Source organism: Amblyomma mixtum, chromosome 3 (genome assembly GCF_055824585.1).
Source record: "Amblyomma mixtum isolate Tamu chromosome 3, ASM5582458v1, whole genome shotgun sequence".
Lineage (NCBI taxonomy): Eukaryota > Metazoa > Arthropoda > Arachnida > Ixodida > Ixodidae > Amblyomma > Amblyomma mixtum.
The window spans coordinates 47,739,291-47,811,379 of NC_143014.1; the positions used below are offsets into that span (position 1 = coordinate 47,739,291).

A 72,089-nucleotide genomic window follows, 5' to 3' on the forward strand; every position below is an offset into this window, starting at 1 on the left:
GGCTCACCGTCATTCGCTGCTTCAGTAGCGCCGTAGCTGGCCGGGTAGCTCAGGAACAAGTTATCCGAAACGTCCGCTGCTGTGGAGGCATTTGATGCAATATGACGCCGCTTTTTTGATGGGTAAGAACATGGATTGGGCTTGGTTAGATATCGTGGGAGTTCTTGGAATAACCTGTAGAAACAGTGTCAGGCTTCAGCTTGGGCAGCTCAAGTCGCAGCGGCACAACGTCCCTATTCACAGCAAACTCGGCGTGCCGAACGACGTCCGTGCGAGCGAAATATTTCTCACAAACATTCACGTTGTGTCCATTCGGAAGACAAGCCATCAACTTCTTTTCAGGGATTGACGCGTCTCCACTTCTCTCTCAATTCGGCGTCACACGGTAAACACTCTGTCGTCGTTGCTCCTGTCGCCGAAGCGGCAGCCGGTCACGCAGCAAGGTGAAGATATCGTTCACAGGCAGCACTCGATGGTTCAGAAAAGCACACGCATTTAAATACTTTGGCAATCCGCCTGATAATTTCCTGAACAAGAAAATGACACACCGCAAATCGTCAGCTAATTGGTCGATTAGGTAACGTCCAGCTCAGCCGCTTCGCTTTATGCACAGCTTCGCTTTATGCACAGCGCCGCTGTGCATAAAGTTACGGAGAAGTTTCATAACCATAAAGCGCTATTGAAGGACTCTGGTTGAGTGAAACCGCCTTCCTTTTACGTTTTAGTGCTCTTTTCACATGGAGTATATCGCTCGTGATCCAGTGATCTCTTATATTAGTACGCTCAGTTTCTTTAAGAATAAACTTGCTAATGCACCGTGTTGTCAGTTCAGAAAAGAAGTTCCACAGTCATGAAGTTGCATAAAGTCTGAGAGCGAATAATCAAGACAGGCTATTAAAGCAACGTCATCAGCGGCTGTGGAATTAAGAAACATTACCTTTAATAAATAAATAAATAAATAAATGACGGTATTCAGTATAAGTGCTTCTTCAGTGGAGAATCTATTGGTTTTAGGATAAAAATGTTCAAATTTTTCTTCCGCGCTTATGCACCTGTACAGGATGATAGCATTTCGCTGGTTTTACCTCCTCGATAGCCAGAACGACTCATGCAGCAGTGCTTGCATCTAATGTTATTGCTCATACGCGGTGTTTTTCGAGCTGTGAAGATCTGCCTCTAAATACGTCTGAGGAGCGATTGTCCGCACACAGCACCCTAACGACAACCTGAAGCGTATGCAATGGACTGCACGCTCTCCGCACTGGTTGGTGTCTCAAGATTTACGTCATGACCACCTAAGCAGCAGTGTAGAAGCTAAACTGACATTAATGTTGCAACTCATCGCGCTACAGCACACATAAGACTTCTCGTTAGAACCCGCTCTAGCGAAAAGCTGGCTTCGAGCGCGCGTGTGATAGCACCTCCTGGCTCCACATTCGCTGCAGCCGGAAGCTGTCCCCGACCACCATATCGTGCACAGTGAAATTGCTAGCTTGGGTGAGATTGTGCAAGCTGTAACTCCTTGATTGTCTCTTCTCTGGAGTTTATGGCAGTGTCGTGTTTTTCTCTTTCAGAAGGAGACCGAGACGTACACAATGTGGAAGTATCCAGGGGAGCTAAGAAGCACCACGGCCCCGTTGTGAACGTCAAGGGTTCGCATTATCACCGCCCGCCTGATTACTTCCTTAGCCCCCAGGAAAAGCACACATAGGTGCTACTTTTGATGAAGACGTTCCCAACGTTGAGCTGCTTAAGATCCTCAAGAAGCGACCACCAATACAGCTCAATAATACTTCAGTGATTGAAGTAGCATCACTGTGCTCGTATTTATTTACTACGTTTACGCTTTAGCTCGAATATTTTACAATGTAGGCGCGGATGGTAGCCTTCCTCCGGGACTTCGATGATCGCGGAGTATCGGAGAGAACTCAATCAAAGGGGAAAAAAAAAATTCACGCCCGAACGGGGGCTCGAACCCCGGACCGTTAGGTTAAAAGCCTAACGCTCTACCGACTGAGCTATCCGGGCGCTCTCACTTCAAAGAATCCCAAGGTAAGAAGGCGATTTCTCTGCGGACGTTAACATCGACCGTTGTACCCTGCGCTACGAAGCCTGTCCCTTCCTTCACTGCTTCATGCGCCTGTATTTCCTCGAAGACCTTGGCTCGTAACTGCTGTTTCTATCCTTTCTATTCATACTTGGCCACAGTTCGCAGCAACACTGCGTTCGCACCTGTGTGAATGTCTCATAGTTATCGCTGCCACTTTCTTGGCAATGAGGGAGAAGACTGCGTTCTTTGGCTCACCATGTCTGCCCTCCTCCCCTCACCCCTTATCAATGATAACCGTTGAAAGCACACCCTTCAGAGCGTTGAAACTCCTGCCAGACGTCACAAAATCGTGCAGCAGCAGAAGTCCAACATTATCTGACAAAAATATTGAATAATGGAAAATTGTAACGTACTGTTATAGAAATATTGAAGGTAATGGTCCATTCTTCCGATTTGTAGCAAAATATTTTTTAAATTTTTGTTCCAACGCTCGAAACGAGCAGTTAAGACTGCCATAGAAAAGCAATGAGGAACGCTTTTGACGACAGCAAACACGTTAACAGCAAGAAATAATTCAAGCCTGTCGACGGGAGATATGCGTATACATGATTGTAATAGTGACATCTCATTATATATGAAAAAATTGCGTTCATAAACTCTTTCCCGTTCAAAAATGAATATGTCCAGAATTATTGGGTATGTCCTGGATTAAAGCTCGCCTTTTCTTAAAATGTGTTGAGTTGGGTTGAGGTGGTTGTAAAAAAACTCTGCCTCTCCCGTAACCGAGAGTAGAGTAAGCATGAAATGTTTACGGGCATAATGCGAAGCGCGCGCAGACACGACGAGACGCAGGCCTGACAAGAATGTATATGCAGCGCGTTCGAAACTGTCCGAATTGCGTAGAGGCGAAAGCGTTTTCAGCACCACTTTGCGTATGTGACACTGGTCAATGTAACGTTGACATTGGTGATGTTACCACTGGATTACGTCACACATAATTCATGACGAAGTAATGACAAATTACTTATTAGTGTGTAATGACTGATTAATGACTAAATACTAATAAACTGCTAATTAATGACGCTTAAGCTTCGCCTTTAGGAGTGGAACGCGACAGCGTGTTGTAGCGCTGCCAGGCAGTCCGCGGAACGCCACCATCCGTTCGGCGTGATGCCTCGTCCTTTGAACGCGACGCTTTTTGAGGAAAGGAAATTACGCAGTAATTCTCTGCCATCTCGGTGGACACCCGAGCCGCACCTTACAGGAAGGTAGAAACGCCACCACCCAATCGGCGCGATGCCTTGCCCTTTGAACGCAACGTTTTTTGAGGAGAGGAAATGGAGCAGTAATTCTCTGTCATCGCGGTGGACACCCGAACCGCACCGTAAAGCATTTCATGCTTGAATATTGTGGCATGTATGTGCTTTTTGCACGCGTTATTAGAAATCGAAAATTATAATTCCGTGCATTATCAAACGACAGCTCGACTGATATCTTGATAAACATTGAGAAGGCACTGGCAGCAGTTATTTTTTGTGACTCGTTTGGAGACCAACCGGCGCTTGCATGCCGGTCGCGTAGGAGGGCTTAGAGAGTCTCGTTAAATCTCGTTAAGTCTCGTACGGTGCCCGGATGTTCTCGTTTCAGTGCCCGGATGAGTGGATCTCGGTCTCGGCGTGACGTCACCACACTGCCGACAACGGGAGCTAAAAGCATTTCATGCTTAATACAGGTGGGATTAACCTAGCGATTATTCTGCCGGCAATAGCGTCCCCCCACTGACACTTAGATGTTAATTAAAGTCAGAAATTTGAAGCGCAGATTTGCGACCAGGTCGATCTACGCCGCCATGCATACGATCCCCCACAATAGTCATAAACTGCTGCTGTCACCGTCTGGAGTCCATATCAGAGTCTCGAAGGAATTTTAGAAGGCGGGATGGCGCGCGGCTAAACAATGTCCTGAAGTGAACCGTGTGTCGCTCATGCCCTCTTGTGGGAAGCGAGTAGGACACACCCCTCCGTGTTGTAATTTGGGCCGCACGTAAGATAATAGCCAGTTGTAGAACAGGGTGACCCTATATGTCGGTTATGTTGATAAGGGAACAGCGGGGCGCAGTGCCCATGGGCAGAACGCTAACCGAAGGGGCGTTAGCATTCTGCACATGCGCACTGCCCCCCCCCCCCCCCCCCTTCGCTATTTTCCTATGCCCTAACCGATAGAGTCACACTATCATAAAACTCACAATGTTCGACATCCCCACACACAACATATGAAGAACAGAGTGGAGATGATGTCAGGCTCCTCTTATGCATCCATGCTGGGGTATGAGCAGAATCCGTGAAAATGTGGTGTAGCAAAGTGGCTGTAGGTCCGTTCAGTCCCTTGGTCACACATGGCTGATTGGGTTGACACCACGGGGAACTGAAATGGCTGGGAACGGTTTCTGTGAATAGTCGCTTGACAACATGAGGGTCTTTTCTTGGTGGATTCCCCGACAGCGCTTCATGGGCGAGGCTGCCCGCCACTCGTTGCCCAAGACGCCTGTGAGCGAAAGTACCCTCTGGAGACGCAAAGTGAATTCCTCTGCTGTATCGATTATGCACCAAGCGCAGCTAGCCGAGAGACAACCCTTCAGAGGGGAACACACGCTCTAACCTTTCAAGGGCAGATGTCGAATCCGTCCGGATGACAACAGGTTATGCCGGAGAGGACCTTAGGTTTCGTGCGGCTGCCTCAATAGCAACGCTTTCAATCGTTGTGGATGATACGACTCGAGTAAGGCGGACAGACCAGGCAGTATTCAAACACGGAATATGAAACATCGCTGTGCAGCTCCGATGACCTTGTCCGCACAAGGAAAAACTTGGAGATGGCAGGTATTTTCTGTTTTAAAATTCTCGAGCACGGGCGAGCGCGTTTCCGCCAAAGGAGTACCCCGCTTAGCGCGAACGAGAGGAATGGTCAAAGCACAGTCGAGACAAATGACCAAGGTGGATTTCACCACTGGTTTCGTCTCCGAAAGTTAAGACCCTAGGGCGCCAAGAATGTTAAGTGCCAAGTAAGCCCGGGACTTAGACTTCTTTCAGAGCTGCTGTAGAAGAGCTCGTCCGGCTGCCGTCTCTCGATGCGACCAAGTTTCATTAGTAACCTTTGTGAAACCACATGGCTAAAAGGTTTCGGTAGTGACTGACGAAAAGCTTGATTGTTGGCGGCCGCTTTCGGAACTCCAAGGGCCCTCCTTAGGCTTCTCCGGTGTGAAATTTCTAGACGTTCATACTGTGATACAGAGGGGGAATTAAAGGTAGTTGCTACATTATGCATCACCAGGACTTTGTGGAGCCTGTTCACTGAGGAAGTATGATTACCCATTGTTCACCCGCAATCCTAAGGATCACACTGAGGAGCGAAGATACAGATGAGACAATCTAGTCCAGAGCTCGTCGCCACTGGAGGCAGGAGTCAAGAACGACCCCAAGAAAGCGCATCTGAGTAAATTGGCAAATGAGCTGCCCAGGTCATTTTCAACCGCGAATAAAATTTTCCCAAGCCCGGAAGCCGGACAAAGCCGGAATTTTCCACTGATATAGACAATCCCACATGTTGAAGTTAATCTTGTACCGAAAGCAGAGTCTGCTGAACTATCGCTTGCGTTGGTATACTGACATACGGACCTACCTGCGAGCCTTAGATCCCCTGGCCAAATCCAACGTAGAGGAAGACGCCGCAGCACGCAAAGAGCAAATTGTTGAACACTATGTCAGAACACCAGGGAAAATCGCACAGTTGTACACTAACCTCACTCGTCACTGAACAAGGAACGAGCACACGTCCTTCACAAAGTTCAAACTAAACTCTCCTCATCCCACTAATGCTCTACAACTTCGGATGGCGTGACACAGCTTACGGTCCCAACTGTCCAGAGGTCAAGGTGGACACAGAGCATAATCTCTACTCAGGTAACACTGCCGTTGCTTCTCCTTATATCCCTTACCCTCCCCCTCCTTCCTGGAGTGCTTGGGCTCGGGCAGATCATCGGCTGGCCTTGGCGGAGTTCTCTGGGCCTTAGTTTGGTGGTTGGCCTCAAACATAGATGGCACATACCCACTACAGGGGAGTGGCCAAGACACAGGCCTGCGGTGAACTGCTGGAAACAGGAGCGTTTAGAGGAGGAAAAGGGGTAGTAATAAGGTATAGGCTGACAGATTGGACGATGCTACGACAGGGGACCTTTCAACTGGGAGATCGAAGACAGAACTATGCCTTTATGTGCACATTCGAATACAACGCATGCAATGTTTCAACGTCGCACTGACTGAGAGAGAAAAAAAATTGGAGTGGGGGTCGCTGCGTTTCTAGAAGGAAATATTGGACAGCAGAATGCAGACTCCTGTTGCTTCCTAGCAAAGAAGCGCCAATGGAAAGAACAACCGCAGTGGACACAGGCAGACCCAGCTGGTGAAACGGAATTTATAATAGGCGCCTCCTCAAAGAAGAAAAGCGGCGGCAGAACAGCAGGTAGTGATTTGTTTCATTGTCTCCGGTTCGCATAAAATGGGCACAGTGGAGAAACCGCCAAACGAGATCTGTGAAGGTAGAAATTTAGCAGAAGGACCCGGCAACGCAAACGCATGAGAGAGACCTCCAGTCTGCGCGAGCACCAGTCTTTGGTACTCCAAGCATTCAGAAGATACTTATATTCGGCAGATGATGTAAGAGCCGAGGCTACAAATTCCTGAAACAATTTGTAGCTGCGAAACCCCACCGCAGCTCTATATGCACAGGTTGGCAGGACAGCAACTATTGGCAGCAGAGAGAGGCCCTTGCTGAGGAATCTGCACCTTCATTTAAATGAAAGCCCATGTGCCCCGGTACCCAAAGCAACCGTACCGAATTGATGGAGCGGGGTCAGGTACTTAAAGAGGCGTAATGCCTGGGACTCAGTGGATGAGGATAATGCAGAGCAAATAGACAGAGAGTTCGTCAAAACCACGACTTGGGAAACGGTAGTTTCTAATTTACGTAACGCTAAGATTACTGCTTATAATTCGCCATATAAATTGGAGTGAAGTCTGGAAGATGAGGAGAAAAGGACCAACCCAATGTAAGTGAAAAGATGCCCACACCTGCCTTTTCACGATCCTGCGATGCATCGGTAGCGATAAGAATATGAGAGGGGAAGGACCTTAGATAGTCCTGCAACAAACCGTGGAGGAGAGGAAAAGGGGTGCAGCTTTGCATTCGATGGGACAATGTCATCAGATGCAATCTGGACAGAAGGAGAGATGCTATACATTGGGCGGACATCTGTGAAATGAATGCTTAAGGGATCAAGGAGAGACTGCACGAAACATATCTGCGGAGTATGCAGACGTGTTCAGGCGGCGTTTAAAAAGACTGCAGGCTGACTGTAGTTGGATACAACTAAAGTCTGCAGTGAAGCTCTGCCCACATTCAGCCTCCGCGCACAGAATTCCACCACGACGAAAAAGTAGTACGCTGCTTAAACGCTTCTTGTTACCTAAACAAGAAACTTACCACAAGAAAGAAATTATCAGCTCTAGAATTTTGATACGTGAAATGTTTGATATAGTGAAACATTAAAAAAACTGATTTCATTTACCGTTGCGATTAATACAGGACGCCACGGACCACGGCCCAGTGTTAGCAACTGCTGTTTTTTTTTAAGTTGTATCCTCTATTAGAAATAATATACTGGAGGTGTGGAGAGGTGAGCCACACAATTTTAAAAAGGTTTGGACGGTTAAAAGGCGAACCCTAGCTGATAAAGATGGGATTCACGCATCAAGGTGCAGAACAGCTTGGAAGCCCCTGACAGAGGCGCAACGCCTCCCGTTCCAAGAGCACAAGAGGGCGAAGTTTATAGGTAGGAGCTCCTGAGAATAAAACAGAGCTGAATTCCAAAATTGGGCGGACGTGGATTTTATAAATTACGAGGAGTGTGTGCCTTCTCGTGCCTGATCTAGCGCTGCAAAGCCTACGCAGGATGCCAATTGCCCGAACTCCTTTTGCAGAAACTTGCTCAATGTGTGCCCGCCAGGAAGGAGTAGTGTCGTATATCACTCCAAGATACTTCACCATTTGAACTTGAGGAATTATGTGATTTCTATGAACAACGCAGATATCTACAGGGCGAGAAACCGGGAAGACTAACAAGGCGCATTTCTTCGCATTGAGGAACAGATGAATGCTTCCTAACCAGCTGTCAAGAATACTGAGGTAATTCTGCAAGGTTTGATAAAGAGAGTGAATATCACTTGCAGAGGCAAAAAAATGCGATGTCATGGGCGTACACTTAAGTTTTCACATAAGAAATGCATGGGATTCAGCTTAGATGTTAAAAAGAACAGGGGAAAGAACTGATCCTTGAGGTATGCCTCTTGTCTGTCGAAATCCCCTATAGTAGGATACGACTTAAAAAAAAAACAGCAGTTGCTAACACCGGGCAGCGGTCCCCGGCGTCCTGTATTACTCCGCTGGCCAATCGCAACAGTAAATGAAATCAGTTTTTTTAATGTTTGACTATATCAAACAATTCACGTACAAAATTCGAGAGCTCATAATTTCTTTCTAGTGATAATCTTCTTGTTTAGGTAACAAGAAACGTTTAAGCAGCGTACTACTTTTTCGTCGTGGAGGAATTCTGTTCGGCGGTCCTGCATGTGGGCGGAGCTTCACTGCAGACTTAAGTTGTATCCGACTATAGAGGAAACACCGTTATGGCAGCAATAAAATTCTCTGTTTTCCAAGAAAGCAGAGGTCCAGACTACGAAATAGTTTGGGAAATTAAGGTCCTGTAATCTGTGCAATAGCGGCGAGTGCTCGACGCTGTCGTATAGGCTTTACTGACATCCAGAGTGGCAAGCGCGACAAACTGTTTACTGTTGCGAGCTAATTTAATACGACTCTCGAGGTCAGTATGAGCACACCAAATTGAACAGCCCGGCCTGAAACCAATTTGACACGAATTCAAGAGATCATTCGCAGAAATGAAAGACATGACACGACGGAGCAGGACCCGTTTCGCTAATTTCACTAGGTTCGATGTTAATGAAATAGGGCATATGTTGTCTAAAGGGAAACCCTCCCCTTGCATTTTAGGCAATGGAACTATTTTCGCAAGACGCCCACTCATGGGGTATCCAAGGGCCATTAATGGAATGGTTAACTAGAGCCAATAGGTCTTCAGGAGATTCGTTAAACAAAATTTTGACCTTATCGGGCCAGGAGCCGCTGGGGATAGGCACAGAACAATTTGCGATAGCTCAGGCATAGAGACCTCAATAAAATCACTTGAGGTGCATGTGAATGTAGGTGAAGAAGAAAGAACAGATGTAAATCGACACTATAGGCCACACGCAATGCTCTAAGGCCTTGGCGATGTCAGCGGGAGACTGAACGAGGGTTTCAATGTTGACAGCCGGCGGAATCACTTTTTTGCTCCTCATGAAATTAAACAAAGCCCGTTTATTTCCTGATTGTGAAAGAAAATCAGAATGATTTGTATTATACTCCTCCTCTTCCCCCTCAAGATTTCAAGCATTGGCCGTACATAGGTCTTATCAAGATGGAGCAGAGTGTCCCGACACCTACCGAATTTTTTGTTGCTGATCCTCACCAACCGGCCAAGGGTACGCTCACCCTTAAGCGCAATGCGTCATATATTATACCCAAATATTTCATATATTTTATAGAATCAACTTGCGGGATTAGGGTAGAGTGACACGACAAAGAAATGTGAAGAGGGGATGCCTGTGGGAAAACAAGGACGGCATACTAGTACTAGTCGACATTTAAAGTCAACTTCAGGCTATCCAGCCAAATTTCCAGAGAATTTAAATAATCTTGCAGCAATTGATACAGGAAATGAATATTTGCGGCAGTAGCGAAAAAAAGCATTATCATCGGCATACACATGAACTTTGACGACCGGGTGAATAGGGATATCACGCATAAGTATGTTAAAGAACGGCGAAAGAACGGAGTCTTGTGGGGCACCTCTAGTCTGGGCGTATGTGTTAGAAGTTAACGTGCCCTTAGAGCAAAAGAATGATATTTTCCTTTAGAACTCCTTTGCCCACGCGAAGAGGTACAAGGGAGGTAGCACAAAAGCTAGTTTATGAAACAAAATTCTGTGTTCAACGCTGTCATATGCCTTTTTAATATCTAAAGTAACCAGAGCTGATATCTCTTTTTGTCTCATAGCAACCTTAATGCGGCTCTCCGAGTCTAAGTGCGCGGTACAAATCGAGCACCCACGGCGGAAACCAATCTGAGCCTCGCTAAAGCCTTGAAGAGTCAGAACATGACTGGTGAGGCGGCTGAAGACTACCCGTTCTACAAGCTTTACTAATTTTGATGTGAAAGCAATCGGCCGAATATTGTCGAGATCAAAACCCTCCCCCTGCTCTTTTACCAATAAAATAATTTTCACTGTTTTCCAATTGAGTGGAATCCAGGCTTTTTCCAAAGACCAATTCACAATCTGCAAGAGGTACGGGGCATAGTCTTGCATTAGTATTTTCAGCATGCCAACTGTTACTCCGTCAATCCCAGGGGCAGCAAACTGCAGGCAATTAACTACCGACACTAAATCAGATATAGAGACCTCAGTGAAGACTGCACCCAAATGAAATGGGGTTGAAGGAAAGGTAGTGCGAGCATGAGAACGCGCAGCAAGGTCTTGAGCTATGGACTTCAGTTGATCTTTTTCGTCCCGAGGGGGCAATACTGCGGACTGAGAGATATGAGAGTAGTGCAGAACGTTAGTACGTTCCATGTATCTGTAGAGAGACTTCCGGTTGACGGGCTTAGACAAATAGGTGTTCAGATCGGTACTGTAATCATCGATCCTAAGCCTTAGATACCGTTCTTTGAAAAGAAGCCGCAAAGAATTTGTAATTTATCTAGTTCTTCGGGCACTGGTTACGCGCTAGGCTCTTCCATGCGGCTTTCTTCCGGCGATAAACTTTTTCGCATTCTTCATTCCACCAGCTCGGAGTCTTATTTTTAACGGCTGACTGAACTGCAAAGACTGATCTCCGAGTGGCGTCTAACACGGAAGCTAATACTTGAGGACCCCGGTAAGATTTATCCGAGGGGACAACAGACGGGAAGGCCTCATCTAGAAGTTTCTTGAACAGTGTATTATTGATATATTTTTGTGCGCAACCACTCGCCCTAAGCGGACTGCACGCAATGGGGAAAGTGATTGGGTAGTGGTCACTTGACGTACCGTAGTCAATTGTAGACCATGAAGATACCCCAGTACCATTAACAGCTAAAGTTAAATCAATAGCTGGTTGAGAATTTGCCCTCATGTAAGTTATGGCGCGACTATTGTAACAGCACACGTCATTTGCTGACATCCGAAATCAAAGTAAATGCCCGCTATAGTCTGTTCTCAAACCCCAAATAATATGACGCGAATTGAAGTCCCCAGCCAGAACTACTCTTTTGTTGTTGCGCAGTAAAGTATCTAGCTCATCCGTCCCACGGACACCTGCGGGGAAGTAGATATTTGCCACTGTGACGGGGGGCGCACTGCGGAATAACGACTTCAGCTGCAAGTATCTCACAATCAGGTCGCATAAATTTGTGAGAAACTTTAGCAGGATGAAACAGTTTCGTTAAAACCAATGTTAACAAGCCGCCACCCCTGCCGTCCGGGCGATCAATTCTAAAACGCAGAAATTTTTAATTGTGAATGGACGACAAGGAGTGAGCCACGATTCCTGTAGTAAAATAACGTCTGAAGTATGTTTAAGGATAAGCTCCTGTAAGTTTTGGAAATAAGATGAGATAGAGCGACAATTCCACTGGAGTACAGATATCCCCGCCATGATTATTAAAAATGAGGCAGCAACAGCCTCTTTCAACACATCTAGTTTCTTCGGAATTCCAGGTGAACCTTTCTTAGTCTTGACATGCAGAAGGTCAGATTTAGAAGGAGAAGAGGAAGCACGACGCTTCTGAGATGGAGATGTCATTTCAATATCTGACTGACAAGAGTTAGGGAGACTGGGTCATAGTCATTTACACCCATAGGTGTGGAGGCAGAAGAAGAGTGGTGGGTTGAATATTATCGACAGTTGCATAGGAGAGAGGACAGGTAGACGAGGCTAGGGTACCTAAAACCGATGAAGCAGCCATGCGCGGAAATGACTTGTGACAACGCATCGCTGAACGTACTGATCATGTAGTCAAGTGCACCAGCAACAGCCTTCTCCACCAAATACTTGCGTGCGAGCTCTGTCTTCTGTCAAGCAGAACATAAGCATCCGCGCGCGAGCCCCTGTCCGGCTCAATAATGTCCAAGAAACTGTTCATCGGCACGCCTCGAGCAGGTGGGATCGTCAGCTGTGTGATCAGAGTGGCAAACGCAGCAGCTAAAAGACTCAGAAGTGCAAACGTCTGATGCATGATCACCGCTGCAAACGCGGCAGCGTGCTGCCGACTTGCAGGATTTGCCACTGTGACCGAACCGCCAGCAATTCTTACACTGTGAAGGTCAGGGCTGCAGTGGGTCAGCACCTTATACAATAGGCAAAACTTTGATCTCACATGGGCAAGAGGGCCCTGCAAACGTTACGACAACTGACTCAGTTGTTATACGAGATCCTCCAGCCTCTCTGCTGCAGCGGTAAAGTGAGAGGATGCCAAAACCGGCGTCATGGAAGTCTTCAAGAATTTCTCCTGCTGTAGCGGAGGGATCTACACCGCGGATAATTCCTTTTACTCAGGCAAGTTGCTCAGGAACAAACGCTTTCAACGGTAGTAGGGCGAAAGAGGTGCAATGCAGCAAATCTGCAACACAATCCAAGTCAGCTGATTTGCACAACATTCCTCTTTTGCCAAATGGTCGCACCTCGGAAATCTCAAGTTATCGGCTGGTCGCAGCCAGCTGCTCCTGTATCTTTTGAGAGTTTTTTACTTTAATTACACCGTCGCCTACAGGGACCAGCGCCACAGGGATAAGCTTGACACCGCTTGAACGAAAGACTTCAGCGGCATGTTTTCAGCCAGCAAACTGGAAAACTAGGTTACCGGACGGCCCGGACCTGCACCCAGGGAAGACATTGCCATGGCCGTAAGCCTACAGAGCCATGAGACCTACATACAAAGGGGAAAAACCTGGCCAAATCTACCACCCGCGAAACGGCCTCACCTAAAGTTGACGACAAGCCACAAGACCAAGGGCGTCCGCAGAATTTTTTGCAGGGGGGGGGCCCCATTGGTTTTTGGCGCCGGAGGGGGGGGGGGGGGGTATGTTCGTAGCAAAAAGGCACTATTTGCGGACTAAATTTATTTATTTATATATAAATAAAAAATAAGTTAAATACACACATGAAAGAAAAATTACAAACAGCAAATTAAAGTGTGGCTAGGAGAGATACATTGGAGTTTATCAACGAAGAAACAATCAAAATTAATAAAAATGCAAAAAGATACTGCCACTTCGTGGAGAAGAGTGCTCAGTCTTGCTGCATACGGGTTCAAGACTCACCCGGATTGATGACCAGCACACAGCACAATATGGTCACAAACACGCAACTACAGTCACTCAGTCAGTCTTCCTTGAACAGCAACTCAAGGCGCCTCGGATTTTTCTGGGCGAATTGCGTGATTACGCGGGTGATAAATTCATTTCTGTGCTTCATTACACGCTCTCGGTGCGCACTCATCATACACATTGATTGGAAAAACGGTTGAACGCGTACGTTGAAAACAAAAGATGACTATATATACAACGAAAACTTATTTACAAGATAAATGCACGCTCGCAGCTTCATACACCTCGCTCCATCTTGCTCGCGCATCCGCACAGTCGAGCAACCGCACACACACTGCTCGCCGCTCGTCGTTTTCTCGTCCGCTGTCTTGGTTGTTTTCAGCTTCGTTGACAACCGGCCACTAAAAACACCGAAGCACAAACACAGCGGCGCGCACACGTGCAAGGGATTACTTCCGCGCGACTTCCGAGGGGAAGGGATACTCGCCACTCCGGTCGGAAAATTTGTTTTGTGTGTTCTTATGGTGTTCAGAGCCCCCAAAACGACTCAGGCTATGAGGGACGGAGTAGTACAGAGTTCCGTATAATGTCGACCTCCTGGGTCTCTTTCCCATGCACTGACATCGCACAGTACATGGGCGCTGTTGTGATTTGAGACCCAGCCAGAGGTGACAGGCGAGCCAGGCAGGCGCCATCGGGCTGCGTTGACCAAAGGCGCTGGTTTTCGGAGAAGACGCAAGGAACGCTGGTGTGGGGGCGCCTCTAGAGACTGCGTCGCCGTGAACAAAAGCAGCTAATCCCCTTTGCCGAAGATTCTGAAAGCGGCGCTTCTACCGAACTGCGCTCTCCCGTGGATCGGAGGAGACAGCGAGCGGCGGCGCCAACTCATCGCCCGCTTGCCCCTGAGCAGCCCGACAAAGCGGGGTGGACACGGCTGATTTGTCCTTCCCTCCTGAAGAATTCATCGGTGGCCGGCGTAACGAAGGCGAAAACAAGATGTCCTGTGCACTGTCTGCCTCCGTGTCGCTATCTGTCTAGAGATCAAAGAAACAGACACCCATCTCAAGGCGGCTCGAAACACATGCTCGTCGGTGCCGCTGTATGTCTGCAACAGGTCGCCCTTCAACAGAGCTAACGATGGTGTGGTTTGAAAACGGCGTAAAGACGCGTGCCCGGATGCGGAATTTCGCAGATGTGACCCAAAGTGTGGAAGCGGGGCTGCTTTTACCCTTTGGCTAAGCGCACCACCGCCCCTGGCGTGCGGCCATCACTCACGGTTCGAGTGAGTGATTTTCCAGGGGGGTGCAGCCGCCCCCCCTGCCCCCCCCCCCCCCCCCCCCCCTCCGGACGCCCATGCACAAGACGCTGATATGTTTTGCCGAACTAGTAGCGTGTCCCACCAGGCATCGGGTCCAGGAGCACCGCCGCTGAGTCGACGGAGGAAGGAATGTGGGCCGGAGACGGGGAGTAGGGGAAGTGAAGGAAAAACTGTATTCACATATTTACATGATTATTTACAAAAAATGAAAAACAAGGTAAAAACTGAGAAGTCTCAGGGAAACGTTGAGGGAATCGCTCAGGGAGTCGCTCCGGGAATGGCTTCTCGATGAACGTGTCGAGCGCTTTAAATAGACCCTCCCGAGATCTTCCCGCCTTTTCCAACCAATCGTAGGGACTTCGTCCGGGGGCTCCAAGGTCGTTCACCGCTTCGTCGTCTTCCTCGGCTGAGGCCCCTGGATACTCGGAAGTGGCCCGTCAGGCCAGGTGGATTCCATATCTTGTATCGAGGAAACGCCAAGGGCGAACACCTGCAGCGTCGTCACCTCGCTTCATCCGCTGAGGCCCTTGGATACTCGGAAATGTCCAGAAGGGCGTGTTGATGGGCTAGTCGTTTCCGGCCAGGTGGATTCCATATCTTGTTCCAAGGAAATGCCCCAAAGGCGAACACCTGCTGCGGCGTCACCCCGCGGTTGACAAAAGAGCGAGGCGCAGTTGAATGGCAGGCGCTTGGCAGACGTTCGTCTCCGCAGGTGGCAGCTGGCGTTGAGACATGTCACCCTGACAGATGCACGCACAAAGTCGCAGGGTCAATACTTGGGTGCCGTTTAAGGAGGACTCCGGAAAACACGTCGTGGCAGTTAGGCAGAAGTGGTGGTACGTGGAATCGAGGAGTCGAATGCGTCCCTCGTGTTCGGTTCCACCTGTCAGGAGATTGCATGGGAGCGCGTGCATGAAGAAAGACCACTTTCGCAGAACGACGCACTGCCTCTGGGAATGGCCTAAGTGGTTACAGATGTGACGGGGACACACAAAGAAATAGGGGGGGGGGGGTAGAAACACAACAACGCATAGGCAGGCAGTGGATCACCAGCACCAACGGGGACGACAGGGATCAGCAGGGACCTTCAGCAGGGAGCGTTCTTGACGGCCCCGATTTGTTGTTGTTGTCCTCATGGGCGTCCGGAGGGGGGGGGCAAGGGGGGGCGGCTGCACCCCCCTGGAAAATCACTCACTCGAACCGTGAGTGATGGCCGCACGCCAGGGGCGGTGGTGCGCTCAGTCAAAAGGGTAAAAGCAGCCCCGCATGGTCACATCTGCGAAATGCCGCGTCCGGGCGTGCGTCGTTCCGCCGTTTTCAAACCACGCCATCGTTAGCTCTACTGAAGGGCGACCTGTTCCAGACATACAGCGGCACCGGCGAGCATGTGTTTCGAGCCGCCTTGAGATGGGTGTCTGTTTCTTTGATCTCTAGAGAGATAGCGACACGGAGGCAGACAGTGCACGGGGCATCTTGTTTTCGCCTATCGTTACGCCGGTCACCGATGAATTCTTGAGGGAAGGTAAAATCAGCCGTGTCCACCCCCGCTTTGTCGGGCTGCTCAGGGGCAAGCGGGCGATGAGTTGGCGCCGCCGCCGCTCGCTGTCTCCTCCGATCCACGGGTAGCGCAGTTCGGTAGAAGCGCCGCTTTCAGAATCTCCGGCAAAGGGGATTAGCTGCTTTTGTTCACGGCGACGCAGTCTCCCGAGGCGCCCCCACACCAGCGTTCTTTGCGTCTTCTGCGAAAACCAGCGCCTTTGGTCAACGCAGCCCCATGGCGCCTGCCTGGCTCGCCTGTCACCTCTGGCTGGGCCTCAAATCACAACAGCGCCCATGTACTGTGCGTGTCAGTGCATGGTAAAGAGACCCAGGTGGTCGACATTACCCGGAACTCTGTACTACTCCATCCCTCATAGCCTGAGTCGTTTTGGGGCTCTGAACCCCATAAAAACACAAAAACAAATTTTCCGACTGGAGTGGCGAGTGTCCCTTCCCCTCGGAAGTTGCGCGGCGTTCCTTTCACCCCCAAAGTGCGCATTCGGGGATACTGCGGCAAGTAAGCCCTTGCACGTGTGCGCGCCTCTGTGTTTGTGCTTGGGTGTTTTTAGTGGCCGGTTGTCAGCGAAGCTGAGAACAACCAAGACAGCGGACGAGAACACGACGAGCGGAGAGCAGTGTGTGTGCGGTTGCTCGACTGTGCGGATGCGCAAGCAAGATGGAGCGAGGTGTATGAAGCTGCGAGCGTGCATTTATCTTGTAAATAAGTTTTCGTTGTATATATAGTCATCTTTTGTTTTCAACGTACGCGTTCAACGGTTTTTCCAATCAATGTGTATGATGAGTGTGCACCGAGAGCGTGTAATGAAGCACAGAAGTGAATTTATCACACGTGTAATTACGCAATTCGCCCAGAAAAATCCGAGGCGCCTACAGTTGCTGTTCAAGGAAGACTGACTGAGTGACTGTAGTTGCGTGTTTGTGAACATATTGTGCTGTGTGCTGGTCATCAATCCGGGTGAGTCGAGAACCCGTATGCAGCAAGACTGAGCACTCTTCTCCACGAAGTGATATAGCATCTTTTTGCATTTTTATTAATTTTAGTTGTTTCTTCGTTGATAAACTCCAATGTACCTCTCCTAGCCGCGCTTTAATTTGCTGTTTGTAATTTTTCTTTCATGTGTGCATTTTGTTTAATTTTTATTTATATATAAATAAATAAATTTACTCCGCAAATAGCGCCTTTCTGCTACGAACATACCCCCCCCCCCCCCCCCCCCCCGGGGCACCAACGGGGCCCCCCCCTGCAAAAAATTCTGCGGACGCCCTTGGTTGTCCTCAAAATAATGGCGCGTATCCACTGCGGGGGATTTTCCAAGACACAGGCGGCTACGGGTGTGTTCACACGAAACGGCCATTCTTCCTCCTCCTCCTCAAGAAGGTCAGCCATTGCAACATCAAAGAGTGTGGAGACAATACCCCCCCCTCGAGGAACATTTCGCGATACACCCTTTTTGCGCTTGAGACATGCACACTCCAAATGTACAGTCTTCAAAAATAAATGAGCCCTCACAACATCAGTAATCAGCGAAGGCAAATACTCGCGCGACAGCGGGACTTATACCGGTTTAATCCTACATATTTTGAAATGGTAGAGTGCCATATGCTGCGGCATTGCCATCGGCGGCGCTTATACTTTGATGACCTCACACTATACAACAAAAATGAACACGAAGCGTCCGACCAGAGCCCAGAAATTACCAACTTTTTTGGAGCCTTCCCTGGGACGCACAACTTCTTGGATACAGCTGGTTGTGGGACGTTTTTCAGATGTGTTCAGGAAAAATGAGCATCTCCTGCAGGGATTCCAAATGTCCCGATGGGTTATTTTGAGAGATTATGAGGAGGTACTGTGCTTGCTGGGATAGCCGTGTTCTCCAGTCACAGTTGGGTGCGTACCGCATCTCGCGTGTTGCGTCGGCTGAGCGGGGGCCATTCGGCTCGCGATATCCTTGAATCCGCGGGGGTTTAAACTCCATGTACGCGAACTTCCGAGAGAAGACAAAGCTGTGGGCTGGGCGCTTGCCTAGTCTTCGCCAAACATCTCTGTTAGCCCGGAAGCGGATCGCTCACGCGCACGGCTTTCCGGTTGCTCCCCCGTGCATTGCAGTGGAGCACGTCTTCGCCTCGGTAGGCTCGCCGGTCTGGTCATCGCCTCAAATAGATTTGGCATGTCTTTTGCCATGGCTGTGATGTAGAATTTATAATTTAAATGATGAACATCCTATCCGCTCTGTTTGCTGGTAAAGAAATGCTAGCATAACATTTATTGCGGATTGCGGTGAGATGCGTGTCGTGCCGGGTCTGTCTAGGTGGTGTTGGCCGGGTACAGCCCCAGTATGCACTTCAGAGGTCGGTGCAGAATCGCAGGCGGCGGAGATTCTGGTGATAGCTTGCTTAAATTACGAGCAGATCGAGGTAACATATTACGGGACTCCTTACTAAGTATGAAGCGAAGGCATCGACCGAATGCATACCTTCTGAAGTACGTAGCCTGCCGCCTTTGCGTGCATGCAGCATGGTGCGAGTGACTGCTGCGATCGCCGCGCAGAACCGGGCGTGACTTAAGACGCCGACGTTTGTCTTATATGTAGGGGTGCAGAGGTCTACGTAAGAATGGGCGACCATCTATTTGAAGCTCCTCGAAAGACGCGAATGTAGCGCGTAGCAATTGCAGTCTGCCGGGAATACGTTGGACGTGACTTTAGCCACGGGCCTACAGCGACGTCCGTGGTTAATGAGAATCGAAATGCGACGTTGGACGCATCTTAATTTAAATAATTCGAAACTTTCAAGTTCGGTTTCCTGCGTAGCAGAAAACCGCTTCGCAGTCACGACATTGCCAAGATTTGGTAGTCGCGTGGTTTCAAGCGTGCGGCAGGTACCGTTTTTTCCAAAAGTAACTATAGCATGACGAGCTCTAAACTATATAGAGTAAGGTCAGGCGATTCCGTGTCCGCAATAGTTATCAAGGCTTTTCGATCTTTAGGGAAGCTGTAATTATAGAATTCACTAGTACCATGCAGCCTGGTTACTTTTGGCAACCAGGCGAAAATCGTTGATTCCAGTTGTTTCCAGTTGGATCCCAGCTGAATTCCAGTTGCATCCAACGGCAGCATTGCACATTATTTCTGCCTCAAAGGCGTCTTCATTCAAACACTATGCAGCACATGCTGCAATATTTCGGCTTCCTGTATCCTACGTCAGATATAACACGTGAAAACTGACGACAGCCGGCAAAACGGCCGAACCACATATAGCAGAGTAACGCAGCGGCGCAGCATCGTAACTGCCTTGGCAACTGCTGCAATAAAGCTTTAGTTGCGACACTCATCTTCAAGATACGTTCAAAGACTGTCCCAAAATTTTGGAAGCTAGCAGACGTTCGCGCCGCTTATGAGTAGGAAACAAAAATTTTTCTGCAATTTGATCAAAACTTTTTGCAAAAAATAAAAGCAATTATGAATTCTAGATGGCGCGTCAATCTGCAACATACTAAATTTTGCTCTCTATTGTGTTGGGTTTTACACAGAACATTGCAGAGTACTGCAACTTCATTATTCGCTCTGCGTGCAGGGGCAGCATAGGCAGCAGTGGCACTGGCGGCCTCTCTTGCCGTGCGTCGAAACTTAGCGCAAAATAACACGTGAAATAAGCGGCGCGGCAGAAGAAGAAAACATACGCGTAAACGAGCCTGCTCGAGCGCTGCGTGCTGCGTGCGTTCGAACGTGTCTGGAAAAAAACCTGTAGGAGGAAAAACGCTGTCACCATGACCGATGTGATGAGCCTGCAGTCCTTGTTTGTTCCAGGAGCCCCCGGAGCCTCAACTAACAAGCTGAATTGTGACGCAGATTCTACTACGGATTCTAGCGGTCGCCCCATGCTCCCCGAGATCGTTGCCGGGACGCCCGCCATTGCGATGCTACTCCGGAGGAAAGGTCTATTCTTGAGGGGCACTCTTTATGGCAGAAACGGTGGTGAATGGGATGATGAAGAGACCGGAAAGGAGACGTCTGACTGCATTCGTTCGCTGCAAACGCAGCTGAAGGAGATGACGATTTCTGGTGCCGTTTATCGCCTCATGCAGAACCACGAGGCACATGGTTTTTTAAATGCCGAAAGAAGGTTGCCACGTGCGAACATGCTCACGGGTATGTATTCCATTTACCGTGGAGCTTCGTTCGATATGAGCCAAAGGCGCTGTTCGTCCTTGGTCCCCCATTTCACCGACCGCAAACCCAATCTTGGTCGCCTCGAAGGGTGGCTTGTGGTCACGCTTCCCTGGGACCATGGAAGTTTGTCCTTTGGAGCTGAGATACAGAAATGGTGCGGTGAGCCTCAGCTGCTGAAAGCACCGCAGCATTGCTTTACAGCATCGCACCATCACCAGTGCGTTGTCAAAAGAGACGTGGCGACCCTGCGCTCCCTGCCCCGGTTTCTTGTCCGCCAGTCGGACGACATGCTCATGCTTTTGCTTCACGCCTCAGTCGCTGATCCGACTACTGTGTCAGGGTCGTTCTGCGCATGTAAAGCAGCCTTTCAGATGGTGTTCACAGACTGCCGCTCACCTGAAGAAGTTCACAGCGTTGCTGTGGCAACTCCCTTTGCTAAAGACTCCCTCTTCGACGTGTACAAAGTAGTCAGTCTCCAGAAGTTCTTATTTATTTTTCTTTACAAGACTAAGTCTGCTGTTGGTGCTTGGATGACCATTTCTATTGGCACCGGCTTCGACCGTCTGCAAGCGCTGGTGTTAGAACCTCCGAAGGCGTGCATCACGGAAAGGGTGAGCATTGCGCGTTTTGCTTTTTTTTTCGTTTCGTCAGTTCCGCTTTTCGTTTCGTTTTCTGCAGAAACGCATGCCAAATATTGCATCGCTCATGGAGACGGTTTTGAGCGTTTGTCTCGTCTAAACAGCAGGCTTGTTAGCAGTTAAATTTTATGCAGAGGTGTCTACCGGTTGCTTTTGTTTAATAACACGTTTGAATGAGGTATTTGCCTACTTTGTGCAAAATAAATCCAGTCACGTGTCGTCTGCGATGCTGAGCCGAAAGGTGGTTAGCAGCGGCGGGCAATATGTGTGGCGAGTGTTACGTACGTTATATTAAATTATCTTAAGCATATTGGTGAGTACTACATCATGATCCAGGTTTATGTTGACACCGAGTAAAGCAGAAATTTTGGCAATTTGGTTTGCATTCGGGAACAGCGCAACAACTACGGGACATAGCTCTGCCTTGTCTTGTTATCTTGTCCATGTCCCGCCGTTTTATGTTGACACTTTATGCAATTTTTAAAGTAAAAAAATTACAACCCATAAATTGATGGCCTGTTAAAATTCGTCTCATTGTCAGAAAAACGGAAGTGTGCTGTATGAAAACGGCACTTTGGCCTGAACTGGCCCTGGCAGGCAAACCAGTGTGGCTTTGGCTTCACTTCTTGTGGCGACCGGCTGGCACTGGTCTAGTTAATGTGTGAAGTTTGTCATTGCCAGTAAGCTTGGTAACAAAACTAAAATTAAGGCACATGAAAGGCAGATTTGAGTGAGAGCTCGAGGTGAACTATATGGCCAAATAGTCCGCCACTGTACATTCTCCACAAATTTTTAATTTACACTTGTTTGATCCTGTTCCTGTTTTTCAGTGAGTTGTATTAGAAGCATTAGAGAAAATTATTTCGACGGTTTACTTTGTGGGTGCCTGTTTTCCTTGCTTGCACTACTGAGAGAAATTGTGCCAGCGGATCATATATGTATGCCAAGACTATTTTCTCTTTATTGGCGCTTTTTTTTTTTTAAGATAGCATTAATGCGGTATTTTCTGCGAGTGGCGTTATTTGATTCCAGACCGGATGTTGCAATATTTTAACCAATGCCATTGAAATATACAATTTCTGAATGAAAAGCACAGTTTTATTGATCTGCCAGCTAATTTCAAGCATGTAGTAAGTGATATTACAGCTCTCTGGTTTAGTCTTCATAACTGTATGTATTGTTTTGTATTTTGTTTGAAGGGGCAAGTGAAGTTGTTCCTTGTAAGTTTTTGTCAATTTGACTATTTTTTTCTCTGCATGCCCTCTTGCTGGTGTACAGTGCTTTCCAAAAGTCTCAAGGTCTTTTCACATTATCTGCAAAGCCCGGCCCATCGGTACACCTGTTTTGCTGGCAGTGCAGTGGATACTCAAGGTTAAGAAGGACAATTTTATTGGAAGACCAAAGGGTCTGTGAAGTGATGAAAAGCACTGTACATGCAAAGCAGTGCCAAGTTATGCCTACCAGCCTGTTCAGCTTAGCCATGTCTAGTTGTATTTGCGTATGTGTGAGTGCTTGACATTCTTGGGGTGACAATGTTTTTAACATCGGAAGATGCTTGTTGTGGTCACTTTCAGGGCGCATGTACCCTTGTAGTAAATGCAGTTTAAAGTGCATCACAGCTAGGCATCTGGATTGCAACGTGTATGCAAAGTGAATGCATCTTTAGTCATGCTCATCATTCATAGCTTGGAGACTAAGGAAGAGGCTTGAAATTAGATTGAGGGCAGCAAAGTAAGCTATGGAAAGAAAAAAAGAAAAATAAGAAATCGCATTAAGAGCAATGCATGTTGTTGGGCTTATTAGTTCATATTCAGGAAAAGGAGCAGCAGTCCATGCTAAAGACAGACTCAGTGAAAACAGGATGGGCTCCAACTTTCAGCAAAGCTCTTTTTTCACGGAAGCTCAGTGTATACTGCATCTGTTCAGAAGTTGTCCATAAGATCAAGCTCATGTATTACAAAGTCTATGTCTGAAAAACAGGCCACTGCCTTAATAAGGAGCTGTGTGAGCATGAGCTTTCTTCAAGAAATGAAGGCACATACCACTTTTGGGCCTGCAAGTGAGAGTCTCATCTGTCTGTAGTCAAAGTGTTGCTGAAGTGTCATGATAAAACTGCATGTTAACGACATGTAAGTGGTTTTACCGGAGAGTGAGATGCTCTTTCTTGCTTTGTTCTAGAAGCCAGGTGGTGATCTGCAATCTGCACATCTATCATTTTTTATGCACGTATAAAGATGCAATACATAATAGGTTTCCGTTGAATAAGGCATTGTTTAAAATTAGCATCTTTCCTGTTGTCGCTCTGTGCCCCTTTCTTTGGTTTGTGGTTTGTGCTGCTGTGCATTTTCCTGAAATAGCACGAGGAGAATAAAATGGAGCAGCATTGACCAGAGGAAAAACCCAAATTAACGATGCCCTAGTGGGAACCAAGAAGCGGAAATGAACTTGGGTCGGACATGTAGTGCAGAAAACAGATGACCAGTGATCTGTTGAGTTAACAGAGTAAATTTCAAGGGAGGGAAAATATAACGGGGGATTTCAGAGAGTTAGGTAAGGTGATGCAATTGGGAAATTCACTGGGGTAGGGTGCCACGGCTAATACAGGATCAGTGTTTATTAGAGACCTTTGCCCAGCAGTGGGTGCAACGTGACTACTGCTGGTGGTCGTGGTGTGGGTATTAACGCACCTTGCTTTGTGTATTTGTTTTTTAACTGTGTTCAAAATACTCTTTTGTGCAGACTCAGTCCTCTAAGTTCAGCTCAGTTGAATCAGTGGAAAAGAACAAGAAAGAGGCTGAAGGCACCAGCCTTAAATCAAAAGCACCACTTGTTGGTAAGTTACAACTTGTCTGTTTCCTAAGAAGATGTTAGATAGAACTTGCATTGCTAGTGACTGTTTCTGTAACTCTGTCCAGGTTATGTTGCGCTGGTGTTGATGTCGGTGTCTCAGTCATTGTATTTACTTTCAGCTCGCCAACAGCGGTCTCTCTCGGAATCCTGTGCATACCAGGTATGTATAGGCTGGGGTATCAAAATTTAATGTGATGGCTGTGCCAGCATGCAACCCTGCGACATCATGTTGAGCAGATTAGGAGTATTCTGTGTCTCAACACATAATTCTATGTATCTGTAAAAAACATATCAAATTTACTTGTTTACAACCGGATGAAAGTGAGGCTTTTGCTGTAGAAGTGCATTAGCTACTCTGCTTCTGCCAGCTGCACAGCACAGCATGTTATGCACTAGGAACACTAGCACGATATTATCCTGCATTGCACAGGGGTAGGTGGGGCACAGGTGCAGTTTTTCCTGCTTATTTTCTACCCTAACAGTGTGAGGTTTTCTCATAGCCTGCCGTCGCAGTTGTGTTGCGCCGGTGTTCAGCTGCTGAGCCCAAGATTACAGAATCGAATCCCAGCTCCTAGCGGCTATATTTAGTTGGAGGCAGAGCGCAAAAGCACCTATGTGCTCGTAGTGTTCATGCTTGAAAAATGTACCAGTACTATTTAAAATTTTTGTCTTGGTGTGCAAAACACCCTGTATAATTTGCATGCTTATAGTATAGCTTAGTTGAAAGCTTGCGCTTGCCCAATGCCTCCATTTTTTTTCACGTGTTTCATAGTTCTGCAGGGGTTGTGGGAGCTGTCAAGTTTACCTTGAAAGGCCGCCGTTTATGGTCTCAGATCACTTAGTAAGCTGCACGTTGTTACATGTCTACAGTTGGTTGTTACCTGCCACAGTGGTTCAGTGGCTATGATGCTCAGCTGCTGACCCCGAGGTTGTGGGATTGAATTCCAGATTCTGTTGCCACATTTTAGTGGAAGCAAAATGCAAACATGCCTATGTACTGTGTACATTGTGCGACCAAGAACACCAGGTGGTCAAAATTAATATGGAGCCCTCCACTGCGGTGCCTCTTTACCCCATGTGCAGCTTCAGAGCATTTACTCTCCCCATACCATACCTGAATTGTGTAATGAAGAGGAAAGTTGTTTCACACAATACCTGCATGAAGCATATGAAGTGTAAAGGATGCTCTGTGAGCAAAGAAAAGCTGGCAGGAAAGAACTGCCATCACGATGCAACTGAGCTAATATGGTCAAAGATGCCACATAAAGAACTGACAAGTGCTGAGCAATTGTGGCCAAATATGCAGCTACTTAGTGGCTCTGACAGTCTGGAAGACTTGGAAGCAGAGAGCAGAAGTATAAGTAGTGTGATATCAAGCTGTCATGGAAACATATCAAATTATAGCAATAGGTGTGTCTTCTTATTTTTTATTATTTTCAATTTATGTATTCTTAGTAATTTAGAACATAAGATCTGTATATTATTTGTATAACCCTTAATGCTATTACAGAATTTAGTTTTACTCTGAAGTACAGTAAAACCTCATGGATACGATCCCGCTTCACGTGCTTGAAGCCTCTGGCAACATAAATGTCCTATAGTATGTTTCTCTTCCTCTTAATACGTTTCGCGCATAACACAATTTCCCGGCAGCTGCGTTCAAAATTTCGACAAATTCTGGTCGTATAATATGTTTGGCGACCAACAGCAGATGTACAAACATCCGAGCGGGCCAAACCTGGGGGCATGTGACATGGAACTGAAATGCAGCGGCAGTCACTCGCTGCAGTGGCTTCTCTGCGATGTCTAGGTGCATTGGGGCGAAGCATCTAAAAAAAAAAAATGACAGCAATGCGAGCGGACTGTTCCAGCGGGGATGCTACATGAAGAGCAGCGTAGCGGCTTCTCTGCAGTGTCTAAAGGATAAGGGTCGAAGCAAATCTGAAAACTACAATGAGGGGTTTGCATGTAAGCGCGCTGGGTCTGAAGATACGTGGCATGGAGAGGAAAAGTTCTGCGGCATTCGGCCGCCGCGGCAGTTTCCAGACAGTGCAGTGATGCAAGGGGGTGAAGCATCCGAAAACATCAAGGAAGAGATCTCTGCTACTTTCGTTAGCTGTCGATAGTTGGATGTGATACGAAATTTCTTCTGTGCTAAGAACAACGCAGATGAGGACATTCTTATTAAATTCGTTTGTACCTCATTCAGCAGTTACAATATTGCATTTGCCTCGTACGCTTCCCCAGATAATAAGTTTGTTTCCCACATTTTTTTTTAAACGTACCAGCGAGTTTCTGTTGTAGTTGCCTTTCTTTTTGTATATGTACCAGATGAAAATTCAAAGTGGTGTTACAAGTGGTACCACTTGTAACAAAGTGGTTCCAGTTGAGAGCTGTTCTAATGTAAGTGTTACCAGTTGGTCTTTCAAGTGGTTCCACTTGGGAGCCATTTTAGTGTAAGTGGTCTCATCTGTTCTTCGAAGTGGTTTCACTTGAAAATGCTTTGGAGTAAGTGGTGCCATTTGGTGTACCAAGTGGTTCCACTTGGGCCCAAATGGTTCCACTAGCTTCTTTAGTGGTCCCAGTCAGAAAACCACTTGGGCTCAAGTGGTCAAGCTTTCTTCAGTAGTATTACACATCCAGGCATGACGTTGAGCTCGCAGGACAATTTGAATGAAGTGGATCCACTTGCAAGTGGTTCCACTTGCAAGTGGGCCCACTTTCAAGTGATACTTGTTTCATAAACCACTTCAAAGTGGTCCCACTCATAATTCGAACTCACGTAAGGTGGAGTGAAATTTCAGAAGGGGTAAAAATAAAATACTCCGTAGGTGTGGTATAATCAGAGTGACAATAATGAAACTTGGCACGAAATATGCACAGATGTAATAGTTACAGAAGGCATAAAATTTAAAAAATATATATATTTATTTTGATTTTTGGCACATTTGCTCCCTTTGCATGTTCATGTGACAAAAGTGGAACTAAATTATAGTAAGCCTAAAGCAAAAACAACGTTTTGTGAATTCACTATTCAAAATGAAAAAAAATTCTAGAAAATGAACTTTTGCTGTAGGCTCGTAATTTCAGTTTTCTGTAGCATAGACATGTCTTTCCTCACAGCTATTTTCAGTGCTATGCCGCTGCTGTGGCTCAGTGGTTATGGCACTTGGCTGCTGATTCGAAAGACACGGGTTCGATCTCGGCCGCGGCGGTCGAACTTTGATGGAGGTGAAATTCTAGAGGACCGTGCGATGTCAGTGCACATTAAAAAACTGCAGGTGGTCGAAATTTCCGGAGCCCGTCACTACGGCGTCCCTTATAGCCTGAGTCGCTTTGGGACGTTAAACCCCCTTAAGCCAAACTTTCAGTGCTGTTAAGAGCCACTTCTGGGAAAAGGGAGCAGAAGTGTAAAAAATAAAAATGATTGGTAATTTTTTTTTTATTTTAACTTTGTAACTAGCTTCTGTACCCTGTGTATTTCTAGCTGTGTATTTCTATGTATTCTAGCTTCTGTGTATTTGTGTCCAGTTTCGTTAATATAGCTTTGAATATATCATTTTTACAGAATGATTAATTATTACTCCTAAAGTCTCACCCCACTTTAATTGAGACATCCAGCTTATACATCATTTTACGAGGAGTGGGCAGGAGAGGGAGGAATACTCTCAAACACGTGCACTGTGTGACACCCCACTGTTGCCATTCTCCCCTTGGCTGTTAGCAATGCTAGCTACCTTGGGCAACACTCGAAGGCCATCGAAATGTCAATAAAGTTCTGCGCTGCTCTGTTGACTCTATAGGCTATCGGTTTGAGGGCCTTTGAAATGCCTGTGTGGCAGGGGTATTACATTGACAGTGGACGTCGTTGGTGAGGAGAAAACACTCGTGCCCACATCAAGCTTACAAATATGTTCAGCGTACTTTGTGAATGAAATGCAGACAAAGAAACCCACTGTCTGTGCTTAAATTAATCTCAGGTGCAAAACAAAGCACAACGCCTGGCCTACCATTTGTAGGAGGCTGGGCTTTTGGATGGTTCAGGCAAAGCTATATTAATTCAATAGCACACCTCGTTTCACCACCCCACATGTTCACGAACACCAAGAGCGTGTAGGCATCACCACCTGAAAAAAAAAAAAAATATGCCGTTAGTACGAAAGTACTAATTGCATTTGCACAGCATGGCATGAATGGAAGCGGCGACACAGAACTTTTTGCCCAACTGCATTGTAATAAATTGTTCGCCTGAAAGGACATCGAATGCACTCTAAATAGGTCCACTTAATTAAACGATGTATAACCGTGCCAGCAATACAACAAGTGTTATGACTTGAGCAATGCCCCTCCCCGACTGAGATAGCAATTTTCAACACAGGCGTGACAATTCAGCCTCCCAGTAAGCCATAATAGCATTGCATTAACATATTAACCTATCAGTCCGTGTAATTACACATTTTTCAGTATTTGTGGACCATTGAGTACTGGTGGGAGTGGAGTACACTAGAATGCGAATTGCTTTCAGTGAACTGGCTTGTATTATAGCTCGTAGTATGAGCAGCCCTACACGAGTGGCAGAAGAGACCAAATTTCAGTTTCATCATTCTTATCACTGCACACAAACATTGCAGTGATCAAACGTGGATTCGTTTCGGTTACGTAGCTCGCTGTTGTCTCCCGAATGTTCAATTTGCAAAAGGGATGACTCAGTTGTAAGCTCTGCAGTCTAAATTGTTATACTCGTCATGGCCAAACAGGCAGCGAGAGCATTCATGAGAAACTGTGCTCCTCGAAACCATAGATATTCCATTACTCTCCCCGATTTTAAGTTTCAACATATTTTGCTTTCATTTCTCCATTATGCAACACCATGCCATGTTTACCCTACTGGCAACCGGTGGAAAAAAACTACACACATGAATTGCATGAGCATGGCACTCACCGATGCTGATTGTTCGCTCTGTCAAAGCATGGTCGCCTGCTCCCGGTTGGTTGTTGCAGGCTCTAATATCATAGCACGCAAGGATGTACACGAGGCAGACGCCCACGCACAATTTTGGCAGAAATAAAACGTGCAGAGGGCACTTCCGGACATCACATGCTGCTCCATCTGCAGCCCACGGGCTGTAAATTATCAGCCCATGATGCCATCAGCTGTAGGCGGCGCTCGGGTAAAACAAACATGGCGACACCCACATACCAAAACTAAAATTGTGTATAGGTAGCATTCACAGTGACGTCACACGGGTGGTAGCAGAGCAGTGGCGGCGACGACAGCTAGGATAGTGCTGGCAACTGTGCTGGCCGCCTCGTCCACCATATCTATGGACCAAGCTGTGTAAGATCCAGGTCGGATGTGAACTGCATTAATATCCTATATGCCCAACATGAGTTAGCCAGGCGTAAGCGTTTGATGCAGTAGCAAGGAAGCGATATGAAGGACAACTCTTACCTATTGCAACCGATTGGTCTGCCCAACTGCATCCACTTGTATCCAGGAGCCGCCGCGGTGGCTCAGCAGTTACGGCGCTCGGCTGCTGACCCAAAAGACGCGGGTTCGATCCCGGCCGCAGCGGTCTAATTTCAATGGAGGCGAAGTTCTAGAGGCCCGTGTACAGTGCGATGTCAGTGCACGTTAAAGAACCCCAGGTGGTTGAAATTTCTCGTGGAGTCCCCATCTCTACAACATACGAAAGAGACTGACAACAATTGTTCAGATTCTCTCCTTCCTCGGGGGAAAGTCCTGGGGCGCATCTGTGCACTCGATGCTTGAACTGTACCGTTCGCTGTTCCTGGGATACATGCGGTATAGCTTTCCCATTTTGAACAATATTAGAAAGACAAACCTTCAGACACTTCAAAGGTTCAGGCGCAAGCTCTACGAATCTCCCTTGGACTACCTAAATGTGCCTCAATGGCAGCCACTATTCTTGTCGCTGGGGAGCATCCTGTTACTACTATATACATTGCTGTTGAAACCATGAGAACACACATTCGGCATCTCACACGAGTTCTGAGTCATCATCTTGCAGCTCTTCCCGTACTCAGACCACATACTGCATTTGCAAAAGTAATTCAAGCTCATCGTGCCTATCTTCCTTCACAGTTCAAGCATGCTTCAAGACCATGGTCACCCATATGGAGTCTCCATGAACCTCGGGTACACCTCTCTATTCCGGGAATTACTAAGAAATCTGGTTTACCATTGCCTGCTCTCAAACAAATGGCACTGCATCATCTTCATTTTACCCATAAACACCGCATACATGTCTACACAGATGGCTCAGTTACTTCAACAAGTTCTGCTGGGTCTTGTTCCGAGTCATCATCTTGCAGCTCTTCCCGTACCCTGACCACATACTGAATTTGCAAAAGTAATTCAAGCTCATCGTGCCTATCTTCCTTCACAGTTCAAGCATGCTTCAAGACCATGCTCACCCATATGGAGTCTCCATGAACCTCGGGTACACCTCTCATTTCCGGGAATTACTAAGAAATCTGGTTTACCATTGCGTGCTCTCAAATAAATGACACTGCATCATCTTCATTTTACCCATAAACACCGCATACATGTCCACACAGATGGCTCAGTTACTTGAACAAGTTCTGCTGGGTCTTGTTCCGAGTCATCATCTTGCAGCTCTTCCCGTACCCAGACCACATACTGCATTTGCAACAGTAATTCAAGCTCATCGTGCCTATCTTCCTTCGCAGTTCAAGCATGCTTCAAGACCATGCTCACCCATATGGAGTCTCCATGAACCTCGGGTACACCTCTCTATTCCGGGAATTACTAAAAAATCTGGTTTACCATTGCCTGCTCTCAAACAAATGACACTGCATCATCTTCATTTTACCCATAAACACCGCATACATGTCTACACAGATGGCTTAGTTACTTCAAGTTCTGCTGGGTCTGTGGTGATACCTGCCAGGTCTAGTTTAATGAAGGTGAGAACTACCTATCTCACCTCTTCAACTGGTGCAGAACTAGCTGCCCTACGGGCTGCAGTTCAATTCATCAGCCAGAAATCTGCACATGACTGGACAGTTTTCACCAACTCTACAGCAGCCCTTCAAGGCCAACAAGCTGCACTACGCCGCGGGTCACACGAACAACTCGTTGCAGAAATTCGCAAGCTGTACCATGATGCCACATTGAAAGGACATGACATAATTTTCCAGTGGCTGCCAGGCCACTGCGGTATTCATGGAAATCACCAGGCCGACGAAGCTGCCCGTTCTGCCCACAGTGACGGAATCCCTGTCACTATCCCTGTAACGAGAGCTGACGCAGCGTGTGGGCTTCGTTCCTTGAGGCTGGAGCTCACACTTTCGGCGTGGAACACGGGAGAGTTCTGCAACCGTCTCCTCAAGGCATTGGACCCTGGACTGCGCCTCCGTCTTCCATGTGATGTACGTCGTGAAGCAACATTACTATGCCATCTATTGCTCAGCGTTGCCTTCACGAATTAGTATGCTTTCCGGATTGCGATGGCCGACAGCCCTTCTTGTGAAAACTGTGCCTGTGAAGAGACAATCAATCTCTTGTGTGAGTGCCCTGTCTTCGTTAACGGAAGACGTAAGCTACGTTGTGCTCTGGACAGCCTTGATTCTCGCCCTTTCACAGAGGCCAAGATCCTCGGTCCGTGGCCACAACAGTCTACTACCATCAAGGCTTACAAGGCACTGTTTTGTTTTTTACGAGAGACTGCCTTGATTGACAGATTGTGACTGTGTCTCTCGTTCCTTCTCTCTTCCCTTTTTAATCCCCTCATTCCCTTCCCCAGCGCAGGGTAGCCAACCACAAACCTTTCTGGTTCACATCCCTGCCTTTCCCCCTCTTTGTCTCTCTCTCTTCACTATGGCATCCCTCATAGCCTGAGTCACTTTGGGACGTTAATCCTCACAAACCAAACCAATTGTATCCAATGAATGTTTGCATATTTGACAAGCAAGGCAGAACTAATATGGTTCTTATAATAAGAACTATCAGCAGCTTAACCTACTAAATTGTATTCATCATCTGCAGCACCACTGTGGTCGATATTAAATAACTGCGCTCAGTGGGCAAGTGCCACTGACTCCAGCATGAGGGCCTCATAGATGAGGTATATAATTTGGAGCAGATGTGTGTTCTCAGGATGCACATATTGAGCTAATATATGCTACTATTGTCTGAATGTGTAGTGTTTCTTGTGTGTGATGTATGTGTGTCTATTGGCTTTGATTTCCATAATGGAATGTTAATTTCAGTTTTGTAGTAAAATTGTTGATTGGTATTAGCACAGTGTTTCCCTGCAGACCTCGCAAATGTTTTCCCAAGTTGTAGAAATATTCCTCACACTGCGTACTTTGCGAACTTAAGTGAGTTATATTTTGTGAATATTTTCTGGGTGCAGTAACTGCCTGGCCTAAAGGGTCCAGTTGGTCGGGTGTCTAAAAACACAACTGGAACCAACGGGTTACAATTGGAAAATCCAATTGGACTATTGGTTCTAATGTTTTTTTTTTACTAGGAGGTAGCGCTGTGCAGTGGCATTGACCTGTTTTTCCTTACAAATGATGAACTGTCCTTGTGCCATAGGTTGAAATGTCTGATATCAAGGACTACTTGGTGCACACAACTAGCTGTGTGATGCATGAACAACTCAAAGCAAAGAAATCCCTGGACACACCAAATATCTCACGAGTGGCTTCGTTCAAGAGCCGTAACTCCAGAAGACTGACGCAGAATGCTCACTGCCCACTTTGCACTGCATCAGCTTTACGTTGATTCTGGGTCGGCGGAGACTCTGAAATCCACTTGATGCTTCACTGCCAGCTTGAGTGTCCTGCTGCACTGCCTGCGAATGACATTGGGGAATGAAAAAAGTGATCGAATGAAAAAAGGATCACTTTTTTCGTGTTTTCATGGACAGCAGATAATAATAATAACCACTTTATTTCTGCCTCTGCTGCAGAAAAAAGCTGTCATGAACAGCTTGACTAGGCTGCAGCCCCTATATACCAAGCAGCAGGGACAGGCTGGAAAACGTCACACGCATCACAGCTTCATTTTTGAAATGAATGGGAAAAAAATAGCACAATTCAGAACAAAACAAAATAATAAGATCGTCAAATGAAATCTCATCTGTAGTTCTGGACACACAGCGTAAATTTCATGTTCATCAGAGCAGGATTCACATGTTCAAGCCCTTCATGTATCAAATAATAGCACAAATAACAAGCGCAATGGAAAAAGGAATTCAAAGTGTAGGGAAAGCAAAGCTACAGCTTAATGATGCCTAAAATTTGGCACTGCATTCATTGTACATATGACACAATTCTCGATGAGTGCAGGTGAACAAGTTGAAATCGTTCGATTTGTATGCATTTAGAAGAGAAGGGAGTGTATATTGCAGGTGCTTTTTTCCTATGTATATGCGTGCTGTTAGCATCAACCAATTTTCAGTCTGCCTGAAAGGGTCGCCCTTTTTCTTTTTTTGCGAATTTTCCAGATGCCAAATGTGATTGTCATTTTTGGTTTCTATTTTAAAACGAATGCTCACGTTGTATCTATATAGATCAGAGTTTTTGATTACACCAGTTGCTAGAAAAAAAACTTCGCTTTGTGTTCTATGGTTTCCTCTTAGGACAGTGAAGAAACTTTTTTTGCAAAACATGAATTTTTTGTAGACAGGAATATGTTCAGTGCCCCTAACAAGCTAACAGTAGTTAATGTGAAAATAAAATATTGAGGTGCAAAGAAGCAAATTAATCAGTTTAGGAGGAATGTATCTTAAGCACGCAATCATACCAGTTACTCTGGCCAATTGTTTGACAACATGGTTCACGTGATCTTCCCACAACATATTTGAAGAAAATACTGCACCAAGGCATTTAAAATGATGAACGCTTTCTATTTGTCTTGAGTTAAATGTGATACTATCGTGTGGGGAAACCGGTTTGTTTTTCAGGCGAAATATTGCTGCTTTTTTCTTTTTATCATTCACATGCATTTAATTTGATCTTCGATGGAGGCGTAATTCTAGAGGCCCATGTATTGTGCAGTGTGACTGCACGTTAAAGAACCCCAGGTGGTCAATTTCGGGAGCCCTTCACTACGGCTTCCCTCATATCCCGAATTGTTTTGGGACATTAATCCTCCATGAACCAAACCGATCTGTTATTGCAACCGCATGGAGTGCAAGTGACAGTGATCATGACAAAAAGCCGTGATAATGCAGATTACTGGTTGTAGCATGCTGTTGACACTGCCAAAATCCAAGGTAACTTGAGAAGCAACCACCAGCAATGTCCATTCATACTGATGTTTGGTCTATCAGTATCAAGTGTATTAAAAATGCTTTGCTCTGACCCTGTACTTTGGAAGTCATTGTTAGGCATTGGACAGTGGCTGTCAGAAGCATGAAGGCCAGGGTGTTCTGCTGATGTGGCCAGGTTTTAAAACTGAGAAAGCAAGGTGATAGTTCAGCTACGTAGTGCTGATGCCCATGGCTTTTCTCCTTAGCGTGATGTCAGGTTTGTAGTGGTTCCATATATACCTTCAGCATCACTGCATGGTCCTTGTGGCACCACTGCAAGGCAAGGCTCAGAAAAGAAGGCATCATCAGCTCATTTTAAGAGATGATGGGAGTGGAGCACTGCATGGCTCAGGTTTACCCAAAAGCCCGGGCCGGGCCAGGTGGATACATAAAATTTTTGTCAGGGCCTGGGCCAGGCCTGGGTTTTGAATTGCGGGCCCGGGCCGGGTTTGGGGTGTAAAGTGATGGGCCTGAGCTGGGCTCAGGCTTGTGCAGTGAACGGGTAGATTCACTGAACGCTCACTTATGTTGTTATGGGGTTAACAGATGACAGGTCAAGACTATTTCCAGAGTCTAAACTTATTAATCTTCGGTAATATGTCATGTCACATGGTGAGCATGCAGAAAAATTAAAACAATGCAGAAAACACAAAATAATTTATTCAAAATAGCATACAGGGTCTGTTCTGAAAGTAGTAGGACTGGTTTTTTCCTGGGCGAACGGGCGGACGAGAGGTGGTCTGCGCGTGCACGATCGTTGAAGGGGGATATTGGGAATGCTGGGGAAAATCGGCAGTCGGCTCTCGGCCATTGAAGAGAGGAAGTCGCTTGTACTGTGAACCCCTGTCGAAACGTCTCGTCACACAGAATCGTCGAGCGTTTACTGGATCAGCGATACGCGATCAAATTTTGAGTAAATCTTGGTAAAACGGGCAAAGAGACTCACAACATGATTAAGGAGGCCTACGGTGACACTTCCATGAGTAGATCAGGTGTTTTGAGTGGCACAAGCTTTTCCGAGAAGGTAAGGAAAGAGTGGAGGAAGACGACCGCTCCAGACGCCCTTCGACCAGCATGACCAACGTAAATGTGTAGCGAGTGAAACATTTACTTAACAGTGATCGTAGAATGAGTGTCAGAATGATTGCTGATGACTTGAGCATTCCTCAAACCCAAGTTTTTGAGATCGTGACAGAAAACTTATCCATGAGGAAAGCATGCGTGAAGTTGGTGCCGGGAGTGTTGTCAGAGGACGAAAAGACCAAGCGGTAGGATCTTCTTCCACATGTGAATGAGGACCTCGATTTTTTGCCCAGCACAAGGCGGCAATGCTGCCTCAGCCCCCCTACAGCCTTGACTTGGCCCCGCCAGACTTTTTTCTATTCCCGAGAATCAAATCGACGCTTGAGGTGAAACATCACGGATCGGTAGAGGTGGTTCAACAGGCCGTGACGAGGGAGCTAAACAGCATTCCGGTCCAGGCGTTCCTGGAGCTGTACGAAAACTGTAAAACTCGTTGGCAGCAGCGTGTAGGTGCGGAAGGGTGCTACCTTGAAAAATTGTAATCGTCTGTACTATTCTCTTGAATAAATTTTGTTTAAAAAAAATGAGTCCTACTACTTTCAGAACAGACCATGTATATACCATTTTGTATTCCCTAAGCTGATTTGCACTCTTTGCAAAGCTCTCAGGTTCTGAAGCACTGAAAGTCTTATCGACACAGTACTTTTGCTTGCCAGCTTCTTAACTTTGTGAAATCGTTATGCATGAAGCATAGTATGGCGTCCGCTCACAAAATTAAACTATTTGCTTTAATCATTCCGACACAACCTGAGACTAGCAAGAATTGTGTGGCTGTCTTCGCTGTTTTGGTGCTAGTTTTTCAGCTCTGAGTGCATTAGACTTGCCTCCTCCCGAGCATGCACCTTAATTGGCTCTTTAATGGTACACATTCGATATTAATGAGTCTCATATTTCCTGATAATCGTAGTATTATTTCTTCTCCTTTGTGGGGGTACTCCCCCGGGTGTCCCAGAGCATGTGGGTAATTCTGGGCCTTGGAGGGTGCATCCAATAAATGCTTAGCTCATGCATACCATTCATGCAGTGTGGTTTCTCTCCTTTCGGTGTGTATGTTCGGGCTAAGCACTTTTCATAATGTATGGCACAATATTTGTCTTTTGTCTGTCGAGTCCTGCCTTTTCTTTCAAGTTTTATGCCCTTTAATTCTTCAAAAGATTTCTAAAGTAATGGTCTAAGATACTACAGCATTAACACTCAGTTTCAGCGAAGCATGGGGCCTGTAGAAGTTGAAATCTTCATTGCGTAATATATCCGAGCCCAATTGACATTCCTGCGTTTTGTTTATCTGGATGGTAAGAGACAAGCAGCAGCGGGAGAAACACTGTTTGAACAGACACAAATAGACGGACACCTCGCTGCCTTGTGGTCTCGCATCACTTCTTGCGTGTTGGTAGCGAACCCATTGAAATGTAGCAGGCTGTTTGACATATGCTTGTGAAAATTAAATCCAAAACTAAAAGGCTGAAAAGAGGCTTCAATTAATTTTCAGCAAATTGGTATGTGTGGCATTCAATGCACTGTACTTTCTTTTGGGCTAAAAAAATAAGGTACCAACTCAAGCAGAAACTGTAGAGTTTTATACGTCTATTCTAACAACGACGCACTCTTATTCTCTGCAATTCATAGTAACAACAACATTTTTGTTTCTGTACTGTGCTTATAGCTTCTGTGTTGATTCGGGCCTAAGCTGGGCCCACTTACTTGTCGGGCCAGGCCGGGTAGGTGAGAGCTTCCTCGGGTTCAGGCCAGGCCTGGGCATGTATTAGAGGAACTGGGCTGGGCTAGGGCGGGTAACGGTAGAGGGCACAGGGTCCATGCTGGGCCCGGGCCATTAATTACGGCCCGTGCAGTGCTCTAACAGTGAGCCCTTGAAATGGAACTGCACCAGCCAGATCAGAATGTCTCGCACCTGTAAGCATTGAGTAATAGCATCAATGCACTTTCTCTGCTGTGGATTACTTATCCTTTCATGCATTTTCTGTGTTACATCTCTTCAGTGCCTGCCTATTGCCTACTGTATTTTGTAGCTGAGTAAAAGTTTGGAAGTGCAACCAACAAATGATATCTTAAATTTCGGCAAAACCACCAGGTGCATGTTGAATGGTTATCTGCGTAAGTGATAAACCCATTCAGTGCCTGAAATGACCAAAAACGAGACCACTATTTTCTCGTTCAGTAAGCCCAGGGTGAGTCTCAGTAGGCAGGTATTTTTCAATGTACCAAATGCAGCACTGCCTGCAGATATCAATACTTGAGCTCATGGAATGGGAAATTTTTGAATATATTTGTACTAGAACAAAATATGCCACAGCTGTTTATATTGTTAAGGTGCAAAAGGAAAACTGATTTGTGAGGACTGTTGGGCAATGCTCAGCCTGGCGCCAACATTTTCACAGGAGAATTGAAACAAAGAATTTCATACGCTTTCATATAGAAATCAAGACACATACGCATATTTCATGTTCAAGGAATGCATACTATGTCATACACTAATAACATTGGCTCAGTGTACACATCCACAGAATGAACTTCTGCTCCCATATACAGGGTGTTTCACCGAAGACTTTACACAATTTTTAAAACAAGATCTTTGAGTTAAAAGAGCCCTTTTTCGGCGTAACATTGTCAGCTGTGTAGTACATCAGAATACAGTTAAGATGCGCTAACTAGCAGGCTGGTTAACTGATATTAAACTGTTACTATTAGGTTCCTTAATTATTGAGAGGCATGTAGCCCACCGTAAGTAATATCCTTATCAGTTTTTAGAATTTTGAAAATGCGGTTACCCTCGGCATTGTGGCCCAACAAATTTTGGCTATTTCGATGAGTTACGTGCACTGGAGAGGTAGCTTTGGCCGCACGCTTCTTGAAAGTGCATGTATTTTGACACAATGTAGCCAGAATTTGTTGGGCCACAGCAGCAAGGACAACTGCATTTTCGAAATTCTAAAAACTGATATGGACATTACTTAAGGTGGGCTATACACCTCTCAGTTAAGGAGCCTAACAGAATAGTTAAAGATAACTATTCAATATTAGTTAACCAGCCTGTTAATTAGCACACCTTAGCTGTATTCTGATGCAGTTCGCTGCTGACAATGCTATGCCAATTAAAAAAAGTGCTGTTCTAACTCCAGAAGTTAATTTTTAAAAATTGTGTAAAGTCGTAGGTGAAACACCCTGTATATATACCCCACTCATGAGACGCTTATACTGGGGTCAGTGGCACTGCCCATTGAGCACAGTTGTTTCATATAATTTCGACCGCAGTGGTTGCGAAAATATAGTAGGTTAAGCTGCTGATACCTCTTATTAAAAAAATTATATTAGTTGTGCCTTGTTTGTCTTATATACTAATGTTCACGTGGATTGGGGTTCCGCTTGATGTTTATCTGTGGCCACTTGCAGTTTAGTGGCCCACTCTGGAAATCACTTGCTTTCAAATGGTGCTGCCGGAAAGCAAGTGGGACCATTTGTAAAAACTATTTCCTTTCAAATAGCACCACTTGAAACCAAGTGGGACCCTTTGTAAAACCACCTGCTCTGAAGTGGCACCATTTGTAAAACCACTTGCTTTCAAATGGCACCACTTGAAAACAAATGGGACCATTTGAAATCCCACTTCATATTTTCACCTGGGGCAGTTCTGGCACTACCTGTGTAAGCTAGCTACCAAGCCGTTAGCAAGCACGGGCAATAGGAAAAAGACTAACAAAAAGGTTCAGTACAGGGTATGAACTTCAAACGACCCAGAGCTTTCCTTCAGTGATGCGTGAGACTTACATAGCAATACAGTAGTTTTGAGTGTGCTCTTGCCCACATGGTTATTTGGTCAAATGGAAGGTTGCACACTATTACATCTAATTATTTGCTGTTAGAGTGGATGCCATGCTGTTAGCTGCCTTGCGCCTAAATGCCCTGGGATTTTAGTGAGGTTCTAGTAATGTGCTCTTCATATACTATACTTAATTTCATCAGTCGAATGTTATGTGCCTTCAATGCCTGCATAATGCTCTAAACTCTTAAAATTGGCTACGGCATTCTGCTGCCGAGTACAAGTTTGCAGGTTGATTCTCAGCCACAGCAGCCACATTTTGATGCGATGAAATGCACAGTTGCTACATGTTGAGGTTTTAATGCACATTAAAAATTCCTAGGCGGTCGATTAATCCAGGGCCCTCCACTACAGTACGCCTGATAGCCCTTAAAAATTAGTATGAAATACTGCATGAGTTATATATGGCCACAACATGGGGAGCAAGGCAAGGGTGCTTCTGAGTGATCATCTCATTTAAAGCAAAAGGGAGTGTGTGATTGGTCATACCAGTAAGCGGTCTGCAAGTGCATCACTTTATTGTTATCTGTAGTGCATTTTCAATCTTGCTTTAGGTAGTTTTGATGAATTCAAAGCCTGTGCTGCACTTTTCCAAGTTGCATACAGAGCTATTGCATGTTTTTTGTTTATATATATATATATATTTCTGATAGCTATACAACTGCACCTTTTGGAGTGTATCTTTTTTTCAGGCCATTCAGTTCTTTCAGTTCTCAGTGGTAATGTGCACTTTTTATATTTCTTATAGATACCTGAGCATACTCGACGAGGCATTCTGAAGAACGGCATCAACTGGAGGCGTACCATATCTGAGTCAAGTGATGACCTCTCAGCCACGTCTTTCGATTCAGACTTCTCATGTCCAACCAGCTCCCTTGAAAGCATCCAGCCCAAAAAGTCAGTTAGCTTCAGTGAGAACATCAGCCACATTGTTTACAGGTATAGTGCTTTTTATTTGTGGTTTTTGCTGAGTGCAGTGACTTTGTTTCTTCTACCTGACAGCCATGTCATCATCATCATCAAGATGCAGGAAACATCCACTGCAGGAAAAAAAGCCTGCCCCATTGATTTCCAGTTAACCCTGTACTGTGCCTGCTGTCGCCACCTTATCTCAGCAGTTTTTCTATTTACCGACACTCTCCCATCCTTGGGTATAGTTCCATTTCCTCAGTTCTTTTCACTTCAGCTAGGTTATTTCATTTCATTTATTGAAGCTTTAAGGTCCCATGGGCGTTACGTAAGGTGCGGATGAGAACAATGTGAACAACATATTGATACCAGTTCAACAGTGACAACAACAACAACAACAAAAAAACAAAGGAATGAAACAAAGCAGAAAATTATCATAAGAGAAGAGGCAGTAGCACGTACAGGATCAGATTATTTGGTAAGGTGAAAAACATCATGCAAAACACAGATGACTCACTAGTTTAGTGCGAAAAAATTGCTCGATCCATGCATGAAGCAGTATTATTAGGCAGGGCATTCCATCGGGCTATCGCATCCAGGAAGAATGAATCATTCATCACCGATGTGCGGACTTTCATGAGGGCTATTGGATGACTGGTTTAGGCAAGGGGATATTTTTGAAGGAGGCTGTAGCAGAGGGTGCCTTGCTCTTTAGCATAGGGGAGTTTGTTCTCTAGTCTGTGCTACTTTTCAACAACCCTCGCATTACAGAGGAAGCAGGGCTGGTCCCTGAACTGCATAACCTTAGCACTTGCACTGGCCAAATGTTTGTGCCATATTTCAGCAGGAAGAACTCTGCTCATTGAGTAGCATAGTTTTCATACAAATTTTTTAATGTCTCTTCAGTTAGTGTTACATTTAGAGGCAAATAAATGTCATTGTCATGCGGCTTTCTTTATTTTGCTGCATTTGTCAGGCTAAACATTCATGTGGAGTTAAAGAGCAGCGATTGCATTGCACGTTCCTTCTTGTGGAGTGGCAGAGTAATGTTATAGAATGCTAGAGTATCGTTCACATCCAGTATGGTGCATACAAAGCATCTTCAAGGACATACATCTCTTTGGAAATAGGTATTCTACACTTAAGGTGCACTGAGACAGTAGGAAAGTTGAAATTAAAACAAAAGAGCTTATTTTCTGAAAGGGGTTCACACTCAAAGATACATCATGCAGTATCTGTGAGGACTTTTCTGCTACTACCTGCTTCATTTGTAAGGAATTAGTTTGTTTTCCATGTGAAAAGGACGTCTGCTTCAAGCGCTGGTACCAAAAGTTGATCACTGGAATGAAATCTTATTTCCAAAGCAGCTCTGAAAAGGCTGCAAAGGAAATAAACCCTTATTAGCTAGATGAACACACCTTACTGCTACCTATCATCAGACAGTCATTTTTTAACTTTGAAGGCCGCACTTCAGAACACAGAAACGACGCTTCATTTTCCATGCTTTACTCTAACATTAGAAGCACTCTGTCCAAGCGAACCGATATCAGCGTAGTATCTAGTCTTGAGAATGCAACATCATTGTGTTAACGGAAACGTGGCTTAAGCCTGCTGTCAGACTTGGAAATGTTTCCTTACTCGCCTGAATTGGTAATATATCGGCAAGATCATTTAATCAGTGGAGGCAGTGGTGTCTTGATCGCGGTAAGAAAAGACATCTGTCACTCTAAAGTACACATTGACACTCCCTTAGAGATGCTTTGGATCACCTGCAATAGCTCGTGTGGGCTTATCGTGTGTTGCTGTCCCCCGAAACTGAATTCAGACTTTATTAAACATTTCGACGCCCTAAACTACCTATATACCAAGTACTCACGTGCGAAGTTCATTCTTTTCAGAAATTTTAACTACCCTCACATAGATTGGTTTCAGAATTCATGCCCAACTTCTGAAGAAAGCACCAATTTTGTTAACTGCCTGTTAGAATACCAGCTAACACAGGTGATCACTTAGGCTACTAGAGACAACTAGCAGCTCAAACATACTGCATCTGCTACTAATGTCTGATCCTTCTAGTCTGCAGACCCTTCATTACCTCAAAGAAATAAGCGACCATAAGGTTATCCTCACTACTTTTGGATTCCTGTGCCAAAAAAAAAAAAAAATCAACTAACAAACAAATACTTCTGTATGACCGCGGTGATTATTAAGCAATAAACAGGGAGCTGGAAAATTTCTACAGCCCTTACAAAAGCGGATTTCATGCGCATTCTACTGAAGGAAACTGGTGCCTTCTTTAATGTAAGCTGAATGACCTCGTTCGGAAGTTTGTACCACCACAACTATTTAACAAAGCATCAGCCCCATGGTTCAATACCACAATTAAAAAGCTTATAAATAAAAGTAAACTGCTGTACAGGGTAGAAAAATTGAAAAATAACCTAACTGTGTGGGAGGCATACAATAAAGCTGTTTAAGAAGCCGCGAAGCAAAATTTTTTTGACACAACTGTACCGAACGTGCTTAGAACAAATCCCCGACAATTTTGGGAAGCAATCCGCCTCAAAACAAAGCGGTAACCATCACTGACAGTTGTGATAAACCGCTCAATGACAGTGATTACACAGACTCCTTCAACCAATTCTTTTTGCTCAATCTTCACACAGGAACACAGCCTGAATTGCCCCAAGTCCTCTCGCCCTCTAATCACTGATCCATGGTGTCAGTAGTAATTACGCCTACTGGTATCATTAATATAATAAATAATTTAAAGCTGTCATCAGCTACCGGTACCGGTAACATAAATTGTAAGATATTGAAAAGCACAAAGGTAATAATTAGTGAGTTTCTGATCATCATTTTAATGCAGTCACTTTATTCGGGCTGTGTACATAGTGAATGAAGAATGGGGATGGTCGTCCAAGTCTTTAAATCAGGTAAAAAGTCATCCATTTACAACTACAGACCTATATCATTAACCAGCGTCTCATCTAAAGCCATGGAGCACGTTATTGTCTCCAACGTTATTAAGCACCTCAAGCACCATTATTTTGTACACCTAGCACAACACAGATTCCGTAAAGGCCTTTCCTGTGAAACACGATTAGCTACATTTCTTCATATCGTACACGTTAACCTAGATAATATCTTAGTAATAGGTGCTATCTTGACTTTGAAAAAGCTTTTGATGAAGTTCCTCATGGCCGGTTAATGCAGGTTATCACTTTTAAACCTTTACCCATTTGTGCTTGCATAGATTGAAAATTTGCTTAGCGAGAGAAAGCAGTTTGTAGTAACTAATAACATAGCGTCTAACCCTGCCCCTGTTCTTTCTGGCTTTCCCTAGGGATCAGTGCTTGGCCCACTTCTCTTTCTTATCTTCGTTAATGATCTTCCTCAGTGCATAAACAATAACATAGGGCTTTTTGCCGATGACCGCGTAATTTATGCTGAAATAACTAATCATGAAGACAGTCTGAGCTTACAACATAACTATGTCAAAAATGGCAAATGTCCTCAGCGCTGATTGATATGTGGTGGAAGCAATGTTTATGTATAGCCAGGAACCGTATTACAAGCTTAGCACAGTGTTGAAATACGATATCCTTACACTGACTTGGAACTCAAAATTTTCTTTGTCATAGAGCATGTTGAAAAGTGCCAATTTTTTTAGAGCTTATAATACAGCCCGCAAGAAAAATTGTCACAGGACTACATGCACTCTCTTGTTGCAATATTGGTACCTTCAAATGTGCTCCAGATTGAAGGAAAATGGTAACTGAAAACTGTGGTGAATAAAAAGGCCACCGGTCAGAAAGGTGATTCTACGTGGGTAATATTGGTTTTGTTATGACCAAGATGCTGCACTAGGAGCACTACCATGCCGTCATTATTTTGCAGCATAGTACAGGCTATTTCTAACAGTCCAGTGTAGTTGCACATATGCCGCAGCATCATGATTTTGGCAAAATGAAGCACGAGTGCTTTATCACAAATCCGTCGAGGAAACTTTCTATATATACCATTGTCCAGCCAATGCAGGCGTCAGCACCAATTCCTTCCATAGCATCCAGAGGAAAGTCAACAGAAGCGTCGTGTGTTTGTGACAGCAACGTTATCCAGCAGAAAAAAAAAATGACCGATTTAGTTTACTTGGCTAAATTCGAAGTATGTGCACAAGCACGTAGTGTTTCATTTCACTTTCTGTTTAAGGCTCAGGCTTCAGCAAAGTTTGGCGAAATCAGTGGTTGGGGCCCTTCGTGGTAGTGCACTATAAAATTTCAGGACCGCATAAAGCACCTTGAGAGGGCACTTGACAGTGGTGTGTTCTGGGTCCATTGTGCAATGGAAGTTGATGAAGACGAAGACGTGCAGTGCACAGCGCGAGAGAGCAGCAGTTTAACACGAGGCGTGATCGGCGAGATAGCACAGTGCTCTCATGCAGTGGCCAGCGAAGCTGATCTGTTCGCGCCGCCAGGGGTTCGAAACCCAGGTGCAGTGCAGTCGAGGCAATATATATATTTATTTCTGCAGGTCTAGCTGGTTTCACATAAAAATGACAGCAGATTTTTTCGAGATTGGAAGCCTTAGTGCTAGCGCACTAAAAAAGAAATGTCATCTCTGAGCAGGATTCGAACTACCGCCAGCAAAAACAGAGGAGCTTTACTTCTGGTGCCGCAGGCAATTCGGCCACCACCGCAGCCTCTCATACTGCATATGTGTGCTGGAATTATTCATTTATTAACGTCAGTTCTCCCCTCCATTCACCAAGTGCACTGAAGTAGTTGAAACCAAAACTAACTGGAATTTCTTACCCCTGGCCTTGCTTTGTGTAATCAATTTTTTTCAGTCTGCACGTTTTAAGGCACTAACATTGTGACATCGGAGTGCACAGTCACATGACAAGTTTTAAATCTTGTGGGCTTCATTTTAGGGTAAAAAAAATAAAAAAGGAACAACAGAAATGGACATTTCTCAACTTGCTCTACAACTTTTGCATTGAAAATCTTATGCTAAAGCTAACAATTAAAAGGTTAGCTAGCTTATCTTTGTTAATTAACAAACCAATAGCATTTAAAAGACATGCTGACCTAGTCAAGACGACTGCCTATAGCCTTGTACTAGTCAAATCTTCATAGAGCACATTTTCGTTCTTTAAAGCTTGCCAAGTTAGCTTACAGACCTCGTACATTGGATTGATGCCCACGCTAGGCAAGTGCATGCAAAGCATACATCCTATGGTTGTGGACATTTTCAACGGGTGGGAGTAATGGCAGCTCAAACTTTTGAAGTCAAAGCTTGAGTTCTGTTGCGTGATTTTGCTGCGAGTGAGCTTTTTTTCTGACGAGGTTGGCTTGTTAGGATAGTGCTCCACCAAAATTACTTGCAGATTATGACCTTGCTGTTTACTCTTGCTATTTGTGGGGTGAACTTGCAATGACATGTCTGACATTTGGTAGCCAGCACCATTGGAGGCTTCTTGGGACCCTGACTTTTATGACTAGAAGACCTGATGTCTGAACTTGAACTCTGACGTTGTTGGCTTGAGGTTAGGTCAAGTTTGCTTGGTGCAAACGGCGAAGCAAATGCTGGAGCTCGCCGACGTCCAGCAAGCATTACAGCTTGATTAAATGTGCTAGCCTGTGGATGCCATGATAAGCTAGCTTAACAACTTTAGGGCCATCCACCTTGTTTGGTAAGCACTCTCAGGATTTGAGCAGCTTATCCTGTTTTTAAGGTTAATCCTTTTGGTCTGTGATTAATCCCATTGCACTTGCCAGCCTCCTGTGATGTCGCACCAGCAGGTGTAATGGGATTAACCAGGATGTCCTGAGAATCAGTCCATACCATTTGCTGGAGGGCTTAAGTGTGTGCCACTACATCCTGGAGTTTTATCTGACTTTATATTATGGCTTTTTCTAATCTGCACCTTTAGTTGGAGCCACTGACTGCTTTCTACAGTTGGGGTAGTATAACAGATAACAAATTTTTCAAAAGCAACTGGTACTGGTGGTACGTGTTACAAACCACTGAAAATTGCCTTCCATGATTCCTGCTGCACTAAAAATCATATGTCCATTCCTCCACTGCAAGAACCTTCTGGTGCTCTGTCATCGATTCCACTGACTGCGCTTTGCGTTTTCTGTTTGCTCGTGTATGTAAGCAAATTACTGCCCAATTTCTCAGCTCCTCTATTCCCATTGGCATGTTCCATTCATGGTGTTGAAAAAATCTGGCTAACAGCTGTCCTCTCGTTGCCATAAGGAGATATCAGTAAAAATCTGAAGTAAATTTGAGGACAGGGATTTCACCAGGCTCAGGAAAGTGAAGTTTCAGAGCAAGGCTATAAGTGCTGTGTTATGCGTGGAGAACTCAATTTGGCCCAGATGTTCCTTACCTCACTTTGCAACAATTCGGCAAGTTATAAAAGCTTCAGAGCTTCTTAAACAAAATGCATACGAAGGCGGCAGTGCTTATTGTGCAGTAGTAATGTGGTTATAGATAATGGCGACATTTCACCTGCCACCATTGCACAGGCTGTGGCATGTACATTTTTCTTCTACTGTTCTGAAATGCATGCATGCATTTTAGCAATAATGATGTCAAGATCTGTTAACTCGAGACATTGCTAGAGGTTCTGGCCAAGAGTAATACAACACTGTCTGCAGAATGATGAATCTTCAGGGTCTTGTACATTGCAGTAATAGGTCTGTATGTTGCAAAAGTTTGTACATGTAATTTTTTTTAGTGTGTCTGTTTGTGGCCACCAGTTATGCACATTTTAAACTGAACTCTGCCTTTTGCAGTTGAAATATGGTGTAGAGATGAACATGTAAATGATGATCAGTGATATACTCGAAATCGAACGGAAGACATTTTGCAGAATTTACTGTCATAACTACCACACTGTTCTGGCAGTATATTTGTTATTTTTGCATGGCAGAATTGCAGTATCCAACAAGGTAAAACTGTCTTGCCTTTTAATGGGAACACTCCAAATTTGCACTTGTATGCTCTTGTGAGATTGTGGTATCAAGCTCTACGTTAGATTAAAGAGGCTCTGAAACACCTTCTGAAGAGAGTACATAAACTCACTCAATCACTACGTTCTCTCATCATGAACACTTATGCTAAATAGTACATTCCTACACACAGAAGAGAACCCACAATCACGCTCCTCCATAATTGTGTTCAGAGATGCCTGTTGGTTGGATTTTTTCAGGCATCTTGCAGCTTCCATGTCCACGGCGAGTCAGCAGCGTCGCTCTGACGGTTTAAGAAGCTTTGGTTGCACTAGCCAAATAATGGCTGTGACATGTAGTTGGCGTTTAGGTCATGTCAGGTGGGAAAAAAATGATGAGACATCTTATATTGTCATTCCAGCTCTAGAAGCAGGCTGATTTAAAGGTGCACTAAAGAGGATTCTGTGATCATCTTTTTACCACAGGAACTCCATCTACGTGCTCCGAGCATTCTTGGAAACATTGAATCATTGTCCTGTGCGACCGATTTCCCTATTAGATCATATTAAACGTCCCGGCTCCCACCTTTCCTTCTTAAACTGACCTCCGAGAGTAGGAGGAGTCAACCACCATGTGGAGTGCCTTTCAGCCAGTCATGTGGTGGCTTCGCTTTTTACAACAGATAATTTACAACAGATGCCCATTGCAAATAAAAATACACATGGGCTGTTTCCTCTCGCAGATCGCTCTGCGTCTTACTATGTATCACTCTGCTGATGGCAGAGCAGCAAGCTGCCATGCGACTGGTTGAAAGGCACTCCACATGGTGGTTGACTCCTCCTACTCTCGGAGGTCAGTTGATAAAAAAATGCAGCAGCCAGCATAATAATGCGAAGTTTCTTAGAATGCTTGGAGCATGTAGAACGCTTGGAGCGTCTAGATAGAGTTCCCGCGGTAAAAAGGCGAGCTCAGAATCCTATTTAGTGCACCTGCTTATTAAGCATTGTAGGTAATCACGTATCAATGATTGTTTTTTTCGTGCCTCATGTGACCTAAACAGCAGCTACAAGTTGCAGCTATCGTTTGTTCGAAGAACCCGAAATAGCGTGAAGAAAAAATTCACTTATAAATTATTTAGTGGTCGTAGGCAAATACCACATTGTGACCCATGTATTCTAATGTCTAACGCATCATTTAGAAGAAGAAAACATGCAACTAAAGTTGGTTGTCTATGGTCCTTTAAAGGGGCACCGCAATTCTTTCCTCAGTACCGATTAATATCGTTAAATAGATTCATCATGTGTTCTAGAGACCAGCACAAAAATAATTATTGAAATCGGAGCATTCAAACAAAAGTTATTCCACTTTGAAAATTCAAAATAAAAAGATGAGACGAAAACTCGTTTCACTCCCTCATTTCACTCACCCAGCACTGAGATTGGACGCTACCAATCGGAACCACACCTAGCACATACGCAGCAGAAGCTTGCATGCAGTTGTTGCTTTGTCGGGGCAGCCCAGAGCCATGCATTTTGACACCGTTGTCCCCCCCCCCCCCGTGTACCCAGCGCTGTGGACAGGGCAGGGGTGACTAACAGCAAAGGAATCTCCCCGATATTTCTGTGTGCACTTGATGATGTTTGGTGCACTTAAAGGGGCAGAGGAAGGCATGTTAAAGTCACACCAGCTGCAAATTTCGCATAGCACTGCAGAGGCTGCAAAGCAGCTTTTCTCTGAATCTGTATTTCATTGCATGACACTAAATACAAGAATTTCCAGTGTTGAGTAATTTTTGGCTCCTACTAGGATATAAGAGCATGTTCTCAGACTGACTATATTGCTACAAATGGTCACTGTGTCGTACTGAAGTCTGCTTGAATGTTGACCCCGTGCATATTGGCATGAAGCTTGCTTGCTTGAAAGTGTTTCCTTACTGGTGCGCACATAATTTGGTGTACAAAGGCTTCCGCCATTCTTAGGTAAACGAGAGCAAAAAAAACACTAGACAGGAGTTTTACTTCGAAACCCATGGTGCGGCATCAACTACGGCATGTTTTGTGCTGTGCTGCGACATCACAGCTGGTATTGATGTTGGCAGGCAACTGCGGTGATCAAGTTGTATTGCTAAACTAGACTTGAAAATCAGTTGCTCTTCGGAACAGTAAACCTGAGACAGAAAGTCTACGAACACAACAGAAAGTTGACGAGCCAGTGACCACGCCTGCCTCCCTCCAACGGCGCATCTGCTTCATCCTACGACGTGATTGCTCATTTTAAAACCAGATGTTGCCAGGTGTCAGATTTAGACACGTCCCTTGGCAGCGCAGGTTCCATATGCACTTTCCAGACAAGGGTTGTAGCGCCGAAACAGACAACACACAGAAGCTAGACGGGACAGGCGCTACTTCCAACTGATTCGGCGCTACAACCCTTGTCTGGAAACATGCACCAACTAGCCCCCCAACAAGTATTACTCCGTATGCACTAATCTCTCATGGTACCACCATGGAGAAGTAGTGCCATCTAGTTCCTGATCTGGTCATGATTGCTATGTTAGCTTTTCTGGGAGGGGGCTTTTTTAAGGAGAAAATTGATCTGACATGACACTCACTGCTCCTATCTTAATCTCGCACCCCCGTCACCAGCACTGCTTGCCCTTGACAAATGTGCACAGGTGCAAGTGACATATGCCAGTATAAACAAATAGTGTGGCTGGAAATCTTGACATTGTTTGAAGTTTTAAAAAAACAGGAACTGTTATGCTAAGCTGACGTGGCCATGTTTTGCGACAACTGTGGGGCAGTGGGAAATGAGGCAGACATGAATAGGACACACACAACTGCCACTTGGCTTGGAGCTTGTGTGTGTCCTATTCATGTGCATGTCATATCCCGTTGTGCCAGTCACTGCAAAGCATGTCTGACCAACCTGCCCAAACATTTACACTTCGTAAAGGCGTGGCCATATTTTGAAGGCTTTAAATTTGGTGTACCAGATGCAATCAAAAATATGGAATACATGCGAAAAGCGTTCTATGCATATTTGAAAATACTTGTGCATTATATTTAAAAGTTTAATCAATGCTTAGATGATTTTTAAAACTGTTTGCATAGATTTTTGCTACCTAACACTGCTTCTTCCACAAGTACGGCTCATTTGAAGGATTCAGTCCTGTACATCACTTTCTTGCACTGCCCTCTTCACGTATGCTCGACAAATTTGATATGTCCACATGCAGAATCACTTTGCGCTTCACTGAAAAGGACATGTTCTGTACAAAGGTGGCATGAAAATTCTGGCGTATTTGTAAATCAAGTATGAAACATATTGCTTAGGATCAAAAGCGTTCAGGTGAAGCCTAATGCATTTTTCTTTATTACGCAACTGTGCGGCACTGCCTCAATAAACTGACCACGCCGTGTCTATATGTGTCATATCATCATCATCATCATCATCAGCCTGACTACACCCACTGCAGGGCAAAGGCCTCTCCCATGTCTCTCCAATTAACCCTGTCCTTTGTCAGTTGCCGCCACTGTATCCCCACAAACTTCTTAATCTCATCCGCCCACCTAACTTTCTGCCGTCCCCTGCTACGTTTGATTTCTCTTGGAATCCACTCTGTTACCCTTAAAGACCAGCGGTTATCTTGCCTTCGCATGACATGCCCTGCCCAAGCCCATTTCTTCCTCTTGATTTCAACTAAGATGGCATTAACCCGCGTTTGTTCCCTCACCCACTCCGCCCTCTTCCGCCCTCTTCCGAACGTTACACCTATCATTTTCCTTTCCATAGCTTGCTGCGTTGTCCTTAACTTAAGCTGAACCCTCTTTGTTAGCCTCCACGTTTCTGCCCCATAGGTGAGTACCGGTAGGATACAGCTGTTGTATACTTTTCTCTTCAGGGATATTGGTAAGCTACCATACATGATCTGAGAGAACCTGCCATATGCACTCCACCCCATTCTTATTCTTCTAGTTATTTCCCTCTCATGATCAGGATTTGCGGTCACTACCTGCCCTAAGTAGACATATTCTCTTACTACTTCCAGCACCTCGCTACCAATTGTGAACTGCTGTTCCCTTGCTAGGCTGTTGAACATTACTTTGGTTTTCTGCATGTTAATTCTTAGCCCCACCGTTCTGCCATGTGTCATATATGAAATTACAAACCAAAACAGTAAAGTCGCAATGGCTAGTACAGAGTACCTTTCTTTATTGCTTTTTCTTTTCTCGAAATCCAAGTATGAGAAGATATTCTTGCCGAATACTCGCCTGGGGTGTGTATGCTATAAAAAAATTGTGCTGTGTTGAAGTGCACTGAAATAGCAAGAAAACAGTTCCAAGCTCAGTACAGCGTATGCAGAGCCCACCGCTCGTCTGCTGCACAAGCCAGTAACAGGAGGAGGGTCCGTTCTCCTGTTCAACGCCCGCTTTCTTCTTCGCCCGTGAAAGTGGTCCATAGAATTTTTGAAGTGAGCTATGCTCACTATTGTAAATCAGTGTCTAAGAACAACATGTAACTGATGAATACAAAGTGGGAAATGCTTTGTTTTCTTGAAGATCTCACTGAACTAGCATTTTCTCTTTGAAGATTTAGCCGTAACTTCTGGCCTCTCTTACTAGTTCTACAGAAATTGCAGTTAAGATGTACTTTCATGAAGATCTCGCTGAACTAGCATTTTCTCGAAACAAACTTCATTATATGAAAGACTTGGTAAACTATTTTGTACTGTGCATCTCTGTTGGTTCAACTATGCACCCCTGTGGGCTAAGAGATGCATGTTTTTGCATTGTCTTGTTGTGTAAACTGTTTCAACTGAGTTAACATTGTTGCAGTCATTGTATCTGTCTTGTCTCTCATGCAGGGCCAATTCAAGTGTGTTAGCTCGGCGTCGCCGAAACCAGAAGAAAGCAGCCAACAAAAAGAAGGCTGCTGCTCGGCGAGCACTCAGTCGTTGCAACTCAACTGACACATCACTCAATCATTGCGACTCAACTGAGACATCGGGTATTAGCAGCGGTAGTGAAGCTAGTCTTGAAGACGTCTCTCAGAGCTGCCAGCCATGCCCTTCGGAGTAAACTGCGGATTCAAGACCTCCCGACTGTTAGAGGCATTGTATTGAGCCAGATGTGGGTGAACTCTGCACAGTGTTGGGCTGCACAAAGTGTGATTCCCACTGCTTCTTGAGATTTCCACTGACAAGCCGGTGCTAAGTGGCTTTTCCAGTCTCTTTGGTGCATGAGACAGAGCCACATTGGTTGAAATTTTCGGGCAAAAGGAACCCTCTACTTCCTTACTGCATTGAGCGCTTTAAGGGACATGCAGCTTTCTTGCATTACTAAGTTTTGCAAGAACTGACTAGATTTGTAGGAGGTATTTCTTTGTTGCTGTTTGAAGTGTACTTCTTTGTTACTATTTGAAGTGTATTGCTAACATTGCTGGGGTGTTTTTGTGAAGGAACCAGCTTTCTTCTTTTTTTGGAGAGGCATCATTAGTAGTCTAGTTTTCTACAAAGTTTTCTGTATCTTTTGCAGAGAGAATAAAATATTTACATTTTGTTTTTTTTTACTGGTATACAAAGCATTTTTTAGTGAGCCATTTATTAGCTTCCTATGCTTTGGGCATTGCCATTTGTCTTTATTTTCACACTGCATTTACATTTTTGATATTTCAGTGCAGTTCATCTGTGTTGCTCATTTTTTGAGGCCAGTCACTGTTTATTTTTACATGTTTTGTCTTTGTCTGTCTGTGATTTTTTCGTGGTGTGCAGTTCTTGTTGCATTTGCTCGTTTTTGTATTAGCTCTTATTTCTGTTGGTCATATTAATGTTTGTCTTTTTTCATTTTTTCTTCCTTGGAGATGGTTACAAGCTGGTTTAGTATGGTGTTTCCAAAGCCTTAGCTGCTAGTTACACTTGTTGTCCACGTCAGTTCCCTGTGATACATTATACATAGTACAAACACGGTGAGCTCTTTCTGCCTGACGGTGTCTTCCCAATGTATTGCAGCACAAATGAAGTTTCACTGCCCAGTTGTTATGGACCTACAAAGTTGGTGACAGCAATGTCTGCTTGTAAAGCCAGTAACTGAAAGAATATTTTGTCTAAGATGTTGCCATGCTTGTTTACAAATTCAGTGTGTGCGTCCGTTTTGCCCACCGACCTCTATAGTCTACTTTAGGGTGATTTAAAAATTCCATATATGTGCTTAGGCTGTTCAAGGATCGGATATGCTTTATTGCGGTGCAATTGTGGCTTTAAGAAATATATCTTGTCTTTGCAGAGCTGGCTCTGTGCTTATTTCACTTCTGACAAAGTTTGGTAAACAACAAATGGTCATGGATATTATATCCTTGCTTCCTTTGCAACCAACCAGAATACTCCCATAGTCTGCTTTGAAACCTGGGTGTTCCCTGTGGCTGCTTTGCAGAGGTCAGCCAGAGGTCAGAGGAGTTGCCTGCTAGGAGCATCGAATAAAAACTGCCATTTGTTGGAATTAAGTTCAGAAACACTTAAATGTATTGCCTGTTACTGTGCATTTCACTGATTTGATTGCTAGGCATGAGCAAAGTTGTCATGGAGTTTGTATCTTGCACAGTTTTACTGCTCGCACGCATCACAGTAGTCTGCTGGCTAACCTCAGAGTTTTGGCCCCGTCGAACTGCTAGACTTAAATAGGTATTATATGTAAGCATTATGTATGTAGAATATATGCAGGTATATAGATAAGACATGCGAGCTCCTCAGCGTGATATCAGATTTAGATTTTAAAAAATGGGAGATCGCGAAGTACTGCTTTTGGAACCAATACAACTTTTACATTACTTACAACGACATTACTTGATTCACTTCTATCCTGAAGTTACATCAGCTAACGAGCAGACAAAACAGTCCTTAGGTGCCAAAACAAGGCTGCAGAGTGTGTGGGGCGTTACTATCATGGTACAGCATCTTGTAATCCTATTCGGTAGCTTCTTGCTTCTACATTTATCTGTTCAATGCGTAACTAAAATCAATACAAAGCCCCTTATAATATCTTCATGGTGTCATCACGTTGACTGGATGTTACTTCTTCGCCATACAGGCATGCCCACATCTGTACAGATTGCATATAAGTTGCATTCCTACACCAAAACTGTGACTTTTGTCTTTGCACATAACATGTTGAACCCACACCTCAGTGCCCAAACTGTCACACACATATGCAGACATAGAACACTGCCTTACACAGTGCCACTCAGCCTTCCAGTCCCCCGCCTATCATTTCCCCCCATCCCCACCGCGGCCCATCTGGCTCGCCTCCCTGAATCTGAAACTGCTACGCACCCTCGTCGCCTTGACTCGGGACCTATCGAACGCCTAGCAGAAAGGCTGTTTTAATAAAAGTGTCACACCACCACCAAGTGAAAAACAATGCAGTTATATAACAGACAAGGTCGGAAGTGCATCATATCCTGTGTTGTGCAAAGAAATGCACGATTATATTGGCTCGCTGGCAGTTTCTAGCTTTGGAGGCTTCAGCACAATGCCACTAAATTTACGCCTACCAAGCAGCAGCAGCGGTTCGTAGGGCAGCTCTTTTGGGGACCCTGCAATGGTGCGTTACTCGGCAAATGTCAGTCAGCGTGCTGGTTCGTCTGGCACACCTTTACTGAACCAAGCTTGTGTACAAGGAAATCTGTCATGTATGACAACCAAATCCCAGCATGATTGCGTTCTGCAGCACGGCCGCAGGCGATTTTGAAAACAGCGCTCTGCATTGCCACAGAAGTAAACAATTTTGGTTTGGTCAGAGTTCTGCCCAGGCTTACCGCTATTATTTATACGTCCGCCAGACACCTCTCTGCTGCCGGTCTTAAGCTGAATAAAATACCTCACGCATACTTCAAACATTTTGTGAACTCTTGGACAAAACGGAGAGTTGCCGCGCTGATAGAGCGAATTCTTGCACACGTGCTTTCTTGTTGCGCTTTGCCTAAGCGCACATTCAAAGCATGGGCTGCCAAAACCAAGATCGGAATGCATACGCACTGCTAGCACCCAGAATTACACGCGCTCATCGAGAATAAACCGCAGAATATTATTTCTCCAGCGTCCTGACGAGAACGAGCACACCCACTACTCGCACGGTTCAGGATCGACAAACCAGCCGGATTTTCCGGTGCCACACAATGTAGCCAACATACAGTTGCAGTAACACCAGGTAGCACCACACTACTGTGCAACAAACCAAAAACTTTATATACAAAAAAACTAATAAAAACTATCACAGACAAGAAAACTATTTTTACAAGAAAAAAAGTAACACCGGCTTTGATTTTTTTTGTTTTACTAAAAGACTCATTTTTAGAACAAACCGCTTGTGGCGCTGCCGTTCTCACTACAGTCCGCGCAAAGTTCGAGCGGCGAGATACATCAGATTATGGTCGATACAACCCGAACTGTAAACACTGCGGACAACGAGCCAAATACGATCATATCCTATGGGATTGCAAAACAGAGCCACCTCCAGGTGATCTAGATACCGCTCCTTCTTTCGAGCGGTGGGAGACCGTGCTGGCTAGCTCTGACCCCAGAACGCAAGTTCCGGCGGTGGAGTGGGCTGACAAAGTCGTCGAGGGCTATGTACTCTCGACCACTTAACGCGACCTCTTAGCATCAAGCCTTTACCGACGAATAAAATCTTTTAAAATCAATAAATGCGCGACTTTGTGCTGACTGATACCTCGTGAATTTTTAAATAATGGAAGCTGAGCCGAGGACCCATGTCCAGCTTTGCTCCCCTAATCATGGTAGTACAATAAAAGAAGCGTCAATCATGTTGCCTGCTTTCTTTATCAATTACTAAATGCACGCACTGGAAACATGTTTAAAATAAGGTGGGGAAATAAGATTGTGGTCCAGACTTATAGTGAATTTAATCTTTCGACAATGAAGACGGGTTGTCAATATTGTGCAAGTTGCACGCGCACCGTCTTCGACATACGTTTACAATCACGAGTTTCTTTTCTAAATGAGCCGAATTAAGGTTTGGTTTATGGGGTTTAACGTCCCAAAGCGACTAAGGCTATGATAGACGCCGTAGTGGAGGGCTCCGGAAATTTCGACCACCTGGGGTTCTTTAACGTGCACTGACATCGCACAGTGCACGGGCCTCAAGAATTTCTCCTCCAAAGAAATTCTAGCCGCCGCGGCCGGGATCGAACCCGCGTCTTTTGGGTCAGCAGCCGAGCACCATAGCCACTGAGCCACCGCGGCGGCTGAGCCGAATTAAGAAACCGAAACTAAATCAAATAAATGTAATGGTGAGCCTGTCCATATATCTTTCCCTTGGAAAAACTGGCTTAGGCTTGTGGTGTTTAACGTCCCAAAACGACTCAGGGTATGAGCGGCGCCGTAGTGGAGGGCTCCGGATAATTTGCCGCCTGGGGTTGTTCAACGTGCACTGACATCGCACACCACACGGGCCTCTAACATTTCTCCTTCATCGAGATGCTACTATGACTGGGAAAGCTGCCACGTAACGCCTACGAAACCTACGAGCAAATCCTATTTAAAATAAAAAATTGGCAGTGGTTTAGCTGTGGTTAAACCTGGAGGATTGGGAAAGCAACGAGGAGAGAGAGAGGGGCGATGGAGAGCGCGCGGCAGCGGCCCCAGCACGCTAGCTATGCGCCGCTACTGCGCATGCGCAACTGGCGAGCGCGGCACCTCTGAGTCACCCGCGCAGCGACGGCGTGCCAGCTGTTCGCCGTGTGACGTCACTGCTCCTCGCGCATGCGCAGTATGGCCTTTCCTCGGCTCCGCGAAATGGCTCGGTGACTAGCGTAGTGTTGCTTCCGCAAACAAAATGAGCAGAGCCTGCTGATTCACGGACCGAAGTGAGCCAAATCTGCTCGTGAGAGCCTTCTTTATCTGCTTGAGCTTCACAGCTTGGAAGGCTTGGACTCTTTCGGGCATGGCTTCATTTATTCCTTCTCCAGCACTACTTTGCGATCGACTATGTAGGATACGAAAAGATTGGCGAGATATATGGATCCAAAAAACGACAATAACGAAGGATCATTAGCCCCGTTGCCAACGAATTGGACCCGCCTCTGCTACATTGGTCTTCTCAAGTTCATTATTACTAACGAAATGGTAGGCGCAGACAGGAAACGACTGGAGTAGCGGTTGCCCTGTCGTTTTCCTCTCTTCGTCTACCGTTTCGCTACTAACCATAAATTTAGGGTGCTACAGTTAATTCTACATCCCATACACACCAGCTAGTTAAATTTTACGCTGCCGAAGAGCAGGCACAAGAAAATAAGGCTGTCACGTCACCGCTTGTTACACAAGCCTGCCACTGACATTCGCTTGCTTCTGTTGCAGAAGAACATCAGTGCCTCTGATTGCACACCATGAATGTTGTTTTTCTTGGAAAGCACTAGCTTGGACAGTACTACGGTTTATGCGGATAAAAAACTATGGCATTTTTCTCATTTCCTGTTTAGGCGGATATGGCTCATTTAGAAAGAAAAAACTTGTGTCTAAAAAAAAAAATTCGGATCTTGTGCTAGCTGGGTCGTAACAGAGCAGCTGCTCAAACAGCAACCACAATCGCATAATAAGGGTTAAACTGCCTGCTACTGCATGCAGAGATAACGAAACAGAAATGGCTACAGTTTGTTTAGCCACCGCACCGTCGGAAATCGCGTTTTCGAAATTCTAAAAACTGATACAATTCTCAGCAGCAACCAGGCGGTAACATTTACGAAGTTAACTATACGAAATTAGAACGAAGCAGAGAATGGCACACGAAGGAGGCCCTCCGGTCAATGGCGTCGATCGATTGTCGTGACCTCACGGTTAATCAGTGGTTAATACCATTGCCAGACCTGCCAGTCCTTTGCCCGTCACGTTGCAAAGTGGAACGGGATTAACCGCGAAGTCATGACAACTGATCGACGCCATCCCGTCCAAACCCGTGCCAACTCCTGCTCCATGCACTCACCTGTTTATTTCTGCCACTTCGAAACCGAAGGCTGGAGTGAATAGACCTCTGCCTGGTGTAAACAACGTGACGTCAGAGAAGCGTGGCTCGATGAGTTAAATCGTCCGCTTTCGCTTTTGAACCGGTTTTTGAATTTGTTGAGCGTTCTCTCACCGTCTTTCTTTTCCCGGAAGTCGCTCCGGCTCGTCGCACTTGCTGAACCACGCTACCTGAGGTCGCATGTCTTGCCCACCAGGCTAGAGGCACGCGCGCTGATCAAGTAGACCGGGAGAGGTCAGTGCATAAGAGAGTGCAAGGAAGTGACGAAGCTTCTTAAAGCAGTCGCTGCAGACGCACAAGTTGATTGTTGGAGTCCACGGAGAGCCGTCAACATTCACATGGCGCATTTCGTGCACCGACTTCGCCCTTTTGGCTGCGTGCAGCGATGACGCGGGAAAAAACTGCGGCGCAACGCTGCGGCATCTCACCAGCGTTTTGAGTATACATGGCAAAGGCGCAACGTCCACGACCACTACGGACCGATGAGCGGCGGAACCGGACGAGCCACGAAAAAACATGGCGGGAACGCACCTGCCGCAGAGTGCTCACGCATGCGCCTAGGTCCTCTATGACAAATATACCGCAGGAGAGTTAATGGTCCAATGCCCGTTTTATTATCACCATCCAGGCTTACGAGCGCCATGACAAACAGGCAAACCAGACCTGTTTGCCTGTTGACTAAAAAATGCGCGCAAACAGAAGTGCACGTGAGAAGGTACGTGAAATCTCGAGGCCTTCCAGATAGCGAAACACGGCGATGCGTGTATCAGTTCCACATCTCTAGCGCTCACATCAAAGGAATTTAATTTTTTTGAATGACTGTGTAGATTACCTGTCCTGGCTTGGCGCACGCGTGGCTGTTACTGAGCGATCTGTGGTGAATAAAAATTTCAGTCGTTTTTTTTTCTTTGGGGGGGGTGCTGGCAAAACATCCTCTTCAACGTATCTTTCAGTTTCGATATCTTTCATATTGGCAAAGAATTCTGGAAAAGTTTTAGTGTGACGTGCAGGTGGGCTGCACCATTAAGTTCGACGTTAAGGGCGCAGAGTCGCACCTGACCGGACTTCATTTCGAAGTTTCATGATGTGTAATTGAAGAGGAGTCACCTGTGAAATATGCCACACAGTGTTTACTTGAAGAGCAGATAATTTGCGTATACTCGCAAGCACAGCAGCTTAAACATGATGATATGTGGCTCTCCGCTTTTCTTTGCAGAGCTTAAAACGGTTTGTTAAATCTCCAGATTAAAAACTCTCTCGTCTTTCATTTGTGTCAACTAGTTTACGTTTTCTTGCATGCTTGTGCTTGCCTCACTCGAAAACAATTAATCAGACCCAGTCGCATCCATGTCCTTGGGAGCCAGGCCAGGCTTGATCAGTTGTGCTGGCTGAAATTTAATCTTCGACAATTCTGTCTCAAGTACGCACAAACCTAGCACTAACCCTGCGCCATGTTGCACAATTCAAACGAATGGCGAAATGCAAACTCAGCGACTCCATGCAGTTGTGCCGATTACGAGCACTGTCCTAGTACGAATGTGACTGATGCGGCATTTAAAATGCTCATTACAGCTTCGGCATTGAGTCCCGGAAAGAATGAATGCCTCCGGACGCGGCGCTCGGTAACAACGAAGACGCAGGCGCCAGAATCCCACTTGCGGCAACGCGCCGCGCGGCCGCTATCTTCATCGCAAATATACATGAGTCGTGGCACGTACGCCACGGAAGGAAAAAAAAATCTTCCAAACGAGACTAGCATTGCCCTATCTCGCAAACGCTTCGATATTACTGCAAGGTCATTCGAGTTACATGTGAATCTTTCGTGATGGATGCGGAATGTAGCGACTCTAATGCGTTGTCAACTATTCTTGTCCTTCCATATCCCAACGGCCTTAAAACGGGAACATCTCCCCATTTCACAGCGGACAACGAAAGATCTGATTGTGCCTCAACCGAACCGCAGGAAGTGACGCGATAGCATTATCCGTTGAAACACGTTCGTCGGTACCACTAGATATCACCTGAGACGCACGCACCGATTACGAATCTCTTAGAAATCAGACGAAGCGTTACATAGCTCCTGAAACTTGCTGCCAAACCTGCGCAACTGTACGGCTGCTGAAGTGGACGGGCGGATCGCACCCCGGAGCCATTTTTGCCGTCGCCCAAGCTGCACATGAGATTTTCACAAACTGACTTTACCAGAGCACAAACTGCCATTTACCCGGTCCGAACGCTGTCTACGCGCCGCGCACCGTACCTGTGCCACCCGCACGCAGCATAGGCGGCTCGTCAGCGCTCAGCACAGACAATGCGATGTGACGTATACGCGGAAATCGCCATATCTGCGCGTGTGAATTATACCGCGAAATGAGCTTTGCGTCATCATGAAACGCAACTTGCGATCATTTGACTTACGCTAGGCCTAATGGACCGACCAGACGGAATCACGGCGGCGAAAGCTAGATTCTAAAGACGTTCAAGACTGAGGACGTCGATCGGCTTCCATCTCTACGCGTGTGTTGCTCGTGTTTTACATGTGAGAGAGGACCCGGCAACGGCTGGACAGGGCGTGCCAAAACTTCGCCGGAACGAAGATGGTTCGCGCAGATGTGCGTAAAAAAAAACACCATACAAGTCCACGCTCCGACGTTAGTTCCTGCATTCAGCGACGTGCCTCGGCGTAACAGAGCGAGCCAGCATCGGAGGATAGAAGAGAGCGCAGAGCGCAGCAGAGGATTCAAGACTGCGACAGCGAAGACAGCGCGAGGAGGAAAGCGGCAGCGTGAAGGTAAGTCGCGCGGCGGCGCGGCGACCCGCGGCGAGAAAAAAAGGAAGATTGTTCTGGAGCGCGCTCGAAGGCTCGGGCTCCCGCTAGCGCGTCCAAGCTCACGGACCTGGTTCTTATCTCCCCGCGACTTGGCGAAGCGGCGCGCGGACAAATGGTTCGAGATGGTTCGAGCTCGCTTGAAAAGTAAGGGGGAACCCGGAGGGAAACGCAGCTTGACGCCAGCTTCGGCGCCTACTGCCTTTCTCGGCGCCGCCGCCCGATTCCAGAAATGTGCTTGGTCAGTTTTAGACATGGCATCAACGGATTGATTAATGAGCTACCTCCTGCGCCTTGCGGCGATCGCCTCTCCTCTCTTCCTCCCAATCTGTCTGAATGAACTCTCATCTAAACTGTGTTGATGTACAGCTCTGTCGGCTGTTGTCCGTGGCATCTTGCCGCGCCGTTTTAATTAGCGTGTGCGGAATCGTCCTTCTGAGTTGGCATCCTTTCTTGCATTGTTGTCACGTGATTAAGTCTGTAATGTCATTTGTCAACGTTCCCGGTCAGGATTCGCTCAAGGAGAGCCTCGGCTATAAGCTCACCGGCGGCAGATTACTGTGCGCACGGCCGAAGCCCACACCGATAGATCCGCCTCCGTTCGGCCCTGCGTGTTCCGTCTGCGGTCGCCCGTGGTTCAAATAACGCAGTAGCTGCGCTCAAAAATCGCATTACCGAGAAGCGCAATCGTCTGTAAACTTTTTTCAGACCATTTCGGTGCATAACGAATGAATGCCCCGTGGCAGTCATGTTCGTTGTACAATGGCCTTCAACGAATGTTAACATGTTCAAACGGCGTCGACAGCAAATGTTATGGCTGTCTCGATAGCCGTTAATAGCCGCCGGCACAAGACGTCGCACAATTCGAAAGCAGCGAGTTTAGAGCAGTTCGGGACAATTTACCCCATTTTTATCAGGATGGCGAAGTTTATCCGGTTTGGCGCAGTGTAGCGCATTTAGCGGGAGGGTGGCGTTCCTGCTTTCTGCCTTGTTCACGTTGCGTTGTCAAAATAAACTTTTTCGTAGTAGGCAGAACCAGCTTCAATGATATCGCGTATGAGCACTCAGAATAAATGGGAAAGAATGATTTCTGTAGATCTTTTAAACAGCAACTTGTGCATGTATGCAGATCCTGGAGGTTAGCCCACTGACTTATGAAGGCTGCCGTTGTATGAAATTTTCTGCAAATTTTTGTGCTCGCTGTTCTGGTAAGTAAGGGCCACGACGGCCGCAATCTTCCAAGCCCAGAGACGCGGGGAAGACAAATGCAGTACTGTGCCCTTCCCTATACTCCATGTCGTAAGTTCCTTGCAGCACTGGAACCTAGAGACCTCCTCCGCCAATCAGGAGGGCGGGTTAAACGTGTTGCTTCGCTCCACGTCGTCTGCATGTCGTCTGCTCGCAGCGTAGACAGATTTTGTTAGAAAAGAGTACAAGTCAACGCTGTCTACATATCATAAGCTTCAAAAGTACAGTCTAACGCGGTCTGAAGGTGATCACTCCTCTAACACATTCTTTTCACTGCTGCTGCGAATACATGATGCTTAGCTAGATGAAGGATTCCTCTACACAGCGCCGTCATGTTTGCTGCAGGCTAGCGCACTATCACGCAAGGAAGAAATTGTTGGTCAGTTTTAGCCGGAACGAAAGTGATGACTTTCAAATTGCGCTAGACTGTATACGTACTCGCGCAAGGAAGGCGGGGACAAACGAACACATAAGACGCGTATAGAACGCAACTTCCAACTGTTTTATTTCGTTGAAATCAGCTACATTTACATGGTCTGTTCTGAAAGTAGTAGGACTCATTTTTTAAAACAAAATTTATTCAAGAGAATAGTACAGACGATTACAATTTTTCAAGGTAGCACCCTTCCGCACCTACACGCTGCTGCCAATGAGTTTTCCAGTTTTCGTACGCCTCCAAGAACTCCTGGACCGGAATGCTGTTTAGCTCCCTCGTCACGGCCTGTTGAACCACCTCTACCGATCCGTGATGTTTCCCCTCGAGCGTCGATTTTATTCTCGGGAATAGAAAAAAGTCTGGCGGGGCCAAGTCGAGGCTGTAGGGGGGCTGAGGCAGCGTTGCCGCCTTGTGCTGGGGAAAAAATCGGGGTTGTCATTCACATGATGAAGAAGATACTACCGGTTGGCCTTTTCCTCCTCTGACAACACTCCCGGCACCAACTTCGCGCACGCTTTCCTAATGGATAAGTTTTCTGTCACGATCTCAAAAACTTGGGTTTGAGGAATGCTCAAATCATCAGCAATCTTCTGATACTCATTCTACGATCACTGTTAAGTAAATTTTTCACTCGCTACACATTTTCGTTGGTCTTGCTGGTCGAAGGGCTTCTGGAGCGGTCGTCTTCCTCCACTCTTTCCTTACCTTCTCGGAGAAGCTTGTGCCACTCAAAAAACACCTGATCTACCCATGGAAGCGTCACCGTAGGCCTCCTTAATCATGTTGTGAGTCTCTTTGCCCTTTTTACCAAGAGTTACTCAAAATTTGATCGCGTATCGCTGATCCAGTAAACGCTCGACGATTCTGCGTGACGAGACGTTTCGACAGGGGTTCACAGTACAAGCGACCTCCTCTCTTCAACGGCCGAGAGCCGACTGCCGATTTTCCCCAGCATTCCCAATATCCCCCTTCAACGATCCTGCACGCGCAGACCACCTCTCGTACGCCCGTTCGCCCAGGAAAAAAAACCAGTCCTACTACTTTCAGAACAGACCCTGTATATAATGGACAGCGGCCACCGAAGGACAAAAAGCAACACGTGTGCTATTAAAATCTACAGCCGCCAAGCGTGATATCTCAAGCCAGGAATCAACATGGCTCAATTCTGGTACCCCATTGCAAAGGGCCAAACGTTTTTTTTTTTTTTTAATTCATGGAGTGAGCAAAAGAAGCAGGCGACGAAAGAGCATAACACAACGTAGCAAAAGTATAGTCATGAATTAACCGAATTGCAAAAAACAATACCAAGCATGGCCGGTAAGTGACGAACGTGATAAGAACACATAGTAGAAAAAGCAGTGTCAAAGAATGAACTACAAAACAAAAAAAAATCAGAAGTGGCCGGTAGGTGACGATGGAAGATAACATGCATATCGCAGCAAAAGCAGTGTCAAGAATTAGCCCAATAACAAAATACTAAAGCGGCCGGTCAATGGGGTAAAATGCGCCAAGCAAGCGAATTAAGGAAAACTAAAAGCGAAGGCTGAATCAGTTGTAAAACCGCACTCACTCAAACATGCCGGCGAAAAACAAGCACGTTGTACCGCTGTTGTACCGCTCTACTTTTGTCCTCGTTCGTCGCGCACGTGAAACACTTTATCTTCAAAACGTTGCTTTGGGATTCCTACTTAAAGAAAAAAAAAGTTTCGCGTCAGTCACTTTCCTTTTTGTCGCCTTGTTTAAGTAGCTAAGGTAATAGCTACTTTGGATGCTTGGCCTGGCAACGTAGCTTCTAGACCCATGGAGGTGGGAGGCATAAAAATCGAAGAAGGACTTCCTGAAAGTGTTCTTTTCGGGTAGAGCCCGTAAACCGGAATGCCCGCTAAGGTCAATAGCGCTTGCAGCTTAAGCGCCTGCCACTCGAAGACCCTTTTTTGTCTAAAAGTTCCGCAGAAGCTGTCACTGCTCTCCAAGGCCCCACCTCCGCCACTGTCCGGGAGAAGACTGCCAGCATGGACGAGATTAACTTCCAGAATAGGTTCGTCTGTTGCACCTGTTCTCTGCGACCAGGTGTTCCATCTAAGATGTTCTGCAGTTTTTAAACATAGGCTATTTGAGTCATAAGAGCACTTTTTTCGGCATAGCATTGTCAGCTGAGTAACGCATCGGAATACAGCTAAGACGTGCTAACTAGTAGGCTGGTTAACTTACATTTAATAGTTAACTTCTTAACTATTACCGCAGTCGCCTTATTTATTGAGAGATGTGCAGCCCACCGCAAGTAATATCCATATCAGTTTTTAAGCTCTGGCGCCAAAATATATGCGCTTTCGAAAAGTATGCAGGCAAAGCAACCTCTCCACTGCACGTGACTCGTCAAAATAGCCAAAATTTATTCGGTCACAGCGCCGAGGATAACTGCGTTTTCTAAATTCTAAACACTGATATGGGTATTACTTACTGCGGGTTACACGCGTCTCAACGAATAAGGCGACTAACGGTAATAGTTAAAAAGCTAATTATTCAATATTAGTTAACCAGCCTACTAGTTAGAACGTCGTAGCTGCATTCTAATGTGGTACACTGCTGACAATGCTATACCGGAAAAAAGCACTTTTCTAACTCAAAAAGTCAATTTTTAAAAATTGCAGAACATCTTAGATGAAACACCTGGTGCACCTTTATAACGTGGACAAGCGGATCAAACGCATCCTGGCAGGCATGAAAGCACTCAAAATAGCGAGGTATGTCCTCGTCATATTTGAATCTTGATCAGACTTCGACATTCATAGCTTGGTATCAACCACTCTAAACCTGTTTACTGCTGAGTCTAAGGACCTGAGGTTTACCTGGAAAATGCCTCCGGGCAACTCCATGCAGTTCCTGGACCTGCACATCACCTTTTGTAATTCAGGATGCAATCCGGGCTATAAATGTAAGCCACGCACGAAAAATAGCCTCATTCCCTACGAAAGCACACATTTAAAGCTGATCAAACATGGAACCGTAGCAGGACTGCAAGCAGCGCTCGCCAAAAGCTGTCCGCACTTCATGAACAGCAGCTTTGGATACCAGATCAAGCGTCTCGAGCAAGCAGGTTATCCCACCAACGTCATCAGCAGCGTTACAGGAAGTTTTCTGCAGGAGATAAAAGAAAGGAACAAGAAGGCTTCGAGCTTTACAGTCCAAATTTCGCACATTAAGATTGGCAACAGATATGATGCCAAGGGGCTGTTTTCCGCGCCCAGTACGGGCTGTCTAGTATTTGTACAGTTCTGTCCAAGAAATGAGACATGCGAAAAGAACCATGAAAAGCGGTACATCGAATGCTCCGCCAACGTTGTACAGATTCCTCTTACATGCAGCAGCATATATATTGGACAAACAGGGAAGTGCGTCAACGACAGTCTTTGTAAACAAAACAAAGCTTCAGGAAGAAATAATTGAGGCTTTTGATATACCTAAATCTGGTGACAAATGTATTAGCACTGCTTGTTATCGAATTAACCCTCTTAGACGGACACGTGTGACCTTGCGGTACAACGTGCTTGTTTTTCGTCGGCATGTTTGAGTGAGTGCGGTTTTACAACTGATGCAGCCTTCGCTTTCGGTTTTTCTTAATTCTGCCTTGCTTGGCGCCTTTTACGCTGTTGACCGGCCTCTTTAGTATTGCTTTTGTTCTTGGGTTAATACTTGACACTGCTTTTGCTGCGATATGCATGTTATGTTCCATCGTCACCTACCGGCCACTTCTGATATTGTTTTTTTTTTCTAGTTCATTCTTTGACACTGCTTTTTCTACGATGTGTTCTTATCCTGTTCGTCACTTACCGGCCATGCTTGGTATTGTTTTTGCAATTCCGTTAATTCATGACTATACTTTTGCTACATTGTGTTATGTTCTTTCGTCGCCTGCTTCCCTTGCTCACTCCATGAATTAAAAACAAAAAACGTTTGGCCCTTTGCCAAACGGGTACCAGAATTGGGGTACCAGAATTGAGCCTTGTTGATTTCTGGCTTGAGATATCACACTTGGCGGCTGTATGCTGATTTTAATCTCACACGTGATTGCCTTTTGTCCTTCTGTGATGGAATAAATGCAATTGATCTGAAAGAACTGAAACAGTTGGAAGTTGCGCTCTGTACAGGCCTTACGCAGTGCTTAAGTGTGGCACCATTGACGGGCGCCTTTGTGATTCGTTGAGGAGACAGGGAAACACAGATGGAGAGAAAGCGGCTGGAGGCCTGTTTTACGTGTATCGTTTTATAAAAAAGGAATCAGCTCAGTTTATACTCAGTTTATAGCTCATTTTGTGACAAACACCTGGAACAAGCCATCCCCACACCCTACCACTGTGCTCTTCTGCTTTTCGTGTAGCCTTGGAGCTGATTGGCCAGCTCTGACTCGTTTTTCTTCCAACCTTTGCGTAGTGCTGCTTTTTATTCTTATTTGTCTCTGGTTTTAGAAAACATGGAAGTGATTATTACGGTAAATCACAGCGAAATTTTGGGAACGATAGAGAATAAATGTTCTGGCCGCCACTGACAAGAATAAAAAATGGTTGCCTGCTTCGGATTCATGTAGCCCCTACATTCTAGCACGAGGGTCTCAGACCCCTTGTCAGTACTGATAAGGACCCCCCCCCCCCCCCCCCCTTTCCGACTTTAAGCACTGGTCTTACGTGCTACTTTGTTTGTCCCCACTTTCCTTTTGCAATTAAGTGCGCACCTTGAACAAATAAACCAACTACCTCTCAGTACTTCCTATTTGTTGTACCCCCCTAATGCCCTATGTTTCATAATCCTGGCACCTCTTCGCCATTTTGCCCTAACAGACTGTTCGTGCTTTTCCGTGTATACAGGGTGTCCCAGCTACCTTGGACCAAGATTTATAAAAAAACTAAACGTTCTTCAGAACTGACATCGCGTGGATGTTGTTAAGGTTTACCTAAACTTACAGTACCATTTTTTCGCTCCTCTATATTTGAATAATTAGTCGAAATAAATAAATTAACTTTTTAAATATAGCTTGAAACGTTCAGGCGTCAGTAGGAAAGTTGTGAAGCACCACAAATATCGTCCAACCAAGGCACTTCAAACGAGATAGACTTAGCGTGGCCGGTTTTATTCGGGGAAAACGAAAGCCCGCGGAGTTTAAAAACTACCACGTGACAGCGCGCCCCGTGCGCCCGGATGCGCCGCGATTACAGCGCTTTCATCCGTGCTTTGTAAGAAACATCACCCGCTTCGGCCCTTTCGTGCTGCCCAAGACAGGGCTTCGCGATGTGCTTGGTTCCAAGATAAGCGCCAGTGGGTACGGGCGTCAATGGAAAGAAAGCGCGGCTCCTGTTTTTCAGCGTAATTCACACGACGTTATCAGGCTTGTTATATGCGGCTTTGCTTGTTGGGATCTTGCTCCCAAGTTCAAACTCATGAGATTGTCATCGTTCCTCCGCATGCATTCTGCTAACGTGAGTGTGCAGTTATTGCCGCAGAAACGGGAGCCGCGCTTTCTTTCAACTCCCGCCCGTACCCGCTGGCGCTTATCTTGGAACCAGGCACATCGCGAAGCCCTGTCTTGGGCAGCACGAAAGGCCCGAAGCGGGTGATGTTTCTTACAAAGCACGGATGAGAGCGCTGTAATCGCGGCGCATCCGGGCGCACGGAGCGTGCTGTCACGTGGTATTTTTTAAACTCCGCAGGCTTTCGTTTTCCCAAATAAAAACGGCCACGCTAAGTCTATCTGGTTGGAAGTGCCTTGGTTGCCCAATAAAAACGGCCACGCTAAGTCTATCTCGTTGGAAGTGCCTTGGTTGGACGATATTTGTGGAGCTCCACAACTTTCCTATTGACGCCTGAACGTTTCAAGCTATATTTAAAAAGTTAATTTATTTATCTCGACTAATTATTCAAATCAGAGGAGCGAAAAAATGGTACTGTAACTTTAGATAAACCTTAACAACATCCACACGATTTCAGTCCTGAAGAATGCTCAGTTTTTTTTTTATAAACCTTGGTCCAAGTTAGCTGCGGGACACCCTGTATATCTCCTTCGTTTACCCATGCCCCGATATATTTGTGTACAGAAACTCTGGTCATTTCTTGGTCTTGTATTGTAAGCACCTGATCAGTTGTATCGTTGAAAATCATCACACCTGACTTAGTTGCGCTAAAACTGAATCCTAGAGCGTCTCCTTCGTCTCCACAGCAATTAACCCAAGTCTGTAAATCTTCCTGGCTATCTGCTAACAGGACAATATCGTCCGCATACATTAAACCCGGGAGTCGCTGTTCAACTACATTTCCGCCTAATCTGTACGACAGATTATAACCTAGATTACTTCCTTGCAGCCTTATTTCCATATTTATCACATAAAGCATGAACAGCAGCGGTGATAGAGGACAACCTTGCCTTAATCCTTTGTGCACCCCCACAGTTGTGGTACTTTTTATCCCTTCCCATGCGTTTCAACTTCATTATCTCGGTATATTTCCTGCAGAAAATCAGTTACCTCATGACCGATGCCTTCATCTTTTAATATGTTCCACAGGAGTTCCGTGTTCAAGTTGTCGTATGCACCGCTTATGTCCAGAAAGGCTAAATACAGAGGTATGTTTTCCGCATTAGCTATTTCTATGCATTGGGAAAGCACGAACAGGCTATCATCTAAGCGCCTACTCCTTCTGAACCCGTTCTGAAGTTCTCCGAGTAGTTTATTACTTTCTACCCATGACTGCATTTTTAATTCCACCGCCTGGATTGCCAGCCTGTATATAACAGATGTTATCGCAACCGGTCTGGATGATTTTGTGTGCGTCCCATCTCCTTTCCTTTTATAAATCAAGTTCATTTTATTCAGTCGCCAGCTGCGCGGAATTTGCTTATTTGTTACGACTGTTTCCAATGCTTTTAACGTTTCCTTGCGTCTTGTACTAAGTTCCTTAATCAGCTTGACTGGAATTTCCTGCAGATGTGCATTGAGGAATATGTTTCCCCCTTTTCCCTGTTAAGATTGGTCAGTTCTAAGCTGTTTTTTTATTATGCCGTCCTGTGTTGCTCCCTCATTTGGGGAGATTACCCTATCGTCGCTCCTAAATTACTCATCTATAACTGACGTAATGTAGTTCACAGCGTCGCCTCCCTCTGAACATTTTCCCTCGGCTTCTTGAATCCGTTCTCGCTTTCTTTGATTTTTTTTATCCAGCCAGCTTATATAGTCCCAGAATTTTCATTGGCCCACCTATAGTTGCATTGTGCACTTCAGCCATCCAACGATCAGTGGAATGCTTTATTGTGCCCTGGACGAGGACCTGTGCTTGCAATTTATTTTATCGATAAGGTCCCATTTTTGCTCTTTTTCCTCTTGAGATAACTGCGCCTTCTTTGCCTGTATTCCCCTGAGGCCACCCGTTTTTGTTCGATGGCCTCCTTAATTTCCTCATTCCACCAGCTTCGTCGCTTCCTCTTACCTTTAGCTCAACCTATAGCGCGCCACCTAGTAGTTAGAACGGGAATAATTTTTTTCAACACATCGATGCTTCTCTAGGTCTTGAAGCGGCACAATCGTCACTCTAAGTATAAAATAAAGCAAATTTATCGCTCATGCGTTTTGTTCATGGGAAAGCCCGGGGCCCCATTTATGCCCAGTGAACGTAATGAAAACGGCAGTGACAACGACAAATTCATTCCGAAACTAGGAGTCCTCCTTCAAAAGACGCCATCATTTGAAAACTATTTTAGCGCATGCAAGAGACCCGCACGCTAACCTCAGGAAATAGCGTACGTAACGCGAAGGTACGGTCAGGCCTGATTTGAAATGGCGTTTCGCAGATGTACACTATGAAGCGCGCTGTTCTTTTTAGCGTATGCTATCTCATATGCACATTTTATACTGGCACTGCATTCTGCAGCGTCAGAACGCCGCTTTTACACTGGTCGCACTTACCATCACAGTGTGACGCCCATGAAAAGGCTGTGACGGTCATGCAGAAGATAAAGAGAATGGTTTGGTTTGGTTTATGGGGTTTAACGTCCCAAAGCGACTGAGGCTATGAGAGACGCCGTAGTGGAGGGCTCCGGAAATTTCGACCACCTGGGGTTCTTTAACGTGGACTGACATCGCACAGTACACGGGCCTCGAATTTCTCCTCCAAAGAAATTGAACCGCGGCGGCCGGGATCGAACCCGCGTCTTGCGGGCCAGCAGCCGAGCACCATAGCCACTGAGCCACCGCGGCGGCTATAAAGAGAATGAGGTAGAGGCGTTGCTCCATCACGGCAAGGGGCCCCAGCTGCAGTATTTTAAAGAAAGATCAAGAAATGCATGTACAAATTGTACAAAGGAACGCGCCCTCTGAGAGTGGCAGGGATCAGCGAACAAAAAATTGTCATAACGTGAACGTAGTTTGCTTGCGGAAACGATCTACAATGCACATTTTTCGGCTTTTTCAAGCTTATAATTTGTAAAAGTTCCTTTTTCATTGAAAGTAGCCGCTGTCATCTGATGCGGGTCCACTTTAATTAGTCCCAATTATCCCTTCGAACCCCTCTAATCTTTTTTTCTCGCCGAGAATATATCTACAGTAGGATACGATTTGAAAATAAACAGCCGTCGGTCGCAATGAACCATGGCTTGCGGTGTCCTGCATTACTCCATTCTCCAATCATAACAGTAAATAAAAACGTTTACAGCTAAATCTATAATAGGTTCGTTCAAGCCATTTAGGGGGTACATCGGCAGCCGCGACGCGCTACAGGCAACGTGCTCACGCCGCCGTGACCCAAAGCGCACACGCACGCACGCACGCGCACACGCACACACACACACACGCGCGCACGCGCGCACCATGATTCGCAGCGACTTGTCATGGAGGGGCGGGCTTCCAAAGACTGTGGGCTTTTCTCTATGACCAGCATACATACGCGACACGTTGCTCGAACGAATTACAAAAAACGATTGCTTCCCGCTTGTTCTGAGTCTGTTCACGTTATCTCAGATGTTAGCCGTGTCAACTGCGCAGAAGTTTAGTTTATCAGTTATAATAACGACGTTGTGAAGGCGGATACACTGGGAACCACGGATGCGATTGCAGTGCTGGGAGCTTCCAAATCTGGTAGCTGGGAGAGGAGGATCGCGGTACTTTTCACTTATCAAGTGACTCTAGGTCCCTTCGATTCGCCTCCCCATCATGAACTAGTTCTCGCGGTGCTGCACTTCGCCAATAGGCTGTGCAACGTGGCTTCCTCTGCACGCACTAGCTCAGCGTAACTCTGCACTTCCTCGACTGTCAGTGCCGATTACGTGCAGTAGCAGACTGCATCATGGCAAGCA

General features: G+C 45.7%; 1 protein-coding gene, 1 long non-coding RNA gene and 1 other non-coding gene across 3 annotated transcripts; 1 reads left to right on the plus strand and 2 right to left on the minus strand.

Moving 5' to 3' along the window:
* Positions 1-1,955: 1,955 nt before the first annotated feature.
* TRNAK-UUU (transfer RNA lysine (anticodon UUU)) lies at positions 1,956-2,028 on the minus strand. The gene has a single exon. It is a non-coding gene; the product is annotated as a tRNA-Lys (tRNA).
* Positions 2,029-19,944: 17,916 nt separating this feature from the next.
* On the plus strand, positions 19,945-53,497 carry LOC149350060 (uncharacterized). Its single transcript, XM_089579090.1, has 5 exons — positions 19,945-21,241; positions 24,008-24,101; positions 24,238-24,278; positions 40,092-40,282; positions 52,082-53,497. The coding sequence occupies exons 1-5, from the start codon at positions 20,228-20,230 to the stop codon at positions 52,293-52,295; spliced, it is 1,554 nt and encodes a 517-aa protein (XP_089435216.1). The 5' UTR covers positions 19,945-20,227; the 3' UTR covers positions 52,296-53,497.
* Positions 32,869-40,350, minus strand: LOC149350061 (uncharacterized). The gene is made up of 2 exons (XR_016290223.1): positions 40,096-40,350; positions 32,869-32,964 (listed from the first exon to the last, which is right to left on the minus strand). It is a non-coding gene; the product is annotated as an uncharacterized LOC149350061 (long non-coding RNA).
* Positions 53,498-72,089: the final 18,592 nt, after the last annotated feature.

Excerpts from the sequence above, each read along its gene's own strand:
- LOC149350060 (XM_089579090.1), top strand. The coding sequence starts at position 20,228 with ATGACCGATGTGATGAGCCTGCAGTCCTTGTTTGTTCCAGGAGCCCCC. Across the intron at positions 24,102-24,237 it reads ATCAAAAGCACCACTTGTTG|CTCGCCAACAGCGGTCTCTC; the intron begins GTAAGTTACAAC and ends ATTTACTTTCAG. Across the intron at positions 40,283-52,081 it reads ATCAGCCACATTGTTTACAG|GGCCAATTCAAGTGTGTTAG; the intron begins GTATAGTGCTTT and ends TCTCTCATGCAG.